Below are 72,089 nucleotides of genomic sequence, written 5' to 3' on the forward strand. Positions count from 1 at the left end.
AATGTATATTATAGGGTTAAATTTATTTGAACGATGATAATGATAGGATTATATACTAAAAGTATTACTTTTGTATTAACTTTAACTATTTATATTTTGAATGAGAATCATATGGGCAAATGTTATGTATATTATATATGTTATTAGTTATATGCATGCACTTAATACTTTATGTTGTAGATGATATGGTGTGTGATGACATACATACTAGAAGATCATATCATCAGTACTTTATAAAGTATAAGTAAATGTTCACAACCTAGATGAATTTTGACAAACTATTGGTATGGTTTCAGTATAATATGGTATTAGTCTATCTTGACTACATAATTACACTAGTACACTTTGTGTGTATTGAACAATATCAAATGAGGTTGTTTATCTTTATACTAACTATATAAGAGAACAAACACCTATGTTATTATGGATGTTTGTCATTTTAATCCGGATATAATAACAAACAATTACGTGCATTATACATTGTTTTAAATCATTAATGAGTGATATTCATTTATGAATCTACAAACTCGATGGATTGGGTAATAACATTATATATAAGATGTGCTGTTGATTATAAAAAGAATTCGTGACCCACAAGAAGTCGGGTTGATAATGTTTCCTTGAGGAGCTCATAAGGATTGTCATATAAACCTTGCAAGTAGATTTAATCCGACATGACAATGAGGTTTAGTGGTACTGCTCAAGGACATAAGAAGTTGATTAATGTAGTTGTCAATAACTTGACTTAATCAACGAGCATTCAATATCTTAACACGGGGAGATCAACGAGCATATAATATGGAGTCTATAACCGTAATACACGTAATTTGGGATTAGCGTGGTAGTGCAACAATGACCTTTAGTAGAATAAGTCATTTGTTGACGGACTTGGGCCATGTGTTATGAGCGAACATGGGAAGCCCAAGCCCGTCAGGAGACCTAACCCCTAATTTATCCTCATGATCCCCTGTTGTTGTAATATATATATATATATATATATATAAATATATATATGTCTATAAATGTCCATTCCAAGAATTGAATATTAGATTAAGTGGTTGTTGTTCAAATTATCGAGAGAAGATCAAAAAGATCTAAAAGTATGATTATAAACAAATCGTTAACACCCTTATTCCGCTGTGCATGAGTTTTCACAGTTTGTAGTCGATGACATGAAACCATAACGGTTCTTGATACGTAATCCAACTCGATCAATTTGTGTCATTTTATTAATTTCTTTTAAGTGAACTAGCAAGATGTTAAAATACTACAAAAAAAAACTATACTTTCATGTTAACTTGATTTCCTTTCTCGTTTGCTTTCTTTGCACAGTTCAAAGTTTTGACGAGCAACAATTTTTAAGAGCATGTCTTCAAGATGTTAAAAATAAAAAACTATATATTTCATTTTAATAAGTACTTTTCTACACACGCACCCTTTGGTATGAGTTCAAATGTTTTGGCGACGAAATTTAGCAATTAATTTAATTGATTACGATAGCATATCAAAACAAAAATTATGGATACTCATCAATAATTCCACAGAGTAAGAAAGTTGAATTAGTGTGTTGAATTAGTGTTTCGTCAACATAATTAGTGTTTCCAACTTAAAAAATGTAATGTAAAGGATACCCGAAAAACCTTGCTTTGGCCCGCCCAAATTAGAATTTGTGGGAGGGAAATCAAATTTTGACTTAAACCATTCGGTCGGTTGGTCTTTCTTAATAAACCCATCTCTCTCTCTTTCTTCTTCTTCCCAAAACCCTAACTCGTTCTCTCTCCTTCTTCTTAACAATGTCGTCGTCGGATGCCCTTGCAAACCCTAATTCTTATAATACAGAATCTCCAATGATAAAAACCCTATTAAACTTTTATTCAAATAAGATATGGTCAAGTTTTATCCGTTTGATTCCTTGTAGAAGAGATTTTAATTTATTGTCCAAGCTTTCCAATTTCTATCTTCGGAGAAACAGACCTGGTCTTCCTCTTCCTCTCCCTTCCACTTCTCTCGATTCCTCCATGTAAAGCCAATTTTTTTTTGAATATCTACATGTATTTTTTTTTTGTTTAAGACTATATAATAATAAAAAACAATGCTTGTTTTTTCATATAGAGTTTTGACGGAAGCGTCTCGAGTTTTTGATGTGGTGGAGGATATTTTGGATCACATCTTCTCAAATTTGCATAACATTCAGAAGAATTTACAGTTCTGGCAATGCAGAGCTGAGGTTACTTTCTTACTTACTGACTTTTGTCATTTCGACTTAATTGCTGCCACTTGTTTAATCTTATTTTACTTCAGGGAACCAATGCTCAAAAGGTATACTTTATGTTTTTCCAAAGAGGGCCTCGTGCCTTTGTTGATGGGACTATTCAGTTGCTATCCGGACGCGGTTCTCGTTTGCAATATCTTTGTCATTCTGCTGCTGCACATATATCTCAGAGGGTAGCAATCTTAACAAGTCTACGCCATTGTTTGGCCACTTTTCTTGCACAGGTGTGTTTTATTTTACAACTCTAATGTTGCAATCTACTGCTGTTGCTGCTGAACTGCTTTCTGTATGTTTTCTACAGGTATACACGGAGGTTGATAAATACGGAGAAGATTTAATTAAGAGCCCCGAGAAGTCATTGCCGTCATTATTAGTCACCATAAACAGCTTATTTTCAAAACTAGAAGCATCACTTTCCAATATTAATCCAATGTGTCAGGTAACTTACAGAACAAAGTGTTAAAGCTAACTAGTTTTTGGTTGATAGCCTGGGGAATGCATTTTACCATTTTATCGTTTGCCGACTTTTATGTTTTGTATTCATTGTGGATTTCTGACTTTTCTATCCATTGTTTTTACAGAGTGATTCTTCTGCCTGTGTTGACGAAATCAAAACATTTCCTCTACAGTTTGAGAAACTACCAGAGATTCAGGAAGACTCTCAGTGGACAGATTGTGAGATGAGAGATGCTATCAACCTGATATATCAGAATCTTTACAAAGTTGATTCTTACGTATCTCTTGTTGTAAGTATCTCTATGATATATGCTACTTTTTCTTCATATATTGAGTATGTGGTGATCTTTCCCAGGGCTTCCCTCATAATCCACTTCAGTGCCTTATACCTCCCAAAACTGTGTCAGTAGTGAATAAATTCTGCAGATCAAAGCTTATGATATTGGCGACCCTCGCCTGAAAATAGAAGGATGGGAAAAATGGAAAGAAGAAGAGTTTGCTTCTTCACAATTAAACATGATGCATCAACTAGGAAACAATCACTTATTCATCAATCTTTTTCTAAAAAAAGTTATCAGCAACTCGTTGAATACGTTTGTTCATAAAGCATAAAATTTGGGGTAGGCAGATGCCCACCAGACGTCAGTACCTGCTTCCATACTCACATTAAATGTTATCTCAACAAGGATGCTTCATTATCCTACTGTTCTAGTTTCTAAAACTTTTAGTTTTTGTGCGAAATGCCTATAAGACAATCAAGTCTGAAGCGCATTGCTTTCTCTTTTCATTTAGGTCGGTAAATACCGGAAACCAAGGAAAATGACTAGATATTGGTTTCGTTATACTTGTGGAGCAGTTGGGCTCTCAGTATGTTCAGTGTGGCTCCTCCGCCATAGTAGTTTAATGGGAAGTTCTGACATTGAGAATTGGATTCGTGAAGCACGGGAGTCAACAATCAGCTTTTGGAATGATCATGTGGAACAGCCGGTATATTTCTGAATATTGATCTGTTTATTTATTTATTAATGGTTTAATATTTTTATCTGTATAAAAAGGCACACAACACCTAAACCAGCCAGACTAACGGCAATAATGATATGCCACTGGCATGATGTGCATGGGTAGCATAGATTTAGACTATCAGTTTGTTGAGCTGTCTTTGACTTGCCGTTTACATTGCCATGTTAATCCAGAAATACACTCTTCACGGATGTCTTTTTCGGATGTGAAAATGACATATTAAGTTGCCAAATATATTCTCTGTTTTGGGTGTTTGTTAATGTGTTGGACCGACAATGATCTGGTCCAAATGAAGTGCTTGAATGTTCTAATTTTAAGAGGGAATGCGAAATATGTGAAGTCTGTCTATAGTTATGTTTCTCATAACGTATGGAGAATAATGCACTCAAATGATTGTTTCCATTTTTCAGATACTGTCTATCAGGGATGAACTTTTTGAGACGTTCCGAAGGAGGCATAAAGGTGTAATGGAGGTCGAAGAAGTGCAATTAACAGCCAATTCGCTTCACAGGTGAGATGTTAATTGTGATAATGCTAAAATTTTATGAAGTAGAAATCATTTTATACTACAGATTTTCCATACTTATCGTTTATCACTTGTATAGGCACTTATCATTTATCAAAATTGTGTAAATGATAAACGATAATTGTGATGAACGATAAGTATTAAATTTTGATAAATGATAAGTGAACCCAAACGATAAATATGAAAGATGAAAAGAAATCCTTTATCGTTTTCCACTTTGAAAATCTTGAATTGAAAAGGTTCTCTTTTGTCCTCGAGCAACTTGTTTCTTCTCATTGACAACTTGCTAGTATTAGAAGCAAATTCTGTGGAGCAACTATAATTGTTTATTGATCTTGGATTTTGTTCCAGAATTGGGGAAAGACTTAGATTCTTGATCTTCTCTGTAATTTTTTGGAATTCCTTGTATGTCTTTGTACCAGTTTATATCCGCAAGCAAAAAGCATAATTAGTCTTGATTCTAGGATGTTAAGCGTAACATGACATACATTATGCCCTTATTTTGGGTTTTGTTTTTGCTACCTTTGCTTTTCACTATAATCTTGGTTGCTGTACTGTCTCAGTAACTAATGTGTTACTTAGTTTGGGTCCACTGATGTGTAAACTGGTCGAAGTTGAGTTCCAAATCACTTGAATACAATTTGGGATTTTTGGATTGTACCACTATGAATTCTGTTCCAGGGGGCTGAACGAGAGTATGGTTGCCATGGGATCTGTATTGATGCCAAAGATCACATAAAATTAAACTTATATATGTACAAATATATGATGCTATGTGGGTTGGGAGCCCAAATCTTTATACAGTATCTGGTGTGTTTATTTTTTATGCAGAATGTTGGTGGCTTTCAGTGAACAAACAGGTGAACAACATCTTCCAGAGAATGCGTCAGACCAGGCTATGTTGGAAATTGTTATGGCTAGGTGAGATGTCCTTTCCATACTTTTTGTAAAGCTATAACTGTATTACTATTATGCTATATTTGCTTGCGATTAGTTTCCTGTTTAATTATTTGTCAGTAGTCAAGCTTAGGCAAAGTGTTCTTTCCGTGTGACTTCTGAGGCTTAAGCTTGTAGACTGTTTAATTAACGAAAAAAAGAAGCTTAAAGACTGTTGTACTTTGTTTCTATGAGTCCATCCCATGAAAGATGGTGGAATTTAACGCAAAATTAACTAGCTTCACTGAAATGGTTGGAGTATAACCTCATGTATTAGTTGAAAAATATCCAGATTTACATATTGCAAAATGTAGCTCAAAACATTCAAACTTGTTTACGTATGGAAGTCCTATAGTGGCCGAGCTTCCACCTGCATGCAATACGTGAGTTTGCAAAACTTGCCTTGTCATCTCAGAATTTGTTTGTGTCCCATTTACACTTTTATTGCATTCTACAATTCAAAAGTGTAGTAGATCTTGTGGGGGTTTAAAAAATGAATAGGTATTAATTACAGCTGGACTTGTAGGCAGCAGAAGTTAAGCATTAAAGGAAAAACTAAAATTCCAGAAAAAATTGTTATAGTTGTTGTTAATTAGAGCAATATAATTCATTGAGCTTGGGTAGGGTTGGTCATCGAGCTACCCGAGTCGAGTATTGGCATGCTCAAGCTCAACTCGGACATTTAGCGAGCATGCTCGAGCTCGACTCACTCAGTTGTACTAATAACTCGAGCTCGATTCGGCTCGACTCATTTTGCACTACGAGCTCGAGTTCGAACTCCTTTGAACAAAAAAAAAACTAGCAATCACAGTCACCCATTGTTTACCTTGAAGTTAAGAGGTGCAATTGTGAAAACAACACATTTTGGCACGAATTTGATTTATACAGTATAATAGAACCATCACATATAAAACCTTTGATGATCTCCGTGCACAAAATTTTCAAAAAAAAACAACAATCTACAAAAGAAAAAAGCAAACCACCATAGTAACAAAACCAATCCTGCTTTGTTAAATGAAACCATCATATGTATATCAAAGGAGAGGATACAATCTAAATGAATCAATGATCCTCTCTCCAAAATCTCAAGTACCAAATTCGTTAACAACATTAAACAATAACAAAAGATAAAAAACAGATCCATAACCAAGCTAAACCCCATTAGAACAAAAACACTTTTAAGAACTTTTGATGGTTTTTGAGTTGAAGTTGAAGAAAGATAGTAAGTATGTTTGAAGAGAAGAGATGTGGCTGTTGAGTGTAGGGTTTGATTGTGCACAAGTTTAGTAGTTAGGGTCAATGGGTTATGTCTTTAAGTATGTTGGGGTGTTGGGCAAGTGGGTATGGGTCATAGCTTCATGGGTTGTGGACTTGCGATATATAAATGATTTGATTGTGTATGGGCTTATAAAACGAGTAGCTCACGAGCTACTCGAGCTCAAACTCAAATTACTCACCATCTAGAACGAGCTTTAAATTAAGCTCAAGCTTGACTCATATTTTTGCGCCGACGAGTTAAGCTCGAATTACTCGCGAGCAGCTCGACTCGATGACCAGCCCTAAGCTTGGGACCCTGTCAACTATGGTTACCAAGTCGCCACAAAACAATTAAATTGTTAGGAAAGTTGGATTATCGGAAATAGTGTCCCCTTCATGCTTTTCGTAGCTTGAAGTTCTTCCATTTATAGAGTAAAATGCAGTGAAATATATAGAATATTGTGATATGTACTGGGTATTCTGAAAATAGATACACAATTGACACAATGTTGCAAAACTTTGGTAATCCACCTGCTTTAAGATATTTGGTTTAAACATTCTGAAATTTTTCCTGAAACGGCACTCTGTACTATGTTTCTGTTATTAATTTGAAGTGGCGTATGACTTCTCGTTTCTGGAATTCTCTGTGGGGGAATGATTCAGTTTTCTAAATGCAGGTATGAGAAAGATCTTATGCATCCGATGAAAAACCTTCTGGGAGGAGAGATTGCTCGTGCATTGCTCATTCAGGTGCCTTACAGGTTACACATTATTTTCAGGTTGTGGACAGTTTGTGATTGATTGTTTCTTACTATGGTTTTTCTTTGCAGATTCAAAAGTTAAAACTCGATATTGAGACGTAAGTACAATGCTATAATCCTGAAGACAAAATTTCACAGGATGATTGAAGTTTCCTGAAATCCTGACAATATATATATATATTTTGTAAAACAGCGCCATGCTCGAACTTGGCCAGATTCTCAAGGCCAATGAAATCAACTTTGCTATTCTTGCTGCTTTACCAGCTTTCTTTCTCTCTCTGATTCTGCTCATGTTAATCCGAGCATGGGTTAAACAGGTAACAATACTGATCTTCTTCATACATCTAACATACAATATGTTTATCATATTACCAAGTATATCACTTAGTTACATTACACAATGACCTATTCAGATAGGAATGACCTGCTGGTAGATTTATCCCAATGGTTTGACGTATCTGGTATTTTCTAACTAATGCATATCTTTAATCAGGATAAAGGGGCAGAAGGTAGAGGAAGGATTGCAAGAATCCAGAGGAGACTACTTGTTGTTGAGGTTGAGAAGAGGATTATGCAATTTCAGACCTGTGTGGAACGTGGACAGGTAGATTAACAAATTTGCTTATGGGACGTTATTCGTACTTATATAATATGCATACAGTCCAAGAAAGGATCCATGAAATAATCTTTTATCTTCATTTCTTTACTGCTATGCAAAGCCCTGTTTACTACTTTCTTCATGGATCGACATGCAATGGATGGCTCAGTGTACACTAAATGAATTCGAAACAACTTCATATTTCCTTCTCTCGTCCAACTACTTCAACATTACTCGTTTAAATATTCGCTAGAATTTCAGAAATTTATTAGATGGTATACTTTACTGGTATTACCTATCTAACATGGAAGAAAAGTGTGGTGGTTGATGGCCCACCACCCCTTGATCTCAGGGCTCCCATGTGATATTTTCAACTTACGATGTGGACCATCTAATTAGTAAAGTTTTTGCTTTGACAAGCATCCTTTACTTAAATGCGGGTTACTGTATGTACGGGAAAGCTTGATTTGTAAATTTATGCATATTTTTTCCCATATGTTGTAGGAAGAAGATGCTCAATGCCGGTTTGGGTTAGTTCTCTATAGTCTAGACCGCTTATACAGAGCTGTGGAGAGGCATGCAAAGGCAACAGGCGAATGGCTCAGGTTAGTAGTTTTACATCAATACACCTCATGCTTGAGACTCGAGAGGATATAATAAGATGTATACTCGTTAAAACTGATGTTGATCCCATGTGGGTGTCACTTTAAATGCAAGTACACCCATGACATAGTATTAGTATTGTACTGAACTAAAGTAGTGACGACTAAATTTTTGAGTAGCTAACCCGTTGCTTATTATGTGCAGTTTGAGACAAGACATCATCGACTTGAGTAAGCCCAATCTGCAAACGTCATATAAGCTCACCTTGACATCACGCCTTGAAAGAGTGTATGACTGCCTGCTTCCTTCATCGAACACACGGTAGCTCATCCCATTTATGAATTCTTTTGGTTCCTAAAAGTCAGTTCACAAGAGGTAGTCCAACTATCTTCAGTCAAATTTTTTGGCAAAAGAAATTTTGGCCAACCCGTCAGTTACATTCAGTGCATCGTAACAATTTTTGAGAGGAGTACTGTTTTATACTTTGACGCACAGTGCACTTGCCTTGAGAGTTAGTGGCAAGTCAAATATTTCTAATATGAAACAAAACCTGTGAAGCTTTGTTTGCGAAGGTGGAAAGCTGATGTGAGTTGTTGGGTGGCATGCATGTTTTTTGTTTCTCGATTGTGTATTCCACTACGTCTTTGTATTGCATTTTGTTTGGAGGTTGAGAAGCTCACATTTGTTGTTAGAAACACTTCACGTTCTGTTGGCAGAAAACAAAGAAGGGAAGAAACTTTTAAACGGTTTAAACACTATATTGGACTCTCTCTTTAGTGGGCAGCAGAATTTCCAGTTACCATTACATGCACTGGTTAGATCTGTCGGCTGATTCAATCTGTAAGTGCATTTTCAATTTTTCATTGTCAAGAATCTCCCATGGAAATAGTTTGTTTCTATAGAGTCAGGTGGTACTGGTAGAGTGCACAGTGGTCAGGTTTTGAGATCTTTTTAGATGTCCGACCTGTGGAGTGTTAAGCTGGGGAGGTTTTCAGGAGAGTGAGTGCCGTCGATTTTCAAATTCTTTTAAGAGTAGTAAAATAATTAAAATGAAGGGAAATTTGATTTTGCGATCGAGAATTAAGACTACTTCACAATTATCTCTTTGACTCGTTTTTTTTTTATGCTAATCTTCAGTTTTGATTCTTCCACACATTGACTTGGGAAATAAAAGGCCTCCTCAGTCCTCGTAGAGGTTACAGTGCTCAAATTCATTCAGTTTTGAGTTGCTTTATTTGAGTTGAATATTGTGGAACCTTATCGAGAACTCCAAGGTTGCGTAATCCTACAACCTGACCAAAACTTTAGTTAAGAAATTAAGAATAGAAAAGAAAATATCTACTTTTTGCAAAGGGTAAAAAACACATCAAATGTTTTTTTTGTCACCCTCAGCATGTTATCTTTTGTTGGCTTACGGCCTCACAGTCACATGGCTGTGGGTTGGATCTTAAAAGAGCCCATTCTTGCTGCGAAATGTTTTGGCATTGTACAAAACAGTTGTAAAATTCAATTGGGTGAGTAGAAGAATTTTGGGATTAGAGCATTTTTAGGTGGTGGTAGTATTTTTTTCAAATTTGAAGTTGAAATTTAAAGAATTTGGAAGCAAATTTTGACCAATTCTAAGTGGTCACAAATTCCATTAGTAAAAAACAACTCACACGATATTACCACTGCCGTGTGACAGTTGAAATGTCGCATGTATGATTCCACAACAACCCACGTGACATTAAGAGTGACGTGCAACAATTTTAAAAGTAAAAAAAAAAAACCCACGCGATATTAGAAAGACATTAGGAGTGGTGCGCAACAGTACCATTGGCGTGTAGTGCTAGTCAAAATAAAAAAAAATTGAGGCGACATTACCAATGTTATTCTACATCCGCATCTAAATTGTCATATTTGCGAACAAGAATACAAATAAATTTACTATTACAGTTGGAATTCCAAAATATTTCAAAATATTTTTTCAAATTTGAAGATCTTGAGGGGAATACTACCCACCTAGAAATGTTTTTAGTATTCTATTTGAAAAATTCCTATAAAATTCTAAGTGGATCCCACTTTATGTAAAAAAAAGGAATTTGCTTTTTAGGATTAAGACAAAAGAAACCGACATTTCATGCCATTTGCACATGCTTATTAAGTCAAATATTTAATGAACCATATCGATTACCAAGGTACCTTAACGCCATAATCTCACAATTCTCATCTCGTGACTCGGCCAGATATTTATAAAGGGCAAAATTGTCAAATATCAAATATCATATATCGTTGGGATAATTTGAGATACTCCTGTTTTTCTGTTTTCAAATTCATTTAATATACTCTCCTATACTATACTGATGACACATTTATCCGACAAAATGACGTAGCAGATGATATACCACGTCAATTTTTTGTGTCATTTGGAGTATATCAAATGAATTTGAAAACAAAATGCAAAACAGGGGCATCTCAAATTATCCCTATATCGTTAGTTACTGATATAAAAACGGTCTATATTCTGGTATGCCGTAAATATAGGACCACTTTGATTAAAACCGTACAACGTAGTTGAGTATTCAAAATTTGAAAACAAGTAACTAGTTACAGTGGCAAAACATCGTAATATCCGAAACCTCTTCATGCATTTTCACAACAGTTTGGCAGTAAAAAGTACAAACCTTTTCTCTCTCTCTCTCTCACTTGTTTCTTCTCTCTTATTACTTAGCTTAAAAAAGAAGCAGCAGCAGCAGCTCCTTTTTGCTCCATGCTGCTTTACTACCTTTCTTAGCTAGAACCGACCTTGAAAGTTGAAACTAGTTTGTTATATAAATGAGATTTGATCTGTTTTCTAGATGTGTTTTCTAAGTTAAAATGTGTTGGTGAAGTGAAGGAGAAAAGAAAAGAAAAGAAAAGAAAAGGTGGTTGTTTTGTGAGTTAGGGTTTTAAGAGAAGATCGATGGCAACTAGAAGAGATCGTGGTGAACTGCCACAACAGAGACGGATTATAAGAACACAAACAGCTGGGAATCTAGGAGAAACCATCTTTGATAGTGAAGTTGTACCTTCTTCTCTTGTTGAAATTGCTCCCATTCTTCGTGTTGCTAATGAAGTTGAATCTAGTAATCCTAGAGTTGCTTATCTATGTGAGTTTTTACTATTTTTTCTCATTTTGTTAGCTTGCATGTTTATTAATTGGCTTATTATAGTTTCTATTAAATGGTTAATCTCGTTATGACATGGTAGATTAAGTAATTTTTAGGACTGAGCTACTTTCCTATTTAGAGTATGAAATAGTTAAGATTAATTATAAAAGCTGATATACAATCACTTTGGAGAGGAGTGAGGGCCTATAGGTTCTAACTATATCAATTTCAAACAGTATCTAAAATAATTAGTATATTTGATTTCATTTCTGATTTCTATGCCAAAAAAGCTTTTCGGGTCGATCTCAGAATGAGAATGCTTAAATTCTATCTTCTGCTGCTGTTGTGTGTGTGTGGTGATGAGAGAATGACAAAATAAAGCCATGAACTGTGGCACTGAACCGTCTTGATTTGATAGCCTTCAGGGTCTGAAAAAGACATTTGAGACGTTATCATTAACTATTGATTGAAAGTTAAAACCAAAATTACTGTGTTATTCGTTCTTAACTGTACCACCATATCCATCTTAATCACAATAGTGAAGTTATCATCATTTGTAAAAAGTTCGCCAAGGATATAAAAATGATAATTGAGATCCCTATATATGCCTTCAATAAAACCTATTCCTTTTAGTTATATTAGAATAAGTTTTTAAAAAAAAACTTCAACAAACTGTGCAGATTTTTCAGTTTGATAATATTTGTATACTGCTGTGACCTAATACTTAATCCTTCTTACCATTTTAAGAGGTCAATGCTAATTATGGTTGGTGTTTTTCAGGTCGGTTCTATGCCTTCGAGAAAGCTCACAGGCTGGACCCTACGTCTAGTGGACGAGGTGTTCGTCAATTTAAGACTGCACTTTTACAACGTCTTGAGAGGGTAATTTTCTTTTTTCCTCTATCCAAATGACTAAATGTGGACACCTAGTTTGGCTTTTCATATGCTTGTTGCATGGCCTTTAAATATACTTTTAGGCAACTGAGGGATAAGCACATAAATATTCTTTTATAAATGTCCAGGTTCCGATTGCATGGTAACGTTCTTGGTCCAGCATCTATTATTACTGATTTTAATAGAACAGTCCATATCCTTTAAGAGTGGTCGTAACAATCTATGGAAGAAAACTTGTACTTGTTGGACATGGGATCCTGTACTTACCGTACCTCTTGTTCTCCTGGAGTTGTGAAGGAATTGTGGGAGTGGAGTGGGTGATTTACATTTTCATTTGAGTTGTTTGAATTTTCACAAATATCCAAGAAAGTGACTGCATTGGGCACCCATCTGAATCTTGCAAAATCACGGGCTTGTTTTAGTACTAATAATATCAGCAAGTCTTTAGTGTGCCTATATTAGGGTGTGGTACTCTTCTACAAAAAACTTGATACCACATAAAATAAATAGAGGGGGGTGAGTTTAGTTTAGTTTACTTTCTTCATCATTTCTTTCCAGTGAATATGTTTTCAGAATGTTGAGTTGTCTTTGAGAAAGATTTTGATGTAGATTGTTAGCTCATTGTTTTGAATACATAGGCGTGCGCCCATGTTTTCTTCTCATATTATAGGCTTGCACCCATGTTTTCTTCTCATATTATAGGCGTGCTCCTCACGTCGAAGTTCAAGTCCATGATCATGTTTTGTTGTGTTTTAGTTTATGAACTATTGAGTGATTATTAATAAAGGTGAGACTTTTAGGGTTCTATAATGTGTAGATTTTGTTTAAGTGTTACTTCCGTCACTTTAATCTACATTATTTAACTAATCACTCAATAGTTCATAAACATAAACACAACTAAACAACTATGTGGAACCCTAATTATATGCCCTTTATTTATACTAAACCTAGAAACAATAAACCAATAGTAACACGCCACGTGGCAAATAATAACTAAAGGACTCCTAATTGCACACACAAAACACGACCATGGGCTTGGACTTGAGCTATAGGCGCACACCTATAATATGAGAAGAAAACATGGGCGCACACCTATGTCTTCAAAACAATGAGCTAACAATCTACATCACTCTCTCCAGGTTGAAGAAGCTTGTCCACAAGCTTGTTGACATGAAAATCCACCAATATGCAAAAGCTCTTCAAACTTGTATACGCCAGATTTATTCTCTAACTACTTAAATATAATTATCGCCTTTCCTGTTTTCAATTGTGAAGATGATATATGAATAAGTAAATCCTGCCACCAGACCTAAGTTGAGATGACTTCCATATAGACATTGCAATAGAAAACGAAACAAAATAGGATGAAAAGTAGGTCTTTAATCTTCTGTTGTTCCTTAGACCATTGTATAATCCCATTAAATATGTATGAATCGTTGTCAAATGTCTAAGGTTGTCCACAGCTTGGACCAAAGAAACAGAGGCTTCCAATTCCTAATTTTGTTTGGCAATCTCCAGAGCTACTGATTTACTTATTCTAAAAATCTAAATTGTTAGATTAAATTCTAGAAATTCTTTTCCATTGAAAGTTTGTGAAGTCCAAGAATTAATGTGACCCTTCGCCAGAACGCGCAAAGAAGCAATTCCTCTTAGACTGAATTCACATTGTTATGGATTTCTTTACATTTTTCCATTCTATGGGGTTTATGGCTGGAGGACTCGATAACACTTGAAGGAATATTAGTAAGGAAGGAGGAGATTAATATACTTATTAGCTGTTAAGGGCATCCTTTATCAATGGTCTAAAGTCTTAGGGAGTTTCCCTTTAAACATGCAGCCACTGGATGAGCTCATTTGTTGTTTTTAGGTAAGGGCTAATGGGATGTTTCTTAATAGGGTCTTTTGGCTGTATTGTTCTTATATGTATTTGTAGGCTTTATCGGCCTTTTTTTCACAAATATATTTCTTTTTACCAATTCAGAAGGGGGAAAAAAAAATACTTAATCCAAGGTGGATCAGATAATGGAGACATCATTTTAAATTCGAGGAGTGATGGTTATGGTGTAGAACCTTCAAACTAGTTGAAAATGGAAAACGCCTTTGGATATATTAAAGAATATTGTGATAAAAAACTGTATTTTCAACGTTGCTTTACTAATCTGTCATTATTCTTCAGGAGAACGATCCAACTTTAATGGGAAGGGTAAAGAAGAGTGATGCTCGTGAAATGCAGAGCTTTTATCAACATTACTACAAAAAATATATCCAAGCATTGCAGAATGCTGCTGATAAAGCTGACCGGTTTGTTTCTTGAGTAATCTGAGTGCATATTTGTTGTAATTCGGTTCTATAATGTTTGATTGGTTTTTAAATTATTCTTGTCTGTTCTTTTCAGTGCACAACTTACCAAAGCCTATCAAACAGCAGCTGTCCTGTTTGAGGTTTTGAAGGCTGTCAATCTCACCCAATCGCTTGAAGTAGATCGTGAGGTGAAGATAACACAGTTCTTACTCAATTCCATTTAGTTGGTGCCCTTCTTCATCTTAATGATCTTCTTTATGTTCTTCTCTTGAAACCAAACTTTTCACGTTTCATGGCTTCAGTCTTACCACTCAGTACTTTTATGTCCTATGTAGATTTTGGAAACTCATAATAAAGTTGCTGAAAAGACAGAGGTGTATGTGCCTTATAATATTCTTCCTCTTGATCCAGACAGTGCAAATCAAGCTATTATGCGTTATCCTGAGGTTTTTATCGAACCTTATCCGTCAGTTGCATTTTTGCCTTTATCTTTCACTTCTTTCTTCTGATTAATTTTCTCTTTTTGTTTCTGACTTATTTGCAGATTCAAGCTGTTGTGGTTGCACTTCGCAACACCAGGGGTCTTCCATGGCCCACAGGGTATAAGAAAAAACCGGATGAAGATATTCTTGATTGGCTTCAGTCTATGTTTGGATTTCAGGTGAATCACTCGTCTTTGACAGCATCTCTCTTTTGTAACTATATAGGTAATAAGTGATAAAAATGTATTTTTAAAAACATGATAAAGGTCCAATGAATGTTCATCAAGCTCATGTTAATTTTGGTTTCAATCTAAATATCGTTGAAAAATTCAGGCTTTTCCAATTTTGTTTTGAGATACACGGGGAGAAGAATTTTGCCTATTTTTGAAAACTTAATGTTCCAAAAGAAGGTTTTGAGTGTTTCTTTGATAGCTCTTGTCTGCATTGGCTAAGTAGTGTCAATATGACCGTGTGGAGTAGGTGGGCTCTTTAGAATATCAACAGTAGGATGTGGTGGATCATGAAAGCTGATTTGAGAGACAACTGGTTCATAGTTCGGTGGCATTGTGATACCTAAAGAGGGGCTATTGTGGTTTAGTCCCACATCAGTTGCAAAGGTGTCGTAGATTCCAAGGTTTTGAGTATATTGTAATCGTGTGCCACAAAGTTGCATCAAGGCCTATTGAGGAAAACCTCAAACCCATGATAGGATTTGGGCCTTGGATGGCTAATTTGGGTGTATATCGACGCAAGAGTATGCAAAGGTGTTGTAGATTCCAAGGTTTTTCGTATATTGTAATGGCCTACCACAAAGTTGAGTCAAGAACTATTGTGGAAAACGTCTTACCCATGATAGGCTTTGGGCTTTGGCTGGCTAATTGGGGACTATATCAACACAACAGTATTGGGCAGGTTGTTACGTTATGTTGCATTGATCATTTCACTAGTAGCGGCAGGATTTTATTGGTTTCCTTCCATGTTTAAATTCATGGGGAAAATGCACTTTACTAATACAAAGAGAAAAGAAGGGAAAGTGCACTTTTAATTTCTTATCATTATGGTAATGCTAGTGCTACATGGACCATAATCTTTAGCCAATTTGTAATTAGCACGCGTTATTTTTACTTGTTGAATACTTCAATGTTATTTCCTCCAGTGCTTCTATATTCCTGCCTTCTCTTGAGAGTTGTAGTTGACCCACACTTCAAGATTGTTAGGATTTGAAGTTTGTTCCACTATTTGGAGGGAAAGTGAATGATGGTCTTTGAAGGAAAAGGCAGACAATTAGCCACTGTTGATATGATAAAGCCCTACTCCTGTGTTTTGAGTTATTCACAGTAGCTTGGGGACTGTTTGTAGATGTTTTATAATAGAAGTAATGTGGGTGGGCTCTACTTTCCGCTACCCATTTTTTCGTGTTGCTGTAGGATTGTGAAAACACTCAATCAACTGTTTCACTAGTGGACTAAAAGTGTTACAAGGAGTTGGGAGACTGTCAATTTGGGTGTCTGTTATCAAGTGGGAGTGGTTGTTGCATATGGGTTCTAGCTGATTGGTTCTTTTGACTCGTGGGTTGTCTTGTGTTTCTATTATATGTGGTGTTCTTTTCATTAATATTGTAATTGTAGGATACCTTTGCCTACTTTTACCTTATTAACAATCCTGATGAGGTAAACTGCCATTTCTGAATGTGCAGAAAGATAATGTGGGTAATCAAAGGGAGCATTTGATTTTGTTACTTGCGAATGTTCACATACGGCAATTTCCAAAGCCTGATCAACAACCCAAGGTTTTTATAGCAGCATTTCCTGTCTTATCTTCCATCTCTTTTTTGGATTTAGAAGTAGTGTTATTTTTTTCCTAATACGTGTCTATATCCTTTTTAGCTGGATGAGAGAGCACTGACTGAAGTCATGAAGAAACTTTTTAAGAATTACAAGAAGTGGTGCAGGTACTTGGAGCGCAAGAGTAGCCTTTGGTGAGACTTTCCCCGAATGATATTGCCTTACTTTACTGATATATTAACAGAAATAATGAGAAGTCTCTTCCATACTGATATTATCATGCTTATATAGTTTAGTCAAGTTTATGCTTCTCGACTGTTGTTTTCACGTTGTAATTTTGCTTACTAAATTCAACCGGCGGCATTAATCTTTTTGATATTTAATTTCCTACTTTTCCCCCTACATGTAACTGCAGGTTGCCAACTATACAACAGGAAGTGCAGCAGCGCAAATTACTTTACATGGGTCTATATCTTCTCATTTGGGGTGAAGCTGCAAACTTACGATTCATGCCTGAATGCCTTTGCTATATCTATCATCATGTATGTTTCTCCAATTGTGAATCCTCGCATTTGAATGGTCACTTCTACTGCATGAGGGACTTCCAATTCTTCCGAAGTTTGTGACTGTGTGTAAAACTTAGATACTATTCTGGAGTAAAAAAATGCTTTATTATAATAGATCTTTATTTGATAATTAAAAATTAAATATAATTAGAGTTGCAATTTTATGTTGAATTATTTTTTAATGCATTTTGCTTAGTGGTTTTAGACGGGTTAACTTGTTTCAGACATTGTGCTTAATTAAAGCTTATGATGTTATGAGAGTAAATGAGAGTAATTCTACTTTCTTGATATATCTACAACCACATCAAACATTTAGAGCCGTGCTTCATAATACAAGATCCAGGAGCCACTTCATTCACTGCCAGTTGGTTTTGAGTTGGATGCTCCAAATTTAAGATAGTACCATAGTTGGCTATCATGTTTGTCGAACGACTCTCGTACTCCACGATACCTAACAAAGTTACGTTGCACCTGAGTGAGCATGTTGTCATGTTGAGATTTATTGCCCCACCACATTTTAAGCCCTATGTCAAAATAAATAAGAACCAAGGGCTATTCCATTCATTGCCAATTGGTATTGAGTGGATACTCTAAATCTAAGACAATTCACCTCTTGAACTCACTGCATGGATTCATGTAGGTAGGTGTGAGAAGACTAATAGACGTCACTTTTTTGTCCTTCCTGCACGAAAGTTTCAAAGATTTAATCAGGAAACACATGGTCTGCTGATAGTGTTCATTCATCCTTAGGTATACAGATTTTTTTTTTGGTTGGTAAAATGTGATGTGTATATATATATATATATATACACACATCACATTGTAGGATGATGTGATATCCCACTCATACAAGAAAGCGAAAGATAAATGCAAGAGCAAAACAAGAAAAAGCTTTAACTTTTCTTTTCCCATCCTTGTGTATACTTACTGTTGTGCTTGGGTTCTAATCTATGTTACCTTATGTGTTTTGGGTCTTGTGTACTTTATTTTGTTTCTTACATTTTATATTTTTTTAGATGGCATTTGAACTGTATGGTATGCTAGCTGGGAATGTCAGTCCCATGACTGGTGAAAATGTGAAGCCAGCCTACGGGGGTGAGGAAGAGGCGTTCCTCAGAAAAGTTGTTAGTCCAATTTATGATTCAATAGCAAAGGTGTGGCATGGATCCTTTGCTCAACTCTATTCTGTGCAGTCAATCCTTTTTTTCTTCTAGTCATTCACGTTAGTCTTATTCTTCTTGTTCCATAGGAAGCTGATTTTAGCAAGCGAGGAAAATCCAAACATTCCCAGTGGAGGAATTATGATGATTTGAACGAATACTTTTGGTATGTTGTGTGCTTTCTTGTTTGGCTAATATATTTTCAGTTTCCAATGTGGCTGTCAATTTGTCTGTAAAAATTGTAGGTCGGTTGATTGTTTCCGTCTAGGATGGCCCATGCGTGCTGACTCAGATTTCTTTTGCGAGCCACAAGGCCAGTCTCAAATTGAGAAGAATGGGGTAAGCTTTGATTTTCAAAATGCATTTGTTTTCCTACTTGTCGTATCAAATTGTACCTTCTGTTGGGAATTTGTCTCTGTCTAGTTAAGTATTTTCTTCTGGAGAACAGTAGGCGTGAAATACAACTTTAATCATTTTAAGTGGGTTTGTGTTGAGTTCTTGAGGAAAATCCACAAACGCTGACTATCCATGTTATCAATGATGTCTAGGAGAGCAAACCAGCTGCAAGGGACCGATGGGTTGGAAAGATTAATTTTGTTGAGATACGCTCATTCTGGCATATTTTCAGAAGCTTTGTTAGAATGTGGAGCTTTTTCATCTTGAGTTTACAGGTAAGTCTAAATTATCTTTTTTTGTTGGACTCCTCAGGCTCTGATAACGTGATACTGAAGTCATATTTTTCTTATCAAGGCAATGATTATTATTGCTTGGAATGGATCTGGAGATCCAACGGCCATCTTTAAGAGTGGTGTGTTCAAGAGAGTGTTGAGCATCTTCATAACTGCGGCTATATTGAAGCTCGGACAAGGTTAGATGCGACTATTAATTTTGATTTGTCATTGGCCTATCATCATCTAATCTTATCAACACATCACCCCTTAGTACTTTCCCCCCTTATCGTCGTTCATTAGCTATTTGATGTTTGATACAGGAGTGGTATTAATGCAGATTTAAACTGGTGGAAGCAACAATTTAGAGAAAATCTACACTCTTACATATAAATCAAAACCCCAAGATAAAACCACTCTTTTATTTCTCTCAATAACTTCATAAAGCATAATTTAACTCCCCACCCTAATTTTACATGCCCATTATTTGTACTAACTGAGAACAAAGCAAAGCCAATTAAAACAAGACACGCGGCTGCTACTAATTAAAACAACTAAATAAAAGGGTACGCCTGTAACGCATGCGCACCCATGGGCTTGATTAAACCATGGTTCGATGACCACATCAGGTATACTAGTATACAATTTGATTTTCGTTGCAAAATTGTATTTTAGCTATTGAATAAGAGAAGAAGAAGATAGTATGGAGAAGAAGAGAGAAAAGACTATACTGTCTTAATTGGTTTTGGTGTTCTCTCACACATCTATATAATAAAATTGCAGGATTTACACAATATGAACATCCTAAAAAATTTGGGAGGCAGAGAAAAATATCTGAACCTGGGGGCTAGGGGGCATACCCAAATAACCCTATATTACAGATAGAAAAGCATACCGAATGTGGCAAGGGAAATGACACGACAGTAGATGATGTACAAAGTCCCATTCCCTCCCCACATTCATAACAATAACTACCCACAATTATTTTAAGCTTCCCAGAGGTTAACAACGATGATAATAATATTCCGTTTACTGTGAAGATATTGGTGGCAATACAGACGATTTCTCCAGAAGAGCGTTGGTGATGCTTTGACTTGGAAACTTTTGTCATATTTGTTGTGGTCAAAATGTCAAATACAGCAAGATTAGGAAATTGATTATCCTTTTTCTAGATATTCTAATATTGGTTGGAATGTTAGAGTTCACTTGAGTGGAATTTATATTGTGAAATTTCATTAATGTATACATTATGAATGTATTTACTGGTATGAGAAATCAACTTGTTTATCTAATGGATAGATATTTGCCATTGATTAATTTAATATTTTTACTTTCCAGCTGTCCTTGATTTAATCCTGAGCTGGAAAGCTAGGCGGAGCATGTCATTCCAAGTTAAGCTAAGATATATCCTTAAAGCTCTTTCAGCTGCTGCTTGGGTGATAATATTACCCGTAACCTATGCCTATACTTGGGAGAATCCTCCTGAATTCGCATTAAAGATCAGGAAATGGTTTGGGAATAGTCCAAGCTCACCTACATTGTATATTTTGGCTATTGTCATATATTTGTCACCAAACATGCTCGCTGGGTTGCTGTTTCTGTTTCCATTTATTAGGCGATTTTTGGAGAGATCTAATTACAGGATTGTGATGCTCATGATGTGGTGGTCTCAGGTATGCAAAGTTGTCACAATTGCTTATACGTGAGGGCTTTAGATATAATCCTGGCTTTCGGCTGACTGCTTTGATTTCTGGGATTTTGTGTATTGTCGTTATATGCCCTTCCTAAAAGTCCGTTATCTCTTGCAGCCTCGTCTTTATGTTGGAAGGGGGATGCATGAGAGTTCATTTTCCCTCTTCAAGTAAGATTTCAATGTTCAGAACATTGGTTGACAGTTTAGAGAGAAATGCAGTTTTTCTCATCTTATAATTATGCTTATCATCTCTCTGCTCACAGGTATACTATGTTCTGGGTTCTTCTTTTAGTAACAAAGCTGGCCTTCAGTTACTACATTGAGGTATAATCCCTTAACCTCGTACGTTATTTGTGTCAGGATCTGTCGTGTCTATTACAATGCGTCTGTGGCGTGTAGTAAAAAAAAAGAGTTCAAAGGAGGAAGAGAAACCAAGAAGCTCATCTCATTTTTTCTTGGGACAATTTTTTCTCCTGTTTTATAACATCAATAATAACCAGCTTATCATCAAGATGTTTGTACCCCATATTCTGTGCTTGCTGTAGTTTTCGGTTTGTTGTATTTCAATTATTTTCCTAATCTAAGTTAACGTAAAAAGAGAAAAAAATTTGACTAAACAATGTTCACCATGATTTTTGTATCATGCAGTTTCAGGTCCTTTTTTGGTTGATGATACAATTGGTTGTTTTTTTATATATTCATGTGAACAATGTCATCTGGAATATTTCAATTAGGTTTGGATGATTGTTCTTTGAATCAATTAGGTTTGTGACGGCACTCTTGAATAAATTGTGATCATATGCATCTGCCAATGATCAAGCCAGTATCTATATCGAGAATGATGTGCTGTGCAAGTTCTGATAATTTTCCGAGTGTTGTTTGCTACCGTACAACACATTGTGCTCCTGTGAGGAGTGTTATTTATTTTAAGCACCATAATACTTGATTTATATCACCCACAATATGAACATTCAACCTGCATTTGTTAGCCGTAGATAAGAATACTCTCTCTCTCCACCTCTCTTCCACACCGTCTGTTCATATCTTGTATTCTGGTGGCTGGTTTCCCTTACAATAAAAACCAATTTCAATCATCATTTTACATTTTCTGTCTTTAATATATATTAGCAGAATTATTTAGTCTGTCCGGGTCCTGGGATAGTGGATAAGAAAGTATGGTATTAAAAGTAATACAAGTTAAGAGCTAAGATTTTATTGTCTACCTATCTAGGTGACTAGCTATTTCTTCTTGGTTTTCTTTTGGTAATTGCAGATAAAGCCACTTGTGGGTCCAACAAAAGCGATCATGAAAGTTCATATAGCAAATTACAAGTGGCATGAATTTTTTCCTCGAGGTAATACCAGAGGCAGCAGACCTGCATTGTATACGTTTACAATTGCTAGCGGTGCTAATATATTCATTTTGCAGCCAAAAACAACCTTGGTGTTGTGATTGCGCTTTGGGCTCCAATTATTCTGGTATCTCTCCACTTCACTGAGTAATTGATATCTCTTTCTCGTTATCTGTTTGGGTTTTGTTTTCTGGTTCCAATGCATCTGTTCTTTTGTAGGTATATTTCATGGACACTCAAATTTGGTATGCTATTTTCTCAACGTTGTTTGGTGGTATCTATGGGGCGTTTCGTCGTCTAGGAGAGGTAGGTGAATCTTGGTGTATGCTCATGATTTTAATTTACTTACTGGCTATTTGGTTATGCTGCAGTGCTTTTATTTTAAGTACTTCTATAGATTTTAATGGGTATTTCATGGAAAACTGGTCTCTACTGATTCCCTGTCTTGGTCATGGTATAAGCTCCAAAGCGGTGGCCGTGCATCTTTTAGTTCTCTTTTCTGTCCTTTTCTCATTGACGAGATATACCTTTCAAACCCCATTTGGTTTATGTATGTCCTGTTAGAAGTAAATTGTCTAATAGTAAATCAACCTTTTTCTGTGGTTCAGGGTTTTTCTTGCCCGTCTTGATTTGTTTATTTGTTTTGTTTGTTTGAAGATCCGAACTTTAGGAATGCTGAGGTCCCGATTTCAATCGTTGCCGGGTGCTTTTAATGCTGTCTTGATTCCTAAGGAGAAAATTGGAGCAGCTAAGAAGAAGGGTCTGATGAAGGCTACATTTTCTCGCAAATTTGACGAGGTTTTTCTTTGTTCGTTTTTACTTATTTCCTTTTAATTGCTAAGAAGCTAGTGCATAAGAAATTTAGAGAAAATTGTAGGACAAGATATCCTCTACAAAGGAGCAAAGAGGAAAATTCACAGAAACACCAGAAACAGAAAAATTAGTGCACAATCAGCAACTCCAAACTAAGCACTTCCCAGCCAGATACCAGTTACCTCCACACTGCCCACAGACAAACTATTTTTCTTTTCTTCTTTTCTTATTGTGTCCATTTCTTGCTATTGTCAGATTCCCTCTGATAAAGACAAGGAAGCCGCAAAATTTGCTCAGTTATGGAACAAAATAATCACCAGCTTCAGGGAGGAAGATTTAATTAGTAACAGGTACCAAATGATACCTTCTCTATCAAATATTTTAAATTATTTACTTTGCATCTTAAATTTTTTTGTTGAATGTGGAAGTAGGTTTTTCTAGTAGAGGCTCACCCATATCTTAATGCTCAAAAGGTGAATAGGTTTCATATGATGCAATTCTGCATCAGCACACAGTACAACTATACACCAAAAAAATAAAATAAAAAAATAGGGACAGCAATCCTTCCGTAAAAAGTTCTTTAGGTAAGCCTATTTCTGCAAATTGTCAGAATTGTGTTTGAATATTCTACGATAGTTTTCCTATGGTGGAGAAGCATTTATAACTTTAACTATATCATCTATATACTAAAACTAATTCATTGTACAAAAATACCCAACTGTGATATGGTGTATTTCTACTAATACTGTGTTCGTTGCAGGGAAATGGACTTGCTTCTTGTACCATATTGGGCTGATCGTGATTTGGCTCTTAGACAGTGGCCTCCATTCTTACTTGCTAGCAAAGTTTGTATTTATAATTGTACTTGAGTTGTTTCCTTTAGTAGTTTGTACCAATTCTCACATGCTTACCCTCTTTCTTTCTCTATTTATGTAGATCCCAATTGCGTTAGACATGGCCAAAGATAGTAATGGTAAGGATCGGGAGCTGAAAAAAAGAATCAATCTAGACAACTATATGTCTTGTGCTGTGCGAGAATGCTATGCATCTTTTAGAAACATTATTAATTTCTTAGTCCAAGGAGATCGTGAAAAAGTGTAAGGAATCTTCTCCTCTGTAAATCTTGTAATCCTTGAAGAGTTCTATTTTCGATCATCATTAGCACTAAGTTGTGGAATTTACTTTTTACGAGGCTTTGGGTAGCAGTTATGCGCTCATGCCTCAAAGTTTGAAGTTTTTTAATGGGTCATATTCAAGTCTTCTCAACCTACTTTGTGTTTGCATGAATTTTTCATTGAGCGCAATAAAATAGATAAAAATAAAATAAAATGGTAGGGCTAATAGCTGCCCTTTTATTACTGAAAAATGTCAAGTAGCTTTAAATATTTTAGTTACTTCATGTCCCAAACCAAAACTTCTTATAGCTTTGTATCAGTAAACCTGTGTCTCTCTCCCCCTCAGTCACTCACATAAGGCAAAACAATTCTTTAATGTTTTATTACATGCTCTAAATTTCTAATGGGTTCTCTTTCTTCTGGTGACAATATCCCTTTGGTATTACCTACCTTATATCCCTATCCTGATTTTCCTTGTGGATTATTACCTGTTTTTTCCAGTGTTATCAAGGATATCTTTGATGAAGTCGACAAACATATAGAAGCAGATACATTGATAAGTGAGTTGAAGATGAGTGCTCTCCCTAGTCTGTATGACCACTTTGTTAAGCTCATCAAAATATTGGTAAATATCTGCACTTGTGAAAGTTTCATGTTTTATCTTACCACAAAATCGATAAATTGTTTGTAGTTCTAACTCAATTGTTTACGTGGGACAGTTGGACAATAAGCAAGAAGACAGGGATCAAGTTGTAATTCTTTTCCAGGACATGCTCGAAGTAGTCACTCGAGATATAATGGAGGATCAGGTTTCCAGGTAAATTTATTGAGCTTCTTTGGACTATCACTGCAATGACATAATTTCTGTACTTAAGGTTGCTTTTGTCTTTTTCTACTCTACAAATAGTATCGTAGATTCAAGTCAGGTAGGAGCCCACGGGAGGTACGAGGGAATGACACCCCTTGACCAACAATTTCAGTTATTTGCGTCCTCTGGAGCAATCAGGTTCCCGATTGAGCAAACAGAAGCATGGAAAGAAAAGGTGGGCTTCATTGTTGTAGTGGCCGTCATTGAAGTTACTTCGTATTTGCTTCTGACTTGGTCAAAATTCTTTGCAGAATCAACGGCTGTATTTACTGCTTACTGTGAAAGAGTCTGCGATGGATGTACCATCCAACTTAGAGGCTAGAAGGCGCATTTCTTTTTTCTCTAACTCATTATTTATGGAGATGCCACCTGCTCCAAAAGTCCGGAATATGCTTTCTTTCTCGTAAGACTTCTAGTTACTGAATTCTTTCTCGTAAGACTTCTAGTTACTGAATTTCTGCATTAGTAAATTAAGCATGTCTAGACTGATGTTGTGATCCATAAGATGCGCTATACATGTGGATACTGTAAATTAATTGGTGCCGTTAGCAATTTAGGTGGACCTTGCTAGCAAGTTATTATGGAAGTTACTTTTTCCATCAGTCTTAGAGATATAGCTACTAATAAAAATGATCTCATTTGAAAGGCATTGAAATAAGGGATCACTGCTTGATTGCACGAATGAATACTATTGATGCATCTTGGTATGTATATAAACATGTTCCCAGGATAAATGACATGGACAATGATACTACTCAGTGTCATTTGCTTCTTTGTATAGTCTCTCCTTATATTTTGTAAAAATGTTTAGCTATTATTTATAATGATCACATATGCATAATAAAATAGTGGACTGTTCTCTTGTATAATTTGGTTTCATGTGTCCATATGAATCTTTTATGGATTGAATCTGTTCAGATTTCATATGGACGCTGTCCACATTATACACGGAGAACAGGTGATATTTTATAGTGTTTTGACTTTTGACTCCTATTTGGAGAATGAATCGCACTAATGGTTTCTGTATTCAAAACCTAATATGTGGTATTTTTGTAGTGTTTTGACTCCTTACTATGAGGAAGACGTTAATTTCTCTATAAACGGCCTAGAGAAGCAGAATGAAGATGGTGTTTCAATTCTTTTTTACTTGCAGAAAATTTATCCAGGTATATACTTTTCTGGTCAACTGTACAGAGATTATCTTGTGTTTTAATATGGCTTTCCAAGATTTCATCTTCAATGTACATAATGTGCAGATGAATGGACCAATTTTCTTGAACGAGTTGGATGCAGCAACGAGGAGGAACTCAGAAGAACCGATGAACTGGAGGAAGAGCTTCGCCTTTGGGCATCTTATAGAGGCCAGACTTTGTCGCGAACTGGTAACTGGATGTCCACATTATATGCACCTGTTCTCTACCTTCATCTTCAAAAATGTTTACATTTACCTGTGTATTTCATGTGGTTCTTTGTCTAATAAATCTGTTATAATTCCAGTGAGAGGCATGATGTATTATCGGAAAGCTTTGGAGCTCCAGGCGTTCCTTGATATGGCTAAGGATGACGGTAACATTTTTTTTTTGACAATCATGTTTGCTAAACTCATAACTGGTATGCATCAATTTCACCAAAATGAATGAAATTATTTTATTTTATATTATTTTTTATAAAAAAAAGAAAAAAAAATCAATTTTCAACTATGAAAGATTCCAACACAGGATTACAGAAAAGTACCAGAAAATCCTTGGAAAAACTTGACTCTCAGTAAATTTTTGGTGTTCGCTTCTCAAAATATCGAAAACTTGGAAATTGTTAACTATGGCTAAATTACAAGTCAACTGAAATTGCACAAAAGTTAACTTTGTCCTCTGCACATCTTGTTTGGGTACACTGCTTTAGATCTGATGGAAGGCTACAAGGCTGCTGAATTAAATACTGAGGAACATTCAAAGGGTGAAAGATCATTGTGGGCACAATGTCAAGCTGTTGCTGATATGAAGTTCACATATGTTGTGTCCTGCCAGAAGTATGGGATTCACAAAAGATCTGGAGATGAGCGTGCTCACGACATTTTAAAGCTTATGTCAATGTAATATACCACATTATTCTTCCACATGTGTATTGTTTTATTAGTCTATCGCATCTTATGCATATTATTCATGTGCCAGGTACCCATCTCTCCGTGTTGCTTATATTGACGAGGTTGAAGAACCTAGTAAAGATAAATCTAAAAAGGGTAACCAGAAGGTTTATTATTCTGCTCTTGTGAAGGCTGCTTTACCTAAGTCCATTAATTCTTCAGAAGCTGAGCCTGTACAGAATTTAGACCAGGTAATTTGCATGTTTTGCGACTTAGATATTTTCTTTCCCAAAGATGGAATTACTTGGATTGTAAAGTTGATCAAGTTCTGCAATTAGTTGTAAAATGAAAACTATTTTGTTCGTCATTCCATGCAACGTTAAAGAGTGTTTCTCTGCAGATAGTTTCCCAAATTTATTATATAAGAGCGTATTTTCTATGTGAAGTGGAGGCACTCTTGTTTACTGATATCTGAGTTAAAAGCTTTGCAATAAACACTGTGGTTATCCACAGATTCCAATACTATGTTGATGCATTACATGATTATTATGCAGTAGGGCGGGGAATCGGGTTGGGTCGGATACCCGACCCGATTACCGAATACATTGGGTTCGGATCGATTTTCATATCCGTTTATGTATTCGGGTCGGATTCAGATTCGGGTATGTCGGGTTCGGGTTTTTGGATATAATTTTTGGGTTTTTATTTTTTATTTTTAGTGTTATCCGATCGGGTTCGGATATTAAATTTCGGATTTAATCAGGTTCGGTTCGGTTCGGGTTCGGATATTGTGAAACTATTCGGATTCGGATATAGCCATATCCGACCCGACCCCGACCCGATCCCTGCCCTATTATGCAGTATCAAGCTTATTCTCTTTTTTCAGTTTCTGTGGCTAATGATCGGTTTGCCACTAATTCAACCTCTAGTCTTTCCAATTGTTAGAAATTGAGTGCTCATCTGATAAGTATTCGTGTCTCAATTAAGAATTTAGCTTTCAAATCAGAATTTGTATTTGGAGTCCCATTTTCTGTCTGTTGTTAGCATTTTGGTTATAATTAAATTAAAATTTTAGCTATTGAATAAGTGAAGGAGAAGAAAGTCATGAGAAGAAGAGAGAAAAAGACTATACGGTCTTAATTAGTTTTGGCTTTCTCTAAACATATGTAATAAAATAGTAGGGTTTACATAATAGAAACATCCCAGTAAAACTTGGGCCTTCGGGATCTATATCGTTTTTGTTTATGTTTATGAGTATGTTTTAGTTCAATCTCTTACACTGGTCTGTCTTCTGGTAGGTATGTAGATCCTTGCATTGATGGCTCCGTTTGTTTACTCACTTAACTAAAATACTAAAAAAGCTCAGTTGGACCCTTGGGTGACATCGGGATGGTGTTTGACCAAAGCCACTCCGATAATACTTGCAGAAGAGGACCACAAACTAGGTTTCAGATTACAATTTTTTATTAGGTTTATCTCCCCCCTTGTATATAGGCACACAGGTAGAGTGTAGAAGGCAGTTCCCTTCACAAGAATTAAAGTTACTCATCTATGGTTCCTCTAAGAATATCGAAGAGGATCAGACTCTGTGAGATTCTGTGCTCAATTGGATGTGGGGGGCAGCTCTTCTGCCCTCTACTCTAATACTTGTGGTGTATTTATAATTTCCTGCATGTCCATCAATCTGCAAAGCTATACGCTCAAACTTGATTTAGTTAATTACATGGTTGTTGACAAAAGTTCAACTATGTACTTCTTTGTTCTGCGTAAATACAGTTTCACTAGAGACACAACCACTTGGGGATTTTGCCATGTTAGCATGTGTTACATGGCCTGAATATGCAGAAATCTGTTCCAGTTGTTTCATGGTAGTTATTTTAATTTTCCATGTGTAGGTCATTTATCGCATAAAGCTTCCAGGGCCTGCCATTTTGGGCGAAGGGAAACCAGAAAATCAAAATCATGCTATAATTTTCACACGCGGTGAGGGTCTGCAAACAATTGATATGAACCAGGTAATACAAATTATACACCTTTTTGGTGTTTATTATGATCCTAGTCCCTGCGCATATAATGTGTATTGACTATTTGTACTACTACAGGATAACTACATGGAAGAAGCATTCAAGATGAGGAACCTACTAGAAGAATTTCTTAAGAAACATGATGGCGTGAGGCATCCATCAATTCTTGGACTCAGGGAGCATATATTTACTGGAAGGTAAGAGATTATCCTGATAATGTTGACCCCTCAAAGGAACAGTTTTTAGGTAGTTGCTTCAGTATCTAACAGTCTATCTAAAGACCTATACAAACAGAATCTTAATGTTAGTCCTAAACAAGTTGTCAATAAGTACGACTCCACTATATTTCTTAAACAACATGCTCTTGTTTGCATTTAATCTTGTATGCCATTAGTATGGGAAAAACAAAACAAAACCATATTCCCACCAGATGGTTACAGTTGAAATTCTCTGACAGATGGTTCAAATTGTTTATTATATTAAGAAGAAAAAAAATCTTGAGGCTTTTCAGTTTTTCATATAGAGGTCTCACAATCACGTGTATCTGATAATCATCAGGTTCTTCTAGTATCCTCTTCACTTCTGTTCTTTGTAGACCCGCTGCTCATTGTAATCCTCCATTCGGAATATCCTTTTTCTATCCACATATATCCGTATATCACCCTTAACCAAGACTGAATATATGACCTACACTTAGCCGGTTGTGAGCCAAACCATTCCTAGTCAGTGTGATAAGTCTACCCAGACTACCCTGTTCATTTATCTGTCAATTGCTTTGAAATCATTTGAGTGTAAGTTAATGATGGTTCTTGCTAATGTGATATTCCTATTGAATCTATAATATTGTCTCAGGACTTTCTTGGGTTCTAAGGATTCTTAGTTTCTAGTTAGAAATGAATTATTTGCTAAGTTCTCTCCGAGTCTCTGGGCTTATGTTTTCTAGGTGATTCTGTTGGATATTATTTAGTTAAGTACATGGTTGTTGACGATGTTAGAATGTCATCTAGGGATTTCAATGCATAGTGTTATTAACTTATTAGTATCGTACTCTATAAATCTATAACACATAATATTTGTCTTTCTCTACATTGTGCAGTGTTTCTTCTCTTGCTTGGTTTATGTCAAATCAGGAAACCAGTTTTGTAACTATTGGGCAGAGATTGTTGGCAAATCCTTTGAAGTAAGTTTTTGATCTTCTGGACTTCAACTGTCCGAGCAATAGCAGTCACATCTTCTGCATCATTTCTGAACTTCCCTTCTTTTGCACATGCTATGTTAACCTTCTACCCTTCTGGTATCTAAAGATGGACTAATTGAACCTGGTTTTTTTTTGTTGGTACCTGTTTGAGTAATTCATGTACCGCAATCATTATATTTCAATGACTTTCCTTCCACAAGAGTTTGCATATCATAGCACTTCTGGCATTTAACAGAATGCTGTTATCGGAATTAGAGAATAAAGATCTAACGAAAAGGAAAAGAAAACAAGAAAAAAAGAAGACTTTGAACGAAATGTTGTTATACCAAGAAATTTTTATCTTTTGGTGTGTGCGGGGGGGGTGGGGCCGTCTACTTATTTTGATTTTGTCACGCCAAGTGATTCTATTTCTTTTCCCACTTCAAAATCCTGGTATGAACTTACTCTCCCCAAGCAACTGTCAGAGTTAGAAGGGAAATCTCCCGAGGGGGTATCTATGAATATAAGAGTTTACAATAATAGCCCCTCGGGAGATGTCCCTTACAACTCTAACAGCAAGTAGTCCTCTTGTGTTTATGCTTTATAGAAAGAATTGGAAATATCGAAATATGAGTAATTTAGTAAAGCAGGTCAATGACTATGAGAAGAGCCGAACATGTTGAGTCATTTATCTTGAGGCAATTAGAATTATATTTACAGAACTGAGCCTTTTTTTCCTCACGCCTATCATTTCATATTATCACCGTTTATTTAGCATTTATTCTCAAAAGTTCTGATTGTTATGCTAATTTTTTATTTCCTTCTTTTCTACCAAGGGTCCGGTTCCACTATGGTCATCCAGATGTGTTTGAGAGGTTGTTTCATCTGACAAGAGGGGGCATAAGCAAAGCATCAAAGATTATTAATTTAAGCGAGGATATCTTTGCAGGCATGATCAAAACTGTCAAAATTTTAGCTGTCAGTTAGTTATACCGCTTTCATGTGATCAGCCTGATATTAGGATGTCATATTGTTGATATTTCAGGTTTCAATTCAACACTTCGTGAAGGAAATGTTACTCATCATGAATACATGCAAGTTGGTAAAGGGAGAGATGTGGGCCTTAACCAGATCTCTCTGTTTGAAGCAAAGATAGCTAATGGAAACGGTGAGCAGACATTAAGTCGTGACATATACAGGCTGGGGCACCGTTTTGATTTTTTTAGAATGTTATCTTGTTACTTCACTACAGTGGGATTCTACGTCAGTACCCTGGTATGGTAATTCTTGTATTATTGAATTCCATACATTTGTTAATTGCACATGTTCATGTGAAAAATTGTTTTTTGTCGCACAGATAACTGTGCTCACAGTCTATGTATTCTTGTATGGTCGTCTTTATCTTGTTCTTAGTGGACTTGAAGAAGGATTGAGTACGCAACGAGGTATTCGAGATAATAAATCCCTTCAAGTTGCTCTTGCTTCTCAATCATTTGTGCAGCTTGGATATCTGATGGCACTGCCTATGATGATGGAGATCGGCTTGGAAAGGGGATTCCGAACTGCTCTGAGTGACTTTATACTGATGCAATTGCAGTTAGCCCCTGTATTTTTCACATTTTCTCTGGGCACAAAAACCCATTATTATGGAAGGACCCTGCTTCATGGTGGTGCAGAATATAGAGCTACAGGTCGTGGATTTGTGGTGTTCCATGCCAAGTTTGCTGACAACTATCGGTTTTATTCCCGCAGTCACTTTGTCAAGGGTATCGAAATGATGATTCTACTTGTTGTGTACCAGATATTTGGCCAATCATATAGACATGCAGTTGCATATGTTTTGATCACTATATCTATGTGGTTCATGGTGGGAACTTGGCTTTTTGCACCTTTTCTTTTTAATCCTTCTGGATTCGAGTGGCAGAAGATTGTGGATGACTGGACTGACTGGAACAAGTGGATAAGCAATCGAGGAGGAATTGGTGTTCCTCCGGAGAAAAGTTGGGAATCGTGGTGGGAGAAGGAACAGGAGCATCTTCGTCATTCTGGAAAACGTGGTATTATTGCTGAAATAGCATTAGCTCTACGATTCTTTATCTATCAGTATGGACTAGTTTATCACTTGAACATAACTCGGAAGACCAAAAGTGTTTTGGTACGTTGTTTCTGAACTGTTTGTGTTAACAATGTTGTTTTTCTTTTTTGGGACAATTGGCAAGAGATTTGTGAGTATGTTATTTTAACTTTGATTTCAGGTTTATGGTGCCTCATGGCTTGTGATTGTTGTAGTATTGCTAGTAATGAAGGTAAAGACTCTACATCTCTTTCAGTTCCTCGGTTTCTGTAGTAATGATATATACTTACAGGGTTAAGTTCGATCTACTCTTTGGTTTACTCAAAAATGGTTTACATCACACAATTAGATTTGAATCTGACTAATTTTTTGTGGATATGATGTCCTTGATTCCTAAATATTGATCATCTCCCAAGTTTTTCACCAATTTGGATTGGTGTTGAAATTTTGGATTTCTCCTAGTTTTTGTGGAAATGATCTTATGGGATTATGTGATCATAAACATAAACCTCAAATAATTAGTCAGATCCAAAGTTTCCATGTGAGTGATGTGAATTTCGGTGCAAGAAGAAAGAGTTCTGAAATAAACCATATAACTCTGATATAAAGTTTTAACAGATACAGTGACTATGAAATTGAACTATTGCTTAATAAGTACCAACATGACATTAAATGTGTTATCATGCCCCAAATAGCTCAACTTTCTGGTACCAACTCGTATTAATGCAGTTCTTAGTGTGCTTTCTCTGATCTCTGACTGACAATGATGTCTTTGTTCATTGCAGACAGTGTCTGTTGGAAGGCGGCATTTCAGTGCTGACTACCAGCTTGTGTTTCGATTAATCAAGGGCCTTATCTTCTTAGCGTTTATTTCCATACTCATTATATTGATAGCACTTCCACATATGACTCCGGGAGACATCGTAGTATGCATTCTTGCATTTATGCCTAGTGGATGGGGACTCCTTTTGGTGAGTGATTTGCTGAATTTATTCCTGTTATTTTATGAAGAGTACTTTCACATTTGCTGTAACTGTTTTTCCGCGTTCTTTAATTTTTCAGATTGCGCAAGCATGTAAGCCTCTTGTCCACCGGGCTGGCTTTTGGGGATCAGTTCGAACGCTTGCTCGTGGCTATGAAGTTGTCATGGGCTTGCTTTTGTTTACTCCAGTTGCATTTCTGGCCTGGTTTCCATTTGTTTCTGAATTCCAGACTCGTATGCTCTTTAACCAGGCATTCAGTAGAGGTCTGCAGATCTCTCGTATTCTTGGAGGACAAAAGAAGGAGAGGTTAACTAGCAACAAAGAGTAGGTGTCCCTGTAGCAGTTTCAGCACATGAAGCCAAGGATGGCTCTTCAGTCGCCAATAGTTTATTCAGATATTAGGTATCTAACCGCATTATTAGATGTAACTTATTGTTGTATGTACAAATGAAACATAGGTAGCGGTATTTAAGTTTTAAGAAGACTCAGCAATTTTAGCTACCTTGATAAACACACTTATGTTATGGCATTAGTCCAAAAATCACTGTTCAATGTCCCATATTTTGTACCTAATCTGAGAAGTGATGAGTAACATTTTTGTGTGCAAGTGTTATACATTTTGTTAATAGAATCGAAAACTTGACGTTGTCAGCTTCCTTGTTAATTATCCGAGTTCTCATTTGATTCAATATTAAGCTTATCAAGATAATCAGGAGGATATGGAATTTCCAATTCGAAACCTATTATGTCATTTTATGGTGATTGGGTGTGTTCCAAGAAAGGACACTTGTGTTCGATTCCCCTCAAGGCCCTGGCGAGGCAGTACGCGGATTTGGTGTGCGTAAGCTGGCCTGGACACCCGGTTGGCTAAAAAAAAAACTCATGTTATTGAACCCACATTGGTAGTTAAATGGGCTATTGAAATTTGTGCAACCAAGTCAATGAGTGCAAATAAGAACCGTGTTCATCACATATAACCTTAACCAGTGTTCTTAAAATCGGTCTAGGCGGTATTTAGGCAAGACCGCTAGGTGGTGCCTAGCCAACTCGCCTAGGCCCAAGTCGTTTTAAAAATTGGTGGGCTGATTAGACTGGGCTTAAGATTTGAATGAGTTTAAAAGATTAAAATTCAATGTAAATTATATACCACTATAAGAAAGAGTATGTTTTTATATTAAGTGGATTTTCTTCAACTATTAAGTATTTTTGTAATAAATATATTTGTTTGTGTTTATTTTTTGAGTTATGATAAATGATTTTCTTCATTTCTTATAGCATAGGTGTGTATTACCATATATATTATAAGATATATTTGAAAAAAAATTGCCTAGTGCCTAGCCCATGTAGGCACAGCCTAGAAAGCCTAGGCGCTCTCCCACCGCCCAACTACCGCCTAGCGTTTTTTAGAACATTGACCTTAAGACACGAAATTTTCGGTTAAGTTATGATTTTTTAAGATGTTCCTCGGTTAGACATCAATACGATCTTATTTGGTAGATTAATTTATGGTGGGTTTTTTTAATGAGGCAAGGGGACAAAACTGAAAATGACAAAATTCCAAAATATCGAACCAAAAAATCCACTCTCATTTCAAAAACACTCTCAAAACAATAGTTGACTTTTGTTTGAAAAAGACAATAGTACCCTGTTATGCACGTGTGTCGATGTATACCACCTTAGGTAGTATGCACATACGTCAGTGCATACCAAACATCACAAAAAAAAATAGTCAGTGCATAACTCATCTTGGTATATGACTATGCGAAGTAAGCACAGGCGTCTGTGCATACCAAATATCATAAATAAAATGGTATGCACAAGTGTCAGTGCATACCACTTCTTGGTATGTGAGGTATGCACAAACGTCAGTGCATACCAAATATAGAAGGTAAAATTGGAAAGAGTAAAAAGTAAAAAAGTCAAATCTGTCCTTATTAGTAATTAAAACGTGAAATCTGGTTTTTCTAGCAGTCATAATCCAAAAAAATGTCCTAATCAAATGGTTTCAAACCCAGCTATCCTATTAAAATTGGAAATTTGGCCTTTTGGCCTTTTGGCTTATTTCTTGATTTTGAAATAGCTGGTGGCCGACTACAAGCGTCTTTCTCAAATCTCAAATGTGTATCCGTGTATTAAGCATTGGTCAGTCATTTTGCCTTTAAATCATTGGAAGTTTATTGAAGTCAAATTCTGTGTTCTGAAAGGAGTTCAAATCTATAATGGAGAGTTGATGTTCTAAAAGCAAGGCCAACCGATGTTTTGTTTGAGTCTCATGCAAAAGCTAATTTCAAGGGAGAGTTGATGTTAAAATTAGATCGATAAAAGCTCATCTTTAAATACTAAGTAAACAAGGAGAAAAAACAATGTATGTGGCTTTGAAGAATTAAAGCCACTGCATCGAAGTTTCTTGCCTCCTTCCTGCAGCTCTAACAATGGCTTCATCTACTTTCGCCAAATGGATGAGGCCTGAGGTAATACTTTCCTTCTCAAAATGTATGTATTTGCCTTTTCGGTTAACTCATGTATGGATTTTCAATGGGCGCGTCACTAAATGATCATTGTTTGTACCACTTACTTAAAGGGTACACATTATTTGGTTCAATAAATGAAATGTGTTCAACATGTGGAATAAAGGATTTCTATAACAATGTTAAACTTATGGCATAAGCTGTTTGACGTACGTGTCTATTTTCTTTGATATTTGTAGGTTTATCCACTTCTTGCTCCGGTCGTAGCAGTTGCTGGTTTATGCAGCATGCAGTTGGTGCGGAACCTTCGCACCAACCCTGAAGTGCGGTAAGTTTTCTGCCTATTAACAGGTCCCTAAACCCTCCACCCAAACGAAAACATACGTGCAGACATATACATGCTAGATTACTGGTCACGGTTATATGTGAACTACATCAGTAGCTAGCTTGAACATTCTTTAATTGAAATATATAGATGTCTGTGACTAATACTGCCCATGATGCTGATCGACAAAGTTGTTTTATCTGAGTGGTTATTAAGATTCATGTAGTTTATGTACACTCAGCAATCTCTTTCTTTGGCGCTGTGCATGGTTGATGTGTTCGTTAGCTATTATATTATATATCTATTGAATTGATTTGTTTTTTTTTCCAGGGTCACCAAACAAAACAGAGCTGCAGGGGTGCTTGACAATTTTGCAGAGGGTGAGAAATATACGGAACATTTTTTGAGGAAGTACGTCCGGAATCGATCCCCTGAGATAATGCCATCCCTCAACCAATTCTTCTCACGGCCAAAATGAACGGGTGCTTGAGTGTGAGAAAGTAGGATGTACTAGTTTTTGTCCAAAGGAGTACGAATTTCTGTTGATTGTTGTTTTGTAATCCCGAACATTGGTTTAACAATGAACTTGAGCTCTGATTTACTTGTATATGATCTCATACATGGTGTTTACTATTGATGTATTCACACACTACACATGCTCAAATCATTTAGAGCATTCCCAATGCAAGTCATTATTTCCCCCCTCTTATCACCTCCATGTTGTAATTATCCGGCGTTGTATTGTTGTACCACTTGCATGTCGAGTCTCCACCGCATTCACAATTACAACAAACTTGTTCATCATTTTCAAAATATATTTTCATCTACCGGAAATTAAATTGGAAGACCTATCCGACCCACGTGTTTGATTGAACTCGCTTGTTACACGATTCCAAAATCCTTTTGCATTTTGGAAAGCATCAACAATGGAGTCTTCACTAATTTTTATCAAAACAAAACATAGAGCTTGATCTTCGGACATGCTAAAATGAGTCTTTGCTTTTGCTTGAGTGCTACCACTTGCTTGAGTTGTTTGAGATGCTTGAGATGCCATTTGATATATATATATATATTTTTTTGAAGAACTGATTTTGAAGAAGAAGAAATATGATTGTTGGAAGTGTGAGTTCGTTGAAATGGAACAAATGTTGTATATATACCAAAGTTTTTATTTTTGACCGTTCTGACTTTCTGACCGTTGGTGAACTAGCCGTTAAGCACTACTACAGAAAAACTCATATACCACTGTTATTTACAATGGTAAAAAGCCTTTAGCCACTGTTTTCATACCGTGGCAACCACCGTGACAAATACTTTTAGCAAAACCGTGGGGAAAAGTACCTCTTATATACCATGGTTTTGACTCAAATCGTGGTATTAGGATTTCCAAACCGTGATTAATAGTCTTAACAATATGCTTTATTCAATGTGAACCGTGGGGAATAGCGATGCTAAATACAATGGTTGGGTATATAATCTGCTTATACCTCAGTTCTTACCAAACCGTGGTTTATAGTCATTTAAAAAAAATAAAAGCCCCTAATTATTTGATTCTAATCATATTCATTCAACAGGCAACCTGCCCATTTTCACCATATATATCCACACTGGATTTAAAAATACATTGTTCAAATAAACAATTCATAGTACAACACGAACAAAAGATTTAAATTTAGACATCCAACACGAAGACATTGAATTGCTAAAAGAGTTTTGAACTTTTTTGAGTCATAAATAATGAAATAAGCATCCAAATTTACTTGTTCTATCAAAATAATAATGACATAATTTGTTCCGTCAATCAAAAGAGCAATCTATTTGTTCCATCTAAAATTTCAAAAAAATGGTGAGACCAAACACCAAACCTTAACCAGAATGGGTCAAAACCTAGCTAAGACACAACGCTTATATATATACAAAAAAAAAAAAAAAAAAAAAAAAAAAAAAAAAATAGTAACACAATAGATTGATATCTTGTAGTGCGGAAAAACTAGAGCTTGGTGGGGAAAAAAAAAGGCAAAAATGATCCGATATGAGAAGATGAAGAAGGAGGCGGTTGTAAGAGTGCTTTGCTCCATCTCTTTCTTTTTTTTTTCCCCTTTTTCCAAAAATGGCCAGAGAAAGAAGATGGAGAAGACGTAGCTGTTGGAGGTGGCGTTGCCTCTCTCCTTCTTTCTTTCTTTTTCCCCTTTTCCTTTCCGTGAAATTTTTTGGGGTACGACACGGACACAAAACCATTTCCATTTTCGTAGTTTTGTTTCCATACGAAATGACCTTTTCCTTTCCATGGGGCAACCAAACACCCGAAAAAATATCGAAAGGGTGAACCACACCTTCTTTCCTTTCCTTTCCATGGTCTTTCCTTCAAAACAAACACAGATGGTCTTTTTCCTTTCCATGGTCTTTCCTTCAAAACAAACACATATAAAAGTGGTATTTTGTGGACCAAGGATTTATGTTCAGAAGTGTTTAGAATTTAATCCACTTGATATTTTGTTGTTTTTTGTGGGGAGGACCTACTCCAGTTGTTAGTTCTAGTTATTTTCTTATGGAATGAATGCAATTTTCATTTAGCTTGTTTCCATTTTTTTGTGCAAAATGAATGAATGAATATCAATTATATATAGTTAAAAAATATATATTATCTTAATATATATATTATAGCTCTACCCTCTTCAATTGAGGAAGCGTTTCTAGGGTGTCCACGTGTCATGATTAATTAAGAAAAAATATTAGATAAAATAGGAAACAAATATTTATCTTTATCTTTAGATATATATTGGGGAGGGATCAATATACCATATATTATAAAAATGTAGGATATAAATAAGAAAACAATCACATCTAGAGTTTCACAGAGTCTCTAACTTTTCCTAAACACTATAGCTAATTACGAAAAAAAAACAACCTAATCTAGAGTTTCACAGAGTCTCCAACTTTTCCTAAACAATATAGCTAATTAAGGAAAAAAATGGGAGACAAAAAACTAAATTGCTAAAAACAATAGTTTACACCGAATACGATTTTCCTAAAACACTTTTGATTTGATGCGTCATCCACTGTGGGATTTAGACATTTATTCATAGTTAAAGATTCTAAAAATCATAATTCCGACCACAATAAGTACAACATATTCCAATTCCTTAGATATATATTATAGCTATACCCTCACCAATCTATTATTTTGAGTACTCGGAGAGACTCCAGTTTTTTCTAAACTCTATTACCAATTATAAAAAAAAGGAAACAATCTCATTTATAGTTTCACAGAGTCTCTAACTTTTCTTAAATACTATAGCTAAATACGAAAAAATAATCTCATCTAGAGTTTCACAGAGTCTCTAACTTTTCCTAAACAATATAGCTAATTACAAAAAAAAAAAAAAAAAAAAACCCTAAAAACAATAGTTTCTACCGAAAACGATTTTCCTAAAACCCTTTCGATTTGATGCGCCATCCACTGTGGGATTTAAACATTTATTCATAGTTAAGGATTCCAAAAATCACAATTATGGCCACAATAATTATGACATATTCCAATTAAATTAATGAATTTATAATTTTTCAACTCTATAATGTTATATATTAGGCGGAATAACGAGATTTAATTAAAGTGGACATTGGACTTAAATAAATTATATACCAAACCAAAATAAATTACATGTGAAAAATTAAATTATACAAAAAATAACATCACAAAATATATAATAGAAAATGAAAAAAAAATAACGGCAAAACAATAATGACAAATATTTTAAAAAATATATCATACTGAATGAAACTAATGTCAAAAAATAATTAATGGAGAACCAAAAACTGGATACAAATGCATCGAACTAACCTCAAATAATATTTAACGAAAAATCGAAAATCGGAAACTGGATGCAAATGCAAATGCAAACATTAAACTAATCTTAAAAAGTAATTAATAGAAAATCGGAATATGGATACAACTGCATTAAACTAACCTCAAATAATAATTAACGGGAAATCAAAACTTGGATGCAAATACATCAAACTAACATAAAAAAATAATTGTCGGAAAATCGGAAATTGGATGCAAATACATTGAACTAACCCTCAAAGATTTAATTAATGGAGAATCGGAAATTAGATGCAACTCCATTGAACTAACCTCAAAGAAAAATTAATTGTAAATAAACATGGTGCAAATGCGTGGAACTAATATTAAAGAATAATTAACGGAAATCGAAACCGGATGCAACTGCACTGAACTAATATGAAAAAATAAACTTGATGCAAATACATTGAACTAATCTCAAGAAATAATTAATGGGAAATCGGAATGAAACTGGATGCAAATTCATTTAACTAACCTCAAACAATAGTTAACGGGAAATCGGAAACTAGATGTAAATGCAACCTTATCAAATAATAAACGAGAAATCGAAAATCGGAAACTAGATGCAAATGCATTAAACTAATCTCACATCTATAATAATTAATGGGAAATCAGAAACTGGATGCAAATGCATTGAACTGAATTCAAAGAAATAATTAATAAGAAATTGGAAATTGGAAATTGGATGCAAATATATTGAACTAACTGCAAATAATAATTAACGAGAAATCAGAAACTGTATGCAATTGTATTGAACTAACCTCAAAAACTAAATAATGGGAATCGGAAATCGGATGCAACTCCATTGAACTAACCTCAAAATAAAAATAACGGAAAATTATAAATTGGATGCAAATGCATTGAACTAACCTCAAAACATAATTGGGTTATATATTGTGAGAATGTCTCGATAAGTACATTTTTGCATTTAAAACGGTGTTTATCTTATCTCTTTCCGTATGATTGAGAACTCCTTTCTATTCAAGTAGCTTTAATATATATGAACTTCACCTTATTAGACAATCTCACAAAACTTCAATTAAACTTCTATTATTAAACAACAAAATGAAGTTAAATTGAAGGGTTTTTATCAAAGGTGATTTTTTTTTTAATGGAGAGTGAGATTTTCACATTATAAGAAATTTTGATGAGTGATCAATATAATATTAATATATAATAGTTATGCATATTTGCAAATATTTTTCAGAATAATTAATATAACAACACCCATTGGTAGATAATCTTTTAAGATTCCACATAATGAGTCATGCATATAATTTAAAGAATAATTGACATGAAATCGAACTGGATAATCTTTGATGATCCCACATAGTAAATCAAATATAATTTAATTTTTATGTCATGTTTGCAAGGACATTACAGATAGATCAATATAAGTTGGGATTACACACTTGAGTTTTTGATTTGTTTTTTTTTTTTTTGGTTTTTTTTTTTTTTTTTTTTTTTTTTTGTTTTTTTTTTTTTTTTGTTTTTTTTTTTTTTTTTTTTTTTTTTTAGTTTTTTTGTAGTATATATACTCTTCGAATAAAAGAAAATGTTGTTGTTGTTATTGTTATTTTTTTTTTTTTTTTTTATTTATAGTATATAGTCTTCAAATAAAAGAAAATGTTTTTTATTTTTTTTTTTTTTTGTTGTATATTCTCTTCGAATAAAAGAAAATGTTGGTTTTGTTGTTGTTTTTAAGTGGAAATTTTATTTATAATGATAACAAATTTTACAAATAATTAGGACTAGCGTGTAACAATGCGGACCCAAGTCCTTTCGAATCATAAATCCTATCCTCCTAATACAAACTTCGTTAGAACCAACCGTTTAGGTTGTAGTGCATAAGTTTCTGCAATCACTTAAGGAGCTTAACAAATTGTTGTGCCAAGAAACTAACAGTGTCGAAACTGAACGGAATGAAACAATGCTAGTAAACTCTAGAAGCCTCCTCGTGTTATCACACAATAGGAAAGAGATAGCACATAAAATGAGACATATGCTTTTGTCTGAACACTCTTACATGGTATGTACGTGAAAAATTAATTTTTTCTAGATGGGTTTTTAAACTTCAGATTTCCTAGATGAAGATCGTGGCTTTGTAATGAGGTAGAACATATGGAAGAATTTTTCACAAGGTAGTTAGACCAACACGTATATTCTGAATTGATGGCGCAAACTTCAATAGTGGAAGCTGTTTGGAGGTTTTAGAGTAGTGCACGCAACTGTATTTGAACATAATAAGTTCAGTTAGCTTTGCTTTTGTGATTTTTTGATTTGTTTTATTTTTCTAGGGTTTATTTTTTTTTTGGTTTTTGTAGTGGATAATCTACGAAAAAATGAAAATGATTTTTTTTTTTTTAGTTTTTTAGTATATACTCTTCGAATAAAAGAAAATGTTGTTGTTCTTATTGTTATTTTTTTATTTTTTTTATTTATAGTATATAATCTGCAAATAAAAGAAAATGTTTTTATTTTTTTTTTTTTGTTGAATATTCTCTTCGAATAAAAGAAAATGTTGGTTTTGTTGTTGTTTTTAAGTGGAAATTTTATTTATAATGATAACAAATTTTACAAATAATTAGGCCTAGCGTGCAACAAGCTGTGACGCAAGTCCTTTCTGAACTGCAAATCCTATCCTCTGGAATACAAACTCGTTAGAACCAACTGTCATTAGGTTGTAGTCCATAACTTTCTGCAATCACTTAAGGAGCTTAACAGATTGTTGTGCCAAGAAACTAACAGTGTCGAAATTGAACGGAATGAAACAATGCTGGTAAACTCTAGAAGCCTCCTCGTGTTATCACACAATAGGAAAGAGAAAGCACATAAAATGAGACATGTCCTTTTGTCTGAACACTCTTACGTGGTATGTGCGTGAAAAGTTAATTTTTTCAAGTTGGGCTTTTTAACTTCAGATTTCCTAGATGAAGATCGTGGCTTTGTATTGAGGTAGAACATATGGAAGAATGTTTCACAAGGTAGTTAGACCAACAAGTATATTCTGAATTGATGGCGCAAACTTCAATAGTGGAAGCTGTTTGGAGGTTTTAGAGTAGTGCACGCAACTGTATTTGAGCATAATAAGTTCAGTTAGCTTTGCTTTTGTGAGTTTTTGATTTGTTTTATTTTTATAGGGTTTTTTTTTTTTTTTTTTTTTTTTTAATTTTGTATAATCTACGAAAAAAAATGAAAATGACGTTTTTTTTTTTTTTTTTTTTATATATACTTTGAATTTTGTTGTTGTTATTGTTATTTTTTTATTTATAGTATATAGTCTTCAAATAAAAGAAAATGTTTTTTATTTTTATTTTTTTTGTTGTATATTCTCTTGGAATAAAAGAACCTGTTGGTTTTGTTGTTGTTTTTAAGTGGAAATTTTATTTATAATGATAACACATTTTACAAATAATTAGGACAAGCGTGCAACAAGCTGTGACGCAAATCCTTTCTGAACTCCAAATCCTATCCTCCTGAATAGAAACTCGTTAGAACCAACTGTCATTAGGTTGTAGTCCATAACTTTCTGCAATCACTTAAGGAACCTAACTGATTGTTGTGCCAAGAACCCAAAATTGTTGGAACTAAACGTAATGAAACAATGCTGGTTAACTCTAAAAAGCTTCTCGTGTTATCACACAAAAGAAAAGAAATAGCACATAAAATGAGACATGTGCTTTTGTCTGAACACTCTTACGTGGTATGTACGTAAAAAGTTAATTTTTTCTAGATGGGTTTTTAAACTTCAGATTTCCTAGATGAAGATCGTGGGCTTTGTAATGAGGTAGAACATATGGAAGAATGTTTCACAAGGTAGTTAGACCAACACGTATATTCCCAATTGATGGCATAAACTTCAATAGTGGAAGCTGTTTGGAGGTTTTAGAGTAGTGCGCGAAACTGTATTTGAACATAATAAGTTCAGTTAGCTTTGCTTTTGTGAGTTTTTTGATTTGTTTTATTTTTCTAGGGTTTTATTTTTTTTTTTTTTTTTTGTAGAGGATAATCTACGGAAAAAAAATGAAAATGATTTTTTTTTTTTTTTTTTTTTTTTGTAGTATATACTCTTCGAATAAAAGAAAATGTTGTTGTTGTTATTGTTATTTTTTTTTTTTTTTTTTTATTTATAGTATATAGTCTTAAAATAAAAGAAAATGTTTATTTATTTTTTTTTTTTTTTTTTGTATATTCTCTTCTTGATAAAAGAAAAAATGTGTTTGTTTTGTTGTTGTTTTTAAGTTGAAATTTTATTTTATAATGATAACACATTTTACAAATAATTAGGACAAAGCGTCTGAACAAGTCGGACGGCCTTAAGTCCTTTTCGAGCTACAAAAATCCTATCCTCCTAAATACAAACTTCGTTAGAACCAACTGTCATTAGGTTGTAGTCCATAACTTTCTGCAATCACTTAAGGAGCTTAACGATTGTTGTGCCAAGAACCCAAAATTGTCGAAACTAACGTAATGAAACAATGCTGGTTAACTCTAAAAGCCTCCTCGTGTTATCACACAATAGGAAAGAGATAGCACATAAAATGAGACATGTGCTTTTGTCTGAACACTCTTACGTGGTATGTACGTGAAAAGTTAATTTTTTCTAGATGGGTTTTTAAACTTCAGATTTCCTAGATGAAGATCGTGGCTTTGTAATGAGGTAGAACATATGGAAGAATGTTTCACAAGGTAGTTAGACCAACACGTATATTCTGAATTGATGGCGCAAACTTCAATAGTGGAAGCTGTTTGGAGGTTTTAGAGTAGTGCACGCAACTGTATTTGAACATAATAAGTTCAGTTAGCTTTGCTTTTGTGAGTTTTTGATTTGTTTTATTTTTATAGGGTTTTTTTTTTTTTTTTTTTTTTGTTTTTGTAGTGGATAATCTACGAAAAAATGAAAATGACGATGTTTTTTTTTTTTTTTTTTTTTTTTTTAGTATATACTCTTCGAATAAAAGAAAATGTTGTTGTTCTAATTGTTATTTTTTTTTTTTTTTTATTTATAGTATATAATCTTCAAATAAAAGAAAATGTTTTTATTTTATTTTTTTTGTTGTATATTCTCTTCGAATAAAAGAAAATGTTGGTTTTGTTGTTGTTTTTAAGTGGAAATTTTATTTATATTGATAACAAATTTTATAAATAATTAGGACAAGCGTGCAACAAGCTGTGACGCAAGTCCTTTCTGAACTGCAAATCCTATCCTCCGAAATACAAACTCGTTAGAACCAACTGTCATTAGGTTGTAGTCCATAACTTTCTGCAATCACTTAAGGAGCTTAACAGATTGTTGTGCCAAGAAACTAACAGTGTCGAAACTAAACGGAATGAAACAATCTTTGGTTAACTCTAAAAGCCTCCTCGTGTTATCACACAGTATAGGAAAGAGAAAGCACATAAAATGAGACATGTGCTTTTGTCTGAACACTCTTACGTTGTATGTGCGTGAAAAGTTAATTTTTTCAAGTTATGCTTTTTAACTTCAAATTTCCAAGATGAAGATCGTGGCTTTGTATTTAGGTAGAACGTATGGAAGAATGTTTCACAAGGTAGTTAGACCAACAAGTATATTCTGAATTGATGGCACAAACTTCAATAGTGGAAGTTGTTTGGAGGTTTTAGAATAGTGCACGTAACTGTACTTGAGCATAATAAGTCCAGTTAGGTTTGCTTTTGTGAGTTTTTGATTTATTTTATTTTTCTAGGTTTTTTTTTTTTTTTGGATTTTGTAGAGGATAATCTACGAAATAAATGAAAAAGACGATTTTTTTTTTTTTTTTTTTTTTTTTTTTTTTTTTTTTTATAGTATATACTCTTCGAATAAAAGAAAATGTTGTTGTTGTTATTGTTATTTTTTCTTATTTTTTTATTTATAGTATATTGTCATCAAATAAAAAAAAAATGTTTTTATTTTTTTTTTTTTTGTGTATATTCTCTTGAATAAAAAAGAAAATGTTGGTTTTGTTGTTGTTTTTTTAAATGGAAATTTTATTTATAATTGATAACAAATTTTACAAATAATTAGGACAAGCGTGCAACAAAATTTGTGACGCAAGTCCTTTCTCGAACTGCAAATCCTATCCTCCTAATACAAACTTCGTTAGAACCAACTGTCATTAGGTTGTAGTCCATAACTTTCTGCAATCACTTAAGGAACTTAACTAATTGTTGTGCCAAGAACCCAAAATTGTCGAAAACTGAGCGTAATGAAACAATCTTTGGTTAACTCAAATGCCTCCTCGTGTTATCACACAATAGGAAAAAATAGCACATAAAATGAGACATGTGCTTTTGTCCGAACACTCTTCACGTGGTATGTGTAATGAAAAGTTAATTTTTTCAAGATGGGTTTTAAACTTCAGATTTCCTAGATGAAGATCGTGGCTTTGTAATGAGGTAGAACATATGGAAGAATGTTTCACAAGGTAGTTAGACCAACAAGTATATTCTCGAATTGATGGCAAAAACTTCAATAGTGGAAGCTGTTTGGAGGTTTTAGAGTAGTGCACGCAACTGTATTTGAACATAATAAGTTCAGTTAGCTTTGCTTTTGTGAGTTTTTTATTTGTTTTATTTTTCTAGGGTTTTATTATTATTTTTTTTTGGTTTTGTATAGGATAATCTAAAAAAATTTTTTTGACGATTTTTTTTTTTTTTTTTTTTTTATATATACTCTTGAATAAAAAGAAAATGTTGTTGTTGTTATTGTTATTTTTTTTTTTTTTTTTTTATAGTATATATCTTAAAATAAAAAAAAAATGTTTTTTTTTTTTTTTTTTTTTGTTTATATTCTCTTGAATAAAAAGAAAATGTTGGTTTTGTTGTTGTTTTTAAGTTGAATTTTATTTATAATGATAACACATTTTACAAATAATTAGGACAAGCATGCAACAAGTCGTGTGACGCGCAAGTCCTTTCTGATTGCAAATCCTATCCTCCTAAATACAAACTTCGTTAGAACCAACCGCATTAGGTTGTAGTCCATAACTTTCTGCAATCACTTAAGGAACTTAACCGATTGTTGTGCCAAGAACCCAAAATTGTCAAACCGAACGTAATGAAACAATCTTTGGTTAACTCTAAAAGCCTCCTCGTGTTATCACCTGATAGGAAAGAGATAGCACATAAAATGAGACATGTGCTTTTGTCCGAAACACTCTTACGTGGTATGTAATGAAAAGTTAATTTTTTCTAGATGGGTTTTAAACTTCAGATTTCCTAGATGAAGATCGTGGCTTTGTAATGAGGTAGAACATATGGAAGAATGTTTCACAAGGTAGTTAGACCAACACGTATATTCTGAATTGATGGCGCAAACTTCAATAGTGGAAGCTGTTTGGAGGTTTTAGAGTAGTGCACGCAACTGTATTTGAACATAATAAGTTTAGTTAGCTTTGCTTTTGTGAGTTTTTGATTTGTTTTATTTTTTTTTTAGGGTTTTTTTTTTTTTTTTTTTTTTGTAGTGGATAATCTACGAAAAAATGAAAATGACGATGTTTTTTTTTTTTTTTTTTTTTTTGTAGTATATACTCTTCGAATAAAAGAAAATGTTGTTGTTCTAATTGTTATTTTTTTTTTTTTTTATTTATAGTATATAATCTTCAAATAAAAGAAAATGCTTTTATTTTTTTTTTTTGTTGTATATTCTCTTCGAATAAAAGAAAATGTTGGTTTTGTTGTTGTTTTTAAGTGGAAATTTTATTTATATTGATAACAAATTTTATAAATAATTAGGCCTAGCGTGCAACAAATTTTTGTGACGCAAAGTCCTTTCTGAATGCAAAATCCTATCCTCCGAATACAAACTTCGTTAGAACCAACCGTCATTAGGTTGTAGTCCATAACTTTCTGCAAATCACTTAAGGAGCTTAACAGATTGTTGTGCCAAGAAAAAAAAATTTAATGAAACCGAACGGAATGAAACAATCTTTGGTAAACTCAAGATGCCTCCTCGTGTTATCACACATGATAGGAAAGAGAAAGCACATAAAATGAGACATGTGCTTTTTTCCAACACTCTTACGTGGTATGTAATGCGAAAAGTTAATTTTTTCAAGTTGTGCTTTTTAACTTCAGATTTCCTAGATGAAGATCGTGGCTTTTGTATTGAGGTAGAACATATGGAAGAATGTTTTTTACAAGGTAGTTAGACCAACAAGTATATTCTGAATTGATGGCACAAACTTCAATAGTGGAAGTTGTTTGGAGGTTTTAGAATAGTGCACGAATCGTTTTTGCATAATAAGTTCAGTTAGCTTTGCTTTGCTTTTTTGATGAGTTTTGATTTATTTTATTTTTTATTTTTTTTTTTTTTTTGATTTTGTAGAGGATAATCTACTTAAAAAAAAATGAAAATGACGATGTTTTTTTTTTTTTTTTTTAGTATATACTCTTGAATAAAAAGAAAATGTTGTTGTTGTTATTGTTATTTTTTTTTTTTTTTTTTTTTTTATAGTATATAGTCATCAAATAAAAGAAAATGTTTTTTATTTTTATTTTTTTTTGTTGTATATTCTCTTCGAATAAAAGAAAATTTTGGTTTTGTTGTTGTTTTTAAGTGGAAATTTTATTTTTAATGATAACACATTTTACAAATAATTAGGACAAGCATGCAATAAACTGTGACGCAAGTCCTTTATGAACTGCAAATCCTATCCTCCTGAATACAAACTCGTTAGAACCAACTGTCATTAGGTTGTAGTCCATAACTTTCTGCAATCACTTAAGGAACTTAACTAATTGTTGTGCCAAGAACCCAAAATTGTCGAAACTGAACGTAATGAAACAATCTTTGGTTAACTCTAAAAGCTCCTCGTGTTATCACACAATAGGAAAAGAGATATAGCACATAAAATGAGACATGTGCTTTTGTCGAACACTCTTACGTGGTATGTAATGCGAAAAGTTAATTTTTTTCTAGATGGGTTTTAAACTTCAGATTTCCTAGATGAAGATCGTTGGCTTTGTAATGAGGTAGAACATATGGAAGAATGTTTCACAAGGTAGTTAGACCAACACGTATATTCTCGAATTGATGGCTAAACTTCAATAGTGGAAGCCGTTTGGAGGTTTTAGAGTAGTGCACGAATTGTATTTGAACATAATAAGTTCAGTTAGCTTTGCTTTTTTGTGAGTTTTTTATTTTGTTTTATTTTTTTTTAGGGTTTTTTTTTTTTTTTTTTTTTTTTTTTAGAGGATAATCTAAAAAAAAATGAAAATGATTTTTTTTTTTTTTTTAGTTTTTTTTGTAGTATATACTCTTGAATAAAAAAAAAAATGTTGTTGTTGTTTGTTGTTATTGTTTTTTTTTTTTTTTTTATTTATAGTATATAGTCTTAAAATAAAAGAAATTTTTTATTTATTTATTTTTTTTTTTGTATATTCTCTTCGAATAAAAGAAAATGTAGGTTTTGTTGTTGTTTTTAAGTTGAATTTTTATTTATAATGATAACACATTTTACAAATAATTAGGACAAGCGTGCAACAAGCTGTGACGCAAGTCCTTTCTGAACTTCAAATCCTATCCTCCTAATACAAACTCGTTAGAACCAACTGTCATTAGGTTGTAGTCCATAACTTTCTGCAATCACTTAAGGAGCTTAACTGATTGTTGTGCCAAGAACCCAAAATTGTCGAAACTGAACGTAATGAAACAATGCTGGTTAACTCTAAAAACCTCCTCCTGTTATCACACAATAGGAAAGAGAAAGCACATAAAATGAGACATGTGCTTTTGTCTGAACACTCTTACGTGGTATGTGCGTGAAAAGTTAATTTTTTTTTCTAGATGGGTTTTTAAACTTCAGATTTTTCTAGATGAAGATCGTGGCTTTGTAATGAGGTAGAACATATGGAAGAATGTTTTTCACAAGGTAGTTAGACCAACACGTATATTCTGAATTGATGGCATAAACTTCAATAGTGGAAGTTGTTTGGAGGTTTTAGAGTAGTGCACGAATCAGTATTTGAACATAATAAGTTCGAGTTAAGCTTTGCTTTTGTGAGTTTTTTGTTTGTTTTATTTTTTTTTAGGGTTTTTTTTTTTTTTTTTGGTTTTGTAGAGGATAATCTACTGAAAAAAAAATGAAAATGATTTTTTTTTTTTTTTTTTTTTTTTTTTTTTTTTTAGTATATACTCTTGAATAAAAAAATGAAAATGTTGTTGTTGTTATTGTTATTTTTTTTTTTTTTTTTTTATTTATATATATAGTCTTAAAATAAAAAAAAAATGTTTTTATTTTTTTTTTTTTTTTTGTATATTCTCTTTGAATAAAAATAAAAAATGTTGGTTTTGTTGTTGTTTTTTAAGTGGAAATTTTTATTTATAATGATAACACATTTTACAAAATAATTAGGACAAGCATGCAACAAGTCGTGGACGCAAGTCCTTTTGAACCTACAAATCCTATCCTCCTGAATACAAACTTCGTTAGAACCAACCGTCATTAGGTTGTAGTCCATAACTTTCTGCAATCACTTAAGGAGCTTAACTGATTGTTGTGCCAAGAACCCAAAATTGTCGAAACCGAACGTAATGAAACAATCTTTGGTTAACTCAAGAAGCCTCCTCGTGTTATCACACAATAGGAAAGAGATAGCACATAAAATGAGACATGTGCTTTTTTGTGCCAACACTCTTACGTGGTATGTAATTGAAAAGTTAATTTTTTCTAGATGGGTTTTTAACTTCAAATTTTCCTAGATGAAGATCGTGGCTTTGTAATGAGGTAGAACATATGGAAGAATGTTTCACAAGGTAGTTAGACCAACAAGTATATTCTGATTGATGGCACAAAAACTTCAATAGTGGAAGTTGTTTGGAGGTTTTTTAGAGAAGTGTGCACGAACTCAGTATTTGAACATAATAAGTTCAGTTAGCTTTGCTTTTGTGAGTTTTGATTTGTTTTATTTTTTAGGGTTTTTTTTTTTTTGGTTTTGTAGGGATAATCTACAAAAAATGAAAATGATGTTTTTTTTTTTTTTTTTTTTTTTTTTTAGTATATACTATTCTTGATAAAAAAAAAATGTTGTTGTTGTTATTGTTATTTTTTTTTTTTTTTTTTTATTTATAGTATATAGTCTTCAAATAAAAGAAAAATTTTTTTTTTTTTTTTTTTGTATATTCTCTTCGAAAAAAAGAAAATGTTGGTTTTGTTGTTGTTTTTAAGTGGAAATTTTATTTATAATGATAACAAATTTTACAAATAATTAGGACAAGCGTGCAACAAGCTGTGACGCAAGTCCTTTCTGAACTGCAAATCCTATCTTCCTGAATACAAACTCGTTAGAACCAACTGTCTTTAGGTTGTAGTCCATAACTTTCTGCAATCACTTAAGGAGCTTAACTGATTGTTGTGCCAAGAACCCAAAATTGTCGAAACTGAACGTAATGAAACAATGCTGGTTAACTCTAAAAACCTCCTCGTGTTATCACACAATAGGAAAGAGATAGCACATAAAATGAGACATGTGCTTTTGTCTGAACACTCTTACGTGGTATGTGCGTGAAAAGTTAATTTTTTCTAGATGGGTTTTAAACTTCAGATTTCCAAGATGAAGATCGTGGCTTTGTAATGAGGTAGAACATATGGAAGAATGTTTCACAAGGTAGTTAGACCAACAAGTATATATTCTGAATTGATGGCACAAACTTCAATAGTGGAAGTTGTTTGGAGGTTTTAGAATAGTGCACGAATCGTATTTGAACATAATAAGTTCAGTTTAGCTTTGCTTTTGTGAGTTTTTTATTTGTTTTATTTTTATAGGGTTTTTTTTTTTTTTTTTTTTTTGTAGAGGATAATCTACGAAAAAAATGAAAATGATGATTTTTTTTTTTTTTTTTTAGTATATACTCTTTCTTGATAAAAAGAAAATGTTGTTGTTGTTGTTGTTATTTTTTTTTTTTTTTTTATTTATAGTATATAGTCTTAAAATAAAAGAAAATGTTTTTTTTTTTTTTTTTTTTGTTGTATATTCTCTTCGAATAAAAGAAAATGTAGGTTTTGTTGTTGTTTTTAAGTTGAATTTTTATTTATAATGATAACACATTTTACAAATAATTAGGACAAGCGTGCAACAAGCTGTGACGCAAGTCCTTTTGGAACTGCAAATCCTATCCTCCTGAATACAAACTTGTTAGAACCAACTGACATTAGGTTGTAGTCCATAACTTTCTGCAATCACTTAAGGAGCTTAACTGATTTTTGTGCTAAGAACCCAAAATTATCGAAACTGAACATAATGAAACAATGCTGGTTAACTCTAAAAGCCTCCTCGTGTTATCACACAATAGGAAAGAGATAGCACATAAAATGAGACATGTGCTTTTGTCTGAACACTCTTACGTGGTATGTACGTGAAAAGTTAATTTTTTTCTAGATGGGTTTTAAACTTCGATTTCCTAGATGAAGATCGTGGCTTTGTAATGAGGTAGAACATATGGAAGAATGTTTCACAAGGTAGTTAGTTAGACCAACAAGTATATTCTGAATTGATGGCGCAAACTTCAATAGTGGAAGTTGTTTGGAGGTTTTAGAATAGTGCACGCAACTGTATTTGAGCATAATAAGTTCAGTTAGCTTTGCTTTTGTGAGTTTTTGATTTATTTTATTTTTTTTTTTTTTTTTTTTTTTTTTTTTTTTTTGTAGGATAATCTATTTGAAAAAAAAATGAAAATGTTGTTGTTTTTTTTTTTTTTTTTTTTTTTTTTTTTTTTTTTTTTTTTTTATTTTTTTTTTTTTAGTATATACTCTTGAATAAAATAAAAGAAAATTGTTTTTGTTTTATTTTTTTTTTTTTTTTTTTATTTATAGTATATAGTCTTCAAAATAAAAGAAAATGTTTTTTTTTTTTTTTTTTTTTGTTATTGTATATTCTCTTGAATAAAAAAGAAAATGTTGGTTTTTGTTGTTGTTTTTTAAAATTTTATTTTATTTTTTTAATGATAACACATTTTACAAATAATTAGGACAAGCGTCTGCAATAAGCAAATGACGCAAGTCCTTTCTGAACTACCAAATCCTATCCTCCCTTTCAATACAAACTCGTTAGAACCAACCGTCATTAGGTTGTAGTCCATAACTTTCTGCAATCACTTAAGGAGCTTAACAGATTGTTGTGCCAAGAAACTAACAATGTCGAAACTGAACGGAATGAAACAATGCTGGTAAACTCCAAATGCCTCCTCGTGTTATCACACAATAGGGAAAGAGAAAGCACATAAAATGAGACATGTGCTTTTGTCTGAACACTCTTACGTGGTATGGTATGTAATGCGAAAAGTTAATTTTTTCAAGATGGGTTTTTATAACTTCAAATTTCCTAGATGAAGATCGTGGCTTTGTATTGAGGTAGAACATATGGAAGAATGTTTCACAAGGTAGTTAGACCAACAAGTATATTCTGAATTGATGGCACAAACTTCAATAGTGGAAGTTGTTTGGAGGTTTTAGAATAGTGCACGCAACTGTATTTGAGCATAATAAGTTCAGTTAGCTTTGCTTTTGTGAGTTTTTGATTTATTTTATTTTTCTATTTTTTTTTTTTTTTTTTTTTGGATTTTGTAGAGGATAATCTACCAAAAAAATGAAAATGACGATGTTTTTTTTTTTTTTTTTTTTTTTTTTTTTTAGTATATACTCTTCGAATAAAAGAAAATGTTGTTGTTGTTATTGTTATTTTTTTTTTTTTTTTTTTATTTATAGTATATAGTCTTCAAATAAAAGAAAATGTTTTTTATTTTTTTTTTTGTTGTATATTCTCTTCGAATAAAAGAAAATGTTGGTTTTGTTGTTGTTTTTAAGTGGAAATTTTATTTTAATGATAACACATTTTACAAATAATTAGGACAAGCATGCAAAAAAAGTTGTGGACGCAAGTCCTTTCTGAACTACAAAATCCTATCCTCCTAAATACAAACTTCGTTAGAACCAACCGTCATTAGGTTGTAGTCCATAACTTTCTGCAATCACTTAAGGAACTTAACTAATTGTTGTGCCAAGAACCCAAAATTGTCGAAACTGAACGTAATGAAACAATGCTGGTTAACTCTAAAAAGCTCCTCGTGTTATCACACAATAGAAAAGAGATAGCACATAAAATGAGACATGTGCTTTTGTCCAACACTCTTTACGTGGTATGTATGCGTGAAAAGTTAATTTTTCTAGATGGGTTTTTTAACTTCAGATTTCCTAGATGAAGATCGTGGCTTTGTAATGAGGTAGAACATATGGAAGAATGTTTCACAAGGTAGTTAGACCAACACGTATATTCTGAATTGATGGCGCAAACTTCAATAGTGGAAGCTGTTTGGAGGTTTTAGAGTAGTGCACGCAACTGTATTTGAACATAATAAGTTCAGTTAGCTTTGCTTTTGTGAGTTTTGATTTGTTTTATTTTTCTAGGGTTTTATTATTTTTTTTTTTGGTTTTTGTAGAGGATAATCTACGAAAAAAATGAAATTGACGATTTTTTTTTTTTTTTTTTTTTTTGTAGTATATACTCTTCGAATAAAAGAAAATGTTGTTGTTGTTATTGTTATTTTTTTTTTTTTTTTTTTTTTTTTATTTATAGTATATAGTCTTAAAATAAAAGAAAATGTTTTTTTTTTTTTTTTTTTTTTGTATATTCTCTTCGAATAAAAGAAAATGTAGGTTTTGTTGTTGTTTTTAAGTTGAATTTTTATTTATAATGATAACACATTTTACAAATAATTAGGACAAGCGTGCAACAAGCTGTGACGCAAGTCCTTTCTGAACTGCAAATCCTATCCTCCTGAATACAAACTCGTTAGAACCAACTGTCATTAGGTTGTAGTCCATAACTTTCTGCAATCACTTAAGGAGCTTAACTGATTGTTGTGCCAAGAACCCAAAATTGTCGAAACTGAACGAAATGAAACAATGCTGGTTAACTCTAAAAGCCTCCTCGTGTTATCACACAATAGGAAAGAGATAGCACATAAAATGAGACATGTGCTTTTGTCTGAACACTCTTACGTGGTATGTACGTGAAAAGTTAATTTTTTCTAGATGGGTTTTAAACTTCATTTTCCTAGATGAAGATCGTGGCTTTGTAATGAGGTAGAACATATGGAAGAATGTTTCACAAGGTAGTTAGACCAACAAGTATATTCTCTGATTGATGGCAAAACTTCAATAGTGGAAGTTGTTTGGAGGTTTTAGAGTAGTAGTGCACGAATCATTTGAACATAATAAGTTTTTTTTTAGCTTTGCTTTTGTGAGTTTTTGATTTGTTTTATTTTTCTAGGGTTTTATTTTTATTTTTTTTTTGGTTTTTGTAGAGGATAATCTACGAAAAAAATGAAAATGACGATGTTTTTTTTTTTTTTTTTTTTTTTTTTAGTATATACTCTTCGAATAAAAGAAAATGTTGTTGTTGTTATTGTTATTTTTTTTTTTTTTTTTATTTATAGTATATAGTCTTAAAATAAAAGAAAATGTTTTTTTTTTTTTTTTTTGTTGTATATTCTCTTCGAATAAAAAAAAAAATGTTGGTTTTGTTGTTGTTTTTTTTAAGTGAATTTTTATTTATAATGATAACACATTTTACAAATAATTAGGACAAGCGTGCAACAAAGTTTGTGACGCAAGTCCTTTTGGAACTGCAAAATCCTATCCTCCTGAATACAAACTTGTTAGAACCAACTGACATTAGGTTGTAGTCCATAACTTTCTGCAATCACTTAAGGAGCTTAACTGATTTTTGTGCTAAGAACCCAAAATTATCGAAACTGAACATAATGAAACAATGCTGGTTAACTCTAAAAGCCTCCTCGTGTTATCACACAATAGGAAAGAGAAAGCACATAAAATGAGACATGTGCTTTTGTCTGAACACTCTTACGTGGTAAGTACGTGAAAAGTTAATTTTTTCTAGATGGGTTTTTAAACTTCAGATTTCCTAGATGAAGATCGTGGCTTTGTAATGAGGTAGAACATATGGAAGAATGTTTCACAAGGTAGTTAGACCAACACGTATATTCTAATTGATGGCAAAACTCAATAGTGGAAGTTGTTTTGAGGTTTTTTAAATAGTGCACGAACTCATTTGAACATAATAAGTTCAGTTAGCTTTGCTTTTGTGAGTTTTTTTTTTGTTTTATTTTTTTTAGGGTTTTTTTTTTTTTTTTTTTTTTTTTAGTTAATCTACTGAAAAAAAAAATGAAAATTTTTTTTTTTTTTTTTTTTTTTTAGTTTTTGTATATATACTTTGAATAAAAATGAAATGTTGTTGTTCTTATTGTTATTTTTTTTTTTTTTTTATTTATAGTATATAATCTTCAAATAAAAGAAAAAATGTTTTTTTTTTTTTTTTTGTTGTATATTCTCTTCAAATAAAAGAAAATGTTGGTTTTGTTGTTGTTTTAAGTGGAAATTTTATTTATATTGATAACAAATTTTATAAATAATTAGGACAAGCGTGCAACAAGTCGCGGACGCAAGTCCTTTCTCGAACTTCAAATCCTATCCTCCTAATACAAACTCGTTAGAACCAACCGTCATTAGGTTGTAGTCCATAACTTTCTCGCAATCACTTAAGGAGCTTAACTGATTGTTGTGCCAAGAAACCCAAAATTGTCGAAAACGAACGGAATGAAACAATGCCGGGTTAACTCAAGATGCCTCCTGTGTTATCACACAATAGGAAGAGAAAGCACATAAAAATGAGACATGTGCTTTTGTCCGAACACTCTTACGTGGTATGTGCGTGAAAAGTTAATTTTTTTCAGATGGGTTTTAAACTCAGATTTCCTAGATGAAGATCGTGGCTTTGTAATTAGGTAGAACATATGGAAGAATGTTTCACAAGGTAGTTAGACCAACAAGTATATTCTGAATTGATGGCACAAACTTCAATAGTGGGAAGTTGTTTGGAGTTTTAGAATAGTGCACGAATCAGTATTTTGAACATAATAAGTTCGCTTAGCTTTGCTTTTGTGAGTTTTTTTATTTATTTTATTTTTCTAGGTTTTTTTTTTTTTTTTTTTTTTTGTAGAGGATAATCTACTTAAAAAAAATGAAAATGATTTTTTTTTTTTTTTTTTTTTTTTTTTTTAGTTTTTTTAGTATATACTAATAATAAAAAAAAAAATGTTGTTGTTGTTATTGTTATTTTTTTTTTTTTTTTTATTTATAGTATATAGTCATCAAATAAAAGAAAATGTTTTTTTTTTTTTTTTTGTTGTATATTCTCTTGAATAAAAGAAAATGTTGGTTTTGTTGTTGTTTTAAGTGGAAATTTTATTTTAATGATAACAACATTTTTAAATAATTAGGACAAGCATGCAATAAGTCGTGCAAGTCCTTTTCTGAAACTACAAATCCTATCCTCCTAATACAAACTCGTTAGAACCAAACCTGTCATTATTAGGTTGTAGTCCATAACTTTTTGCAATCACTTAAGGAACTTAACTGATTGTTGTGCCAAGAACCCAAAATTGTCGAAACTGAACGTAATGAAACAATGCTGGTTAACTCTAAAAGCCTCCTCGTGTTATCACACAATAGGAATGAGATAGCACATAAAATGAGACATGTGCTTTTGTCTGAACACTCTTACGTGGTATGTACGTGAAAAGTTAATTTTTTCTAGATGGGTTTTTAAACTTCAGATTTCCTAGATGAAGATCGTGGCTTTGTAATGAGGTAGAACATATGGAAGAATGTTTCACAAGGTAGTTAGACCAACACGTATATTCTGAATTGATGGCACAAACTTCAATAGTGGAAGCTGTTTGGAGGTTTTAGAGTAGTGCACGGAAACTGTATTTGAACATAATAAGTTCAGTTAGCTTAGCTTTGCTTTTGTGAGTTTTGATTTGTTTTATTTTTCTTTTTTTTTTTTTTTTTTTTGTTTTGTATAATCTAATCTACTGAAAAAAAATAAAAAAAAAAAATTTTTTTTTTTTTTTTAGTATTTTTTGTAGTATATACTCTTCGAATAAAAGAAAATGTTGTTGTTGTTTGTTGTTATTTTTTTTTTTTTTTTTTTTATTTATAGTATATAGTCTTCAAATAAAAGAAAATGTTTTTTTTTTTTTTTTTTTTGTATATTCTCTTCTTCATAAAAAGAAAATGTTGGTTTTGTTGTTGTTTTTAAGTTGAAATTTTATTTATAATGATAACAAATTTTATAAATAATTAGGACAAGCGCATTAGGACAAACAAGCCGTGGACGCAAGTCCTTTCTGAACTGCAAATCCTATCTTCCTGAATACAAACTCGTTAGAACCAACTGGCTTTAGGTTGTAGTCCATAATTTTCTGCAATCACTTAAGGAGCTTAACTGATTGTTGTGCCAAGAACCCAAAATTGTCGAAACTGAACGTAATGAAACAATTCTGGTAAACTCTACAATCCTCCTCGTGTTATCACACAATAGGAAAGAGATAGCACATAAAATGAGACATGTGCTTTTGTCGAACAACACTCTTACGTGGTATGTGCGTGAAAAGTTAATTTTTTCAAGATGGGTATTTTTAACTTCAGATATCCTAGATGAAGATCGTGGCTTTGTATTGAGGTAGAACATATGGAAGAATGTTTCACAAGGTAGTTAGACCAACAAGTATATTCTCGATTGATGGCGAAACTTCAATAGTGGAAGTTGTTTGAGGTTTTAGAATAGTGCACGAAACTCGTATTTGAACATAATAAGTTCAGTTAGCTTTGCTTTTGTGAGTTTTTTATTTTATTTTATTTTTTCTAGGGTTTTTTTTTTTTTTTTTTTGATTTTGTAGAGGATAATCTACTTAAAAAAATGAAAATGAAATTTTTTTTTTTTTTTTTTTTTGTAGTATATACTCTTGAATAAAAGAAAATGTTGTTGTTGTTATTGTTTTTTTTTTTTTTTTTTATTTATAGTATATAGTCTTCAAAATAAAAGAAAATGTTTTTTATTTTTATTTTTTTTGTTGTATATTCTCTTCGAATAAAAGAAAATATGTTGGTTTTGTTGTTGTTTTTAAGTGGAAATTTTATTTTTAATGATAACACATTTTACAAATAATTAGGACAAGCATGCAATAAGCTGTGACGCAAGTCCTTTTCTGAACTGCAAATCCTATCCTCCTGAATACAAACTCGTTAGAACCAACTGTCATTAGGTTGTAGTCCATAACTTTCTGCAATCACTTAAGGAACTTAACTGATTGTTGTGCCAAGAACCCAAAATTGTCGAAACTGAACGTAATGAAACAATGCTGGTTAACTCTAAAAAGCTCCTCGTGTTATCACACAATAATAGGAAAGAGAAAGCACATAAAATGAGACATGTGCTTTTGTCCGAAACACTCTTACGTGGTATGTAATGCGAAAAGTTAATTTTTCTCTAGATGGGTTTTAAACTTCAAATTTCCGAGATGAAGATCGTGGCTTTGTATTGAGGTAGAACATATGGAAGAATGTTTCACAAGGTAGTTAGACCAACAAGTATATTCTGAATTGATGGCGCAAACTTCAATAGTGGAAGCTGTTTGGAGGTTTTAGAGTAGTGCACGCAACTGTATTTGAACATAATAAGTTCAGTTAGCTTTGCTTTTGTGAGTTTTTGATTTGTTTTATTTTTCTAGGGTTTTTTTTTTTTTTTTGGTTTTGTAGTGGATAATCTACAAAAAAATGAAAATGACGATGTTTTTTTTTTTTTTTTTTTTTTGTAGTATATACTCTTCGAATAAAAGAAAATGTTGTTGTTGTTATTGTTATTTTTTTTTTTTTTTTATTTATAGTATATAGTCTTCAAATAAAAGAAAATGTTTTTTTTTTTTTTTTTTGTTGTATATTCTCTTCGAATAAAAGAAAATGTTGGTTTTGTTGTTGTTTTTAAGTGGAAATTTTATTTATAATGATAACAAATTTTATAAATAATTAGGACAAGCGTGCAACAAGTCAGTGGACGAAGTCCTTTTTTCGAACTAAGCAAATCCTATCCTCCTCGAATACAAACTCGTTAGAACCAACAGTCATTAGGTTGTAGTCCATAACTTTCTGCAATCACTTAAGGAGCTTAACTAATTGTTGTGCCAAGAACCCAAAATTGTCGAAACTGAACGTAATGAAACAATGCTGGTTAACTCTAAAAAAGCCTCCTCGTGTTATCACACAATAGGAAAGAGAAAGCACATAAAATGAGACATGTGCTTTTGTCCGAACACTCTTACGTGGTATGTACGTGAAAAGTTAATTTTTTCTAGATGGGTTTTTAAACTTCAGATTTCCTAGATGAAGATCGTGGCTTTGTAATGAGGTAGAACATATGGAAGAATGTTTCACAAGGTAGTTAGACCAACACGTATATTCTGAATTGATGGCGCAAACTTCAATAGTGGAAGCTGTTTGGAGGTTTTAGAGTAGTGCACGCAACTGTATTTGAACATAATAAGTTCAGTTAGCTTTGCTTTTGTGAGTTTTTGATTTGTTTTATTTTTCTAGGTTTTATTTTTTTTTTTTGGTTTTGTAGAGGATAATCTACGAAAAAAATGAAAATGACGATTTTTTTTTTTTTTTTAGTTTTTGTAGTATATACTCTTCGAATAAAAGAAAATGTTGTTGTTGTTATTGTTATTTTTTTTTTTTTATTTATAGTATATAGTCTTAAAATAAAAGAAAATGTTTTTTTTTTTTTTTTTTTTGTATATTCTCTTCGAATAAAAGAAAATGTAGGTTTTGTTGTTGTTTTTAAGTGGAATTTTTATTTATAATGATAACACATTTTACAAATAATTAGGACAAGCGTGCAACAAGCTGTGACGCAAGTCCTTTCTGAACTGCAAATCCTATCCTCCTGAATACAAACTCGTTAGAACCAACTGTCATTAGGTTGTAGTCCATAACTTTCTGCAATCACTTAAGGAGCTTAACTGATTGTTGTGCCAAGAACCCAAAATTGTCGAAACTGAACGTAATGAAACAATGCTGGTTAACTCTAAAAGCCTCCTCGTGTTATCACACAATAGGAATGAGATAGCACATAAAATGAGACATGTGCTTTTGTCTGAACACTCTTACGCAGTATGTAATGTGAAAAGTTAATTTTTTCTAGATGGGTTTTTAAACTTCAGATTTCCTAGATGAAGATCGTGGCTTTGTAATGAGGTAGAACATATGGAAGAATGTTTCACAAGGTAGTTAGACCAACACGTATATTCTGAATTGATGGCGCAAACTTCAATAGTGGAAGCTGTTTGGAGGTTTTAGAGTAGTGCACGCAACTGTATTTGAACATAATAAGTTCAGTTAGCTTTGCTTTTGTGAGTTTTTGATTTGTTTTATTTTTCTAGGGTTTTTTTTTTTTTTTTTTTTTTTTGTAGAGGATAATCTACAAAAAAATGAAAATGACGATGTTTTTTTTTTTTAGTTTTTTTGTAGTATATACTCTTCGAATAAAAGAAAATGTTGTTGTTCTTATTGTTATTTTTTTTTTTTTTTTTTTTTATAGTATATAATCTTCAAATAAAAGAAAATGCTTTTTTTTTTTTTTGTTGTATATTCTCTTCGAATAAAAGAAAATGTTGGTTTTGTTGTTGTTTTTAAGTGGAAATTTTATTTATATTGATAACAAATTTTATAAATAATTAGGCCTAGCGTGCAACAAGCTGTGACGCAAGTCCTTTCTGAACTGCAAATCCTATCCTCCGGAATACAAACTCGTTAGAACCAACTGTCATTAGGTTGTAGTCCATAACTTTCTGCAATCACTTAAGGAGCTTAACAGATTGTTGTGCCAAGAAACTAACAGTGTCGAAACTGAACGGAATGAAACAATGCTGGTAAACTCAAGATGCCTCCTCGTGTTATCACACAATAGGAAAGAGAAAGCACATAAAATGAGACATGTGCTTTTGTCTGAACACTCTTACGTGGTATGTGCGTGAAAAGTTAATTTTTTCAAGTTGGGCTTTTTAACTTCAGATTTCCTAGATGAAGATCGTGGCTTTGTATTGAGGTAGAACATATGGAAGAATGTTTCACAAGGTAGTTAGACCAACAAGTATATTCTGAATTGATGGCACAAACTTCAATAGTGGAAGTTGTTTGGAGGTTTTAGAATAGTGCACGTAACTGTACTTGAGCATAATAAGTTCAGTTAGCTTTGCTTTTGTGAGTTTTTGATTTATTTTATTTTTCTAGGTTTTTTTTTTTTTTTTTTTTTGTAGAGGATAATCTACGAAAAAAATGAAAAAGACGATTTTTTTTTTTTTTTTTTTTTTTAGTATATACTCTTCGAATAAAAGAAAATGTTGTTGTTGTTATTGTTATTTTTTTTATTTTTTTATTTATAGTATATAGTCATCAAATAAAAGAAAATGTTTTTTATTTTTATTTTTTTTGTTGTATATTCTCTTCAATAAAAGAAAATGTTGGTTTTGTTGTTGTTTTTAAGTGGAAATTTTATTTTTAATGATAACACATTTTACAAATAATTAGGACAAGCATGCAATAAGCTGTGACGCAAGTCCTTTCTGAACTGCAAATCCTATCCTCCTGAATACAAACTCGTTAGAACCAACTGTCATTAGGTTGTAGTCCATAACTTTCTGCAATCACTTAAGGAACTTAACTAATTGTTGTGCCAAGAACCCAAAATTGTCGAAACTGAACGTAATGAAACAATGCTGGTTAACTCTAAAAGCCTCCTCGTGTTATCACACAATAGGAAAGAGATAGCACATAAAATGAGACATGTGCTTTTGTCTGAACACTCTTACGTGGTATGTACGTGAAAAGTTAATTTTTTCTAGATGGGTTTTTAAACTTCAGATTTCCTAGATGAAGATCGTGGCTTTGTAATGAGGTAGAACATATGGAAGAATGTTTCACAAGGTAGTTAGACCAACACGTATATTCTGAATTGATGGCGCAAACTTCAATAGTGGAAGCTGTTTGGAGGTTTTAGAGTAGTGCACGAACTGTTTTGACATAATAAGTTCAAATTAGCTTTGCTTTTGTGAGTTTTGATTTGTTTTATTTTTTTTTAGGGTTTTTTTTTTTTTTTTTGGTTTTTTGTAGTGGATAATCTACGAAAAAATGAAAATGACGATGTTTTTTTTTTTTTTTTTTTAGCTTTTTTGTAGTATATACTCTTCGAATAAAAGAAAATGTTGTTGTTGTTATTGTTATTTTTTTTATTTTTTTATTTATAGTATATAGTCTTAAAATAAAAGAAAATGTTTTTTTATTTTTATTTTTTTTTTTGTATATTCTCTTCGAATAAAAGAAAATGTTGGTTTTGTTGTTGTTTTTAAGTTGAATTTTTATTTATAATGATAACACATTTTACAAATAATTAGGACAAGCATGCAACAAGCTGTGACGCAAGTCCTTTCTGAACTGCAAATCCTATCCTCCTGAATACAAACTCGTTAGAACCAACTGTCATTAGGTTGTAGTCCATAACTTTCTGCAATCACTTAAGGAGCTTAACTGATTGTTGTGCCAAGAACCCAAAATTGTCGAAACTGAACGTAATGAAACAATGCTGGTTAACTCTAAAAACCTCCTCGTGTTATCACACAATAGGAAAGAGATAGCACATAAAATGAGACATGTGCTTTTGTCTGAACACTCTTACGTGGTATGTACGTGAAAAGTTAATTTTTTCTAGATGGGTTTTTAAACTTCAGATTTCCTAGATGAAGATCGTGGCTTTGTATTGAGGTAGAACATATGGAAGAATGTTTCACAAGGTAGTTAGACCAACAAGTATATTCTGAATTGATGGCGCAAACTTCAATAGTGGAAGCTGTTTGGAGGTTTTAGAGTAGTGCACGCAACTGTATTTGAGCATAATAAGTTCAGTTAGCTTTGCTTTTGTGAGTTTTGATTTGTTTTATTTTTATAGGGTTTTTTTTTTTTTTTGTTTTTTGTAGTGGATAATCTACGAAAAAAATGAAAATGACGATGTTTTTTTTTTTTTTATATATACTCTTCGAATAAAAGAAAATGTTGTTGTTGTTATTGTTATTTTTTTTTTTTTTTTATTTATAGTATATAGTCTTCAAATAAAAGAAAATGTTTTTATTTTTTTTTTTTTTTGTTGTATATTCTCTTCAAATAAAAGAAAATGTTGGTTTTGTTGTTGTTTTAAGTGGAAATTTTATTTATAATGATAACACATTTTACAAATAATTAGGACAAGCATGCAACAAGCCGTGGACGCAAAGTCCTTTTGAACTCAAAAATCCTATCCTCCTCAATACAAACTCGTTAGAACCAACCGCCATTAGGTTGTAGTCCATAACTTTCTCGCAATCACTTAAGGAACTTAACTGATTGTTGTGCCAAGAACCCAAAATTGTCGAAAACTAAACGGAATGAAACAATGCCGGTTAACTCTAAAAGCTCCTCGTGTTATCACAATAATAGGAAAAAGAAAGCACATAAAATGAGACATGTGCTTTTGTCCGAACACTCTTACGTGGTATGTAATGCGAAAAGTTAATTTTTCTAGATGGGTTTTAAACTTCAAGATTTCTAGATGAAGATCGTGGGCTTTGTAATGAGGTAGAACATATGGAAGAATGTTTCACAAGGTAGTTAGACCAACAAGTATATTCTCGAATTGATGGCACAAACTTCAATAGTGGAAGTTGTTTGGAGGTTTTAGAGTAGTGCACGAATCAGTATTTGAACATAATAAGTTCAGCTTAGCTTTGCTTTTGTGAGTTTTGATTTGTTTTATTTTTCTATTTTTTTTTTTTTTTTTGGTTTTTGTAGAGGATAATCTACTTTGAAAATGACGATGTTTTTTTTTTTTTGTAGTATATACTCTTTGAATAAAAGAAAATGTTGTTGTTGCTATTGTTATTTTTTTTATTTTTTTTATTTATAGTATATAGTCTTCAAATAAAAGAAAATATTTTTTATTTTATTTTTTTTTTGTTGTATATTCTCTTCGAATAAAAGAAAATGTTGGTTTTGTTGTTGTTTTTAAGTGGAAATTTTATTTATAATGATAACAAATTTTACAAATAATTAGGAGAAGCGTTCAACAAGCTGTGACGCAAGTCCTTTTTGAACTGCAAATCCTATCCTCCTGAATACAAACTTGTTAGAACCAACCGTCATTAGGTTGTAGTCCATAACTTTCGCAATCACTTAAGGAGCTTAACTGATTTTTGTGCAAGAACCCAAAATTGTCCAAACCGAACGTAATGAAACAATGCCGGTTAACTCTAAAAGCCTCCTCGTGTTATCACACAAATAGGAAAGAGATAGCACATAAAATGAGACATGTGCTTTTGTCGAACACTCTTACGTGGTATGTAATGTGAAAAGTTAATTTTTCTAGATGGGTTTTAAACTTCAGATTTCCTAGATGAAGATCGTGGCTTTGTAATGAGGTAGAACATATGGAAGAATGTTTCACAAGGTAGTTAGACCAACAAGTATATTCTGAATTGATGGCGCAAACTTCAATAGTGGAAGCTGTATTTGAACATAATAAGTTCAGTTAGCTTTGCTTTTGTGAGTTTTTGATTTGTTTTATTTTTCTAGGGATTTTTTTTTTTTTTGGTTTTTGTAGAGGATAATCTACGAAAAAAATGAAATTGACGATTTTTTTTTTAGTTTTTTTGTAGTATATACTCTTCGAATAAAAGAAAATGTTGTTGTTGTTATTGTTATTTTTTTTTTTTTATTTATAGTATATAGTCTTAAAATAAAAGAAATTATTTATTTATTTATTATTATTATTTTGTATATTCTCTTCAAAAAAAAGAAAATGTAGGTTTTGTTGTTGTTTTTAAGTTGAATTTTTATTTATAATGATAACACATTTTACAAATAATTAGGACAAGCTGCAACAAGTCAGCGGACGCAAGTCCTTCCCAACTGCAAAATCCTATCCTCCCCTAATACAAACTTCGTTAGAACCAACAAATATTAGGTTGTAGTCCATATCTTTCTGCGAATCACTTAAGGAGCTTAACCGATTGTTGTGCCAAGAACCCAAAATTGTCGAACCGAACCCGAATGAAACAATGCCGGTTAACTCTAAAATGCTCCTCGCGGTTATCACACAATAGGAAAAGAGAAAGCACATAAAATGAGACATGTGCTTTTGTCCGAACACTCTTACGTGGTATGTCACGTGAAAAGTTAATTTTTTCTAGATGGGTTTTAACTTCGATTTCCAAGATGAAGATCGTGGCTTTGTATTGAGGTAGAACATATGGAAGAATGTTTCACAAGGTAGTTAGACCAACAAGTATATTCTGAATTGATGGCACAAACTTCAATAGTGAAGTTGTTTGAGGTTTTAGAATAGTGCACGAATCGTATTTGAACATAATAAGTTCGGCTTAGCTTTGCTTTTGTGAGTTTTTGATTTATTTTATTTTTCAGGTTTTTTTTTTTTTTTTTAGAGGATAATCTTTAAAAAAATGAAAAAAACGCCATGTTTTTTTTTTTTTTGTAGTATATACTATCTAAAAGAAAATGTTGTTGTTGTTATTGTTATTTTTTTTTTTTTTTTATTTATAGTATATAGTCTTCAAATAAAAGAAAATGTTTTTATTTTTTTTTTTTGTTGTATATTCTATTCAATAAAAGAAAATGTTGGTTTTGTTGTTGTAGCAACCAAACAAACCCGGTTTGACTCTTTATCAAAATTTGAGCAAAACCTACGGGTATCCCACTTTTCCATAGTTTCACCTTTCTTTTTTATTCTAATTAGCTATTTATAATTTCTAAAATTTTATAGGTAAGTCTAATATTATTAAATTTTCTATCTTATTTTTGTCTTTTCATATTAAATTGATTCCTAAATCATGTTTTTTTAATTTTTGTATTCTTTTTTTCGAATTTATTAAACCACATATTTTTATTTAATTTTATTTTTGAATATCACAATAACATTGGTAGTTTATTTTAATTAGTGCAATTTCAATTCAGTTGATTAATGGTTTATTTTAATTATTTAAACGTGATATGTTAAAATATTTGATCAAAGAAAAGTCGTTGCCTACTCAACCTACTCAACCACCTAAAAAAACAAATACTGTTAAGTGTTGAAGTAGGATCCTCCTCAAAAGCGAAGTCACCAAGAAATTGAGGATGGTGGTGTTGAACAACCCACGCCAAAAGCTGGTTCATCGTGAAAATCGTCGTGAAGAACTTGACTTGTCTAGTCTTCGGGGAGACCCCAGACCTGAAAAAGATTTCGATTATCATCCTAATGATCAAGACTCGAGAAGAAAGAGCATATTTGCTTAGGGGTCCTTGCCAGCCTAATCATGCTTTTCCTCCAAAAGAACAAGAGGCAAGAGAATCCGGCGCTTTAAAGAGTGGTATGAGGAGTTTAGTTGGTTGGAATATAGTATTCCGCGAGGATGCCGCATTTTGTCTATATTGTTATCTCTTTTAAACCTAATAAGGGGGCACAAGGAGGTGGGGATGTTTTTTTCCTCCGGGGGGGTTACTAATTGGGAAAGAAAAAACCAAATTAAAGCAGCGTTGGAGGACCAAATAGTGCTCATAATATTGCTTATAGGGCAGCACAAACTTTGTTAAATCAAGAGCAAAGATATCGAGACATTTCTTCACGCACAATCATTAGGCCAAGTTCGGGGATTATCGAATACACCTAACCTGCAATAACCGATTGCATTAGGTTTCTTTTGAACAAGGTTTAGCTTTTTCGTGGTCATGATGAATCGATGAGTCGATCAATAAAGGTAATTTTCTTGAACTTATACGGTTTTGAAAGATCATAACGGTCATTAAGAAAGTTCTTGATAATGCTTCTAAAAATGGGAAATTGACATCGCCCGATATCCAAAAGATATTGTAAATTAAACTGTCGTGGAAACTACAAATGCTATTCTAAAAGATTATGGAAATTCATTGTTTGCTATTTTAGTTGATGAAGCGCGTGATATATCAATTAAAGAGCAAATGGCGGTTGTTTTTCGCGTTATGTCGATAAGAAAGGTTGCGCGGATTGAGATTTTTTGGAGTTGTGCATGTTAAGGAAACTAGTGCATTAACACTTAAAAAGGCAATCGATGAGTTGTTCTCCAAGCATGGGTTGAGCATATCTAGACTACGTGGACAAGGGTATGATGGGGCCAACAATATGCAAGGTGATTTGAATGGCCTAAAAGCACTTGTAATGAAGGAGAATGAGTCTGCATTTTATGTTCATTGTTTTGCCCATCAACTTCATTAGCCCTTGTAGCGGTTACAAAGAATCATGAGTCAATCGCTAACCTTTTAGTATTCTCTTAATGTGGTAAATACCTTGTTGAGCATCATGTGTTTACGGATATGTTAGCGATGCAATGAAGGCTAAAGTTGTTGCAGCGTTACAAAGTGGAGAAATTTCAAGTGGCAAAGGGTTGAATCAAGAGACTAGTCTTAAACGATCCGGGTGACACTTTCGATGGGGCTCACACTATTATACACTTCTTGGCATGATAACCACTTATGGTTCATGGTTGATGTGCTTGATAATGTAGCGGAAAATGGTTCAAGCTTCGGAACAAAGAGGTGAGGCTTACGGATTATTAGATTGATCACGTCTTTTGAATTTATCTTCAATTTGCATTTGATGAAAGCGATACTAGGAATTAGCAATGATTTGTCAAAGGCTTTGCGGCATGAAGACCAAGACATTGTCAATGCTATGGCTCTTGTTAAAATAACAAAGGTAATGCGCTTTTACGGTGATGAGAGATGATGGGTGGGATAGTCTCTTGACTGAAGTTTCTTCACTATGTGTCAAACATGATGTAGTTGTTCCAAATATGGAAGAGAGGTATATGGCTCGAGGGAGGTCTCGACGAAGAAGCGAAGGAAACACCAATTTACATTACTATCGTGTTGGATTATTCTATCAACGTATTGATTTGCAAATTCAAGAGTTAAACGACGGTTTAATGAAGCAAACACAAATTACTTCTTTGTATGGGATAATGTCTTGATCCTAGTGAATCGTTTGTTGCTTTTGATAAGCAAAAGTTGATCCGCTTTTGCTTTCGACTTTATCCCGGAGCGATGATTTTTCGTAGATAGATCGAGATGGAATTAGCGGATCGGCTTGAGAATTATATCATTGATGTGGCTTCGATACTAAGTTTGGTGAAGTAAATGGAATTAGCGGCCTAGCCAAAAATGGTTGAGACGAAGAAAAGACATTGTGTACCCACTTGTTTATTTGTTGATTAAGTTGGCTGATTTTACATTTACCCTTGCTACCGCCATTGTAGAGGGCATTTTTAAGCTATGAATATCATAAAAAATCGTCCTCATAATCGGATGGCTGATGAGTGGTTGAATGATTGTTTAATAACATACATTGAAAAAGAAGTTTTGATAGCATTGATAATCGAATTGATCTTACAACGCCGGAAGATGAAGAAGGATGACGAAAAAGAAGGCCACCGAGACAACTATGAACAAGTATTTGTTTAGATTTGATTTTTTTTTCTAATACATTAGTATATATAATATATGTTTTTTTATTTTTATTTTTTTTGTATGCTTGGTTTTTGTTTGGCTGGCTCACCCTCACTTTCTTTCCTAGCTCCGCCACTGAGCACATGCTTCAATTTATGTGCTTTCTCTTTCCTATTGTGTGATAACACGAGAAGGCTTTTAGAGTTAACCAGCATTGTTTCATTTCATTCAGTTTCGACACTGTTGGTTTCTAGGCACAACAATCTGTTAAACTCCTTAAGTGATTGCAGATAGTTATGGACTACAACCTAATGACAGTTGGTTCTCACAAGTTTGTATTACGGAGGATAGGATTTGCAGTTTAGAAAGGACTTGCGTCGTAGCTTGTTGTACGCTTGTCCTAATTATTTGTAAAACTTGTTATCATTATAAATAAAATTTCAACTTAAAAACAAAAACAAACCCAACATTTTCTTTTATTCGAAGAGAATATATTACAAAAAAAAAACATTTTCTTTTATTTGAAGAGTATATACTATAAAAAAAAAAAAAAAATAACAACAACAAAAACAACAATATTTTCTTTTATTCGAAGAGTATATACTAAAAAAAAAAAAAAAAAAAAAAACATCATCATTTTCTTTTTTTCGTAGATTATCCACTACAAAAACAAAAAAGTAAAAATAAAAATAAAAAAAATAAAAAACTCACAAAAGCAAAGCTAAAGCAAACTTATTCTTATTCAAATCAAATCCAAATAAGGCACTACTCTAAATGCTCCAAACAACTTCCACTATGTAAGTTTGCGCCATCAATTCAAAATATACATGTTGGTTTAACTACCTTGTGAAACATTCGTCCATATGTTTTACCTCATTTCAAAGTCACGAACTTCATTAAGGAAATCGGAAGTTAAAAATCCCGTCTTGAAAAAATTAAGTTTTCACGAACATACCACGTAAGAGTGTTAGACAAAAGCACATGTCTTATTTTATGTGTTTTCTCTTTCCTATTGTGTGCTAACACGAGGAGGCTTGTAGAGTTAACCAACATTGTTTCATTCCGTTCAGTTATTACACTGTTGGTTTCTTGGAACAACAATCTGTTAGGCTCCTTAAGTGATTGCAGATAGTTATGGACTACAACCTAATAACAGTTGGTTCTAACGAATTTGTATTCAGGAAGATAGGATTTGCAGTTCAGAAAGGACTTGCGTCACAGCTTGTTGCACGTTTGTCCTAATTATTTGTAAAATTTGTAATCATTATAAATAAAATGTCCGCTAAAATACAACAACAAAACCAATATTTTATTTTATTCGAAGAGAATATACAACAAAAAAAAAATTTTTTCTTTTATTTGAAGAGTATATACTATAAAAAAAAAAAAAAAAAAAAACAACAACAACAACAACAACAACAACAACATTTTCTTTTATTCAAAGAGTATATATACAAAAAAAAAAAAAAAAACTTTAATTTTTTTTTTTTTTCATAGATTATCCATTAAAAACAAAAAAATAAAAATAAAAAATAAGACAAATCAAAAACTCACAAAAGCAAAGCTAACTGAACTTATTCTACTCAAATACAGTCGCGTGCACTACTCTAAATGCTCCAAACAACTTCCACTTTTGAAGTTTGCGCCATCAATTCAAAATATACATGTTGGTCTAACTACCTTGTAAAACATTCATCCATATGTTCTACCTCATTACAAAGTCACGATCTTCATCAAGGAAATCTGAAGTTAAAAATCCCATCTTGAAAAAATTAAGTTTTCACGCACATACCACGTAAGAGTGTTCAGAAAAAAGCACATGTCTTATTTTATGTGCTTTCTCTTTCCTATTGTGTGATAACACGAGGAGACTTGTAGAGTTAACCAACATTGTTTCATTCCGTTCAGTTTTGACACTGTTGGTTTCTTGGAACAACAATCTGTTAAGCTCCTTAAGTGATTGCAGATAGTTATGGACTACAACCTAATGACAGTTTGTTCTAACGAGTTTGTATTCAGGAAGATAGGATTTGCGGTTTAAAAAGACTTGCGTCCACACAAATGTTGCACGCTTGTCCTAATTATTTGTAAAATTTGTAATCATTATAAATAAAATTTCCACTAAAAAACAACAACAAAACCAATATTTTATTTTATTAAAAGAGAATATACAACAAAAAAAATATTTTATTTTATTTGAATAATATATACTATAAATAAAAAAAATAAAAAAAAATAACAACAACAACAACAACATTTCCTTTTATTCGAAGAGTATATACTAAAAAAAAAAAAAAAAAAAAAAAAACAACATCATAATTTTCTTTTTTTCGTAGATTATCCACTACAAAAACAAAAAAAAAATAAAAAAAATAAAACCTTATAAAAAACAAAGACAAATCAAAAACTCACAAAACCAAAGCT

The 72,089-nt window shown here is 32.9% G+C and overlaps 3 protein-coding genes across 4 annotated transcripts; all 3 read left to right on the forward strand.

Annotated features, from left to right (window-relative positions):
• The first annotated feature begins 1,646 nt into the window (after positions 1-1,646).
• Positions 1,647-9,187, forward strand: DGS1 (dgd1 suppressor 1). 2 transcript variants are annotated; one of them, XM_086592505.1, is made up of 14 exons: positions 1,647-2,020; positions 2,113-2,227; positions 2,302-2,496; positions 2,574-2,711; positions 2,854-3,018; positions 3,521-3,715; positions 4,159-4,259; positions 5,106-5,195; positions 7,145-7,217; positions 7,298-7,326; positions 7,422-7,545; positions 7,722-7,832; positions 8,331-8,431; positions 8,634-9,187. In XM_086592505.1, exons 1-14 carry the CDS (start codon positions 1,794-1,796, stop codon positions 8,752-8,754), a joined length of 1,785 nt encoding a protein of 594 aa, XP_086448631.1. In that variant the 5' UTR covers positions 1,647-1,793; the 3' UTR covers positions 8,755-9,187. The 2 variants fall into 2 exon arrangements, with proteins under 2 accessions (XP_086448631.1, XP_086448632.1); XM_086592506.1 differs by having other exon boundaries at positions 2,902-3,018.
• Positions 9,188-11,103: 1,916 nt separating this feature from the next.
• LOC147520977 (callose synthase 3-like) lies at positions 11,104-34,241 on the forward strand. Its single transcript, XM_086592507.1, has 42 exons — positions 11,104-11,557; positions 12,338-12,438; positions 14,627-14,751; positions 14,846-14,939; positions 15,087-15,197; positions 15,296-15,412; positions 16,930-17,022; positions 17,120-17,211; positions 17,433-17,559; positions 18,600-18,737; positions 18,833-18,909; positions 18,989-19,082; positions 19,292-19,414; positions 19,494-19,611; positions 20,750-21,084; positions 21,220-21,272; positions 21,368-21,428; positions 22,378-22,459; positions 22,534-22,583; positions 22,676-22,762; positions 23,114-23,254; positions 23,525-23,619; positions 24,030-24,114; positions 24,206-24,366; positions 24,886-25,009; positions 25,104-25,201; positions 25,292-25,427; positions 25,504-25,655; positions 26,309-26,418; positions 26,509-26,634; positions 26,750-26,818; positions 27,152-27,341; positions 27,421-27,583; positions 29,228-29,347; positions 29,435-29,553; positions 30,453-30,536; positions 31,370-31,482; positions 31,579-31,808; positions 31,891-32,688; positions 32,789-32,839; positions 33,393-33,578; positions 33,670-34,241. The coding sequence occupies exons 1-42, from the start codon at positions 11,371-11,373 to the stop codon at positions 33,916-33,918; spliced, it is 5,865 nt and encodes a 1,954-aa protein (XP_086448633.1). The 5' UTR covers positions 11,104-11,370; the 3' UTR covers positions 33,919-34,241.
• A 1,442-nt stretch (positions 34,242-35,683) lies between these two features.
• On the forward strand, positions 35,684-36,998 carry LOC147520978 (uncharacterized). Its single transcript, XM_086594995.1, has 3 exons — positions 35,684-36,061; positions 36,298-36,386; positions 36,714-36,998. The coding sequence occupies exons 1-3, from the start codon at positions 36,023-36,025 to the stop codon at positions 36,859-36,861; spliced, it is 276 nt and encodes a 91-aa protein (XP_086451121.1). The 5' UTR covers positions 35,684-36,022; the 3' UTR covers positions 36,862-36,998.
• Positions 36,999-72,089: the final 35,091 nt, after the last annotated feature.

Source organism: Coptis chinensis, chromosome 2 (genome assembly GCF_015680905.1).
Source record: "Coptis chinensis isolate HL-2020 chromosome 2, ASM1568090v1, whole genome shotgun sequence".
In the NCBI taxonomy this organism is placed as follows: domain Eukaryota; kingdom Viridiplantae; phylum Streptophyta; class Magnoliopsida; order Ranunculales; family Ranunculaceae; genus Coptis; species Coptis chinensis.

What these genes read in the sequence shown, in the direction of transcription:
- DGS1 (XM_086592505.1), top strand. Translation starts at nt 1,794, where the DNA reads ATGTCGTCGTCGGATGCCCTTGCAAACCCTAATTCTTATAATACAGAA. An exon ending in ACTTCTCTCGATTCCTCCAT is followed by an intron (nt 2,021 to 2,112) that starts GTAAAGCCAATT and finishes TTTTTCATATAG; the next exon opens with AGTTTTGACGGAAGCGTCTC. An exon ending in ACAGCCAATTCGCTTCACAG is followed by an intron (nt 4,260 to 5,105) that starts GTGAGATGTTAA and finishes TTTTTTATGCAG; the next exon opens with AATGTTGGTGGCTTTCAGTG.
- LOC147520978 (XM_086594995.1), top strand. Translation starts at nt 36,023, where the DNA reads ATGGCTTCATCTACTTTCGCCAAATGGATGAGGCCTGAG. An exon ending in CCAAATGGATGAGGCCTGAG is followed by an intron (nt 36,062 to 36,297) that starts GTAATACTTTCC and finishes TGATATTTGTAG; the next exon opens with GTTTATCCACTTCTTGCTCC. An exon ending in CGCACCAACCCTGAAGTGCG is followed by an intron (nt 36,387 to 36,713) that starts GTAAGTTTTCTG and finishes TTTTTTTTCCAG; the next exon opens with GGTCACCAAACAAAACAGAG.
- LOC147520977 (XM_086592507.1), top strand. Translation starts at nt 11,371, where the DNA reads ATGGCAACTAGAAGAGATCGTGGTGAACTGCCACAACAGAGACGGATT. An exon ending in CTATTATGCGTTATCCTGAG is followed by an intron (nt 15,198 to 15,295) that starts GTTTTTATCGAA and finishes ACTTATTTGCAG; the next exon opens with ATTCAAGCTGTTGTGGTTGC. An exon ending in TGATATGGCTAAGGATGACG is followed by an intron (nt 26,819 to 27,151) that starts GTAACATTTTTT and finishes ACACTGCTTTAG; the next exon opens with ATCTGATGGAAGGCTACAAG.